The sequence below is a fragment of the Nyctibius grandis genome, chromosome 1, assembly GCF_013368605.1.
Source record: "Nyctibius grandis isolate bNycGra1 chromosome 1, bNycGra1.pri, whole genome shotgun sequence".
NCBI lineage: Eukaryota > Metazoa > Chordata > Aves > Nyctibiiformes > Nyctibiidae > Nyctibius > Nyctibius grandis.
In genome coordinates, this window is record NC_090658.1 from 116,055,304 (window position 1) to 116,125,396 (window position 70,093).

Here is a 70,093-nt window from a genome sequence, read left to right on the forward strand (position 1 = left end):
ATCAGCTTCGGGCTTACTTTTCTGGCTCTGTCGTCAGTGTCCACAGCCTTGTTGCAGAGAAGAAAAGCTTGCCTGGTGTGCTGTGTAATGGAAAGAAGTGTAGGAGATGCATTGCTGTCTGCGGCCTGGCCTTCGCGTCTTAGGGGTACAGATTAAGTAGAAAGTGTCTTGTTTTGACTCCCTGACGTGTTTTGTGAAATCAAAAGTACTGTTACAAACTTGATGCAACTTGTTTGTTTATTACACAGGTGTGAATGGCTAGTGCATGTAGATGATAATTATCGGGTATGAGATTTTAAAACCTTATTTGTTAGGTAAGTCATAACAGTAGCTAATCCTTGTTGAGAATAATTCCCAGTTTCTCTAGAGAGCCATGTCAAAAGAGAGTCTAGGAAGAGGTGCCAAGCACATTGAGACGGTGCTTGGCCAGGTGGTTGCAAATGGTGTCTGAGTTCGGTGGGGTTCATTTAAAAGGAAACGAGTATGTGAAGAAGGGAAGGAGAAGGCTGAAGGCAGGAGCGAGGCAGAGGGAAAGGTAAAGGCAAGGGCATGAGAGGTGGAGGAGAGCAGTGAGATCAAGGTGAAAGGGCTGAGCAAGGGAAGAAGTTGGAGCGAACGCCAGTCAGCGCAGGGCAAGGGAAGTCCTGCCAGAGCACTGCCACATCAGGCTGACATGGCTTTATGCCCGAGCCAAAGCTCTGCTAAATCCCTTTGTGCTTCTTGCTTGATTTTATTCAGTGATGATGAAACCCGGTTAGTGACATCACAAAAATACACCTACAAGTGGTGTTACAGAGTCTAGATTGTGACTGGCAGATTGGTCAGTGGTGTCACAATCCGGTGTTTATATCATTGTCTCCTGAATGTGGAAGTGATTGCTATGTTGATAACTTAAGTTTTCATTGGCACATCAGTCTGTTAAGAAAAGCTATCCCTTTTGCAGAGGGAACAGCTTTGCTTTGTTTGGAATAAAGTCATGGTAAATTCCAGTTAAGTAGAGGTACCAACTGTGGGACATTACTAAGATTTTAGCAATTCAGGTACAATGTAAACACGCAGCTGAACTTCAGCACGTACTGCATCTGGGTCACTTACAGCTACAGGGGAGTATTATGTGTTATTGTTAATGAAAAGTATGCATGTGTGCCAAAAAGCAGTGATTGTGTCTGCACATCCCAGAATTCTACGAACAGAAGCGGGGAGTGTGAGGAGCGAACAACACCTGAGAAAGTTAGCTGTCCTTTCCAATATTTGCAATTTTGAGCTGGTTTTGTAATTGGTATCAGAAACAAAACAAGTTATACTCATTTGGAAAAGTGTAACTTTTTGACATCTTAATGGGATGACAGTATTTTTTCATATGTGAGAGCAGATAGATTTTTTTCTACGTAATCTCAAATTAGATTTTTAAAATGGGTTAAAAATATAGAATACCTTTTATTGCACGTCATAAAGAACAATTTACATCAGTTCATTTCACTTTGTAGAGCAAGATCCTACTTCAGTGATGATAGTTATCTTTTGCCATCCTAATGGCAATGTTTGCAGATCCAAACAAAGCATTTTGTTTCTAGAATGCTAGTTGTAATCCAGTCAGAGGATATTAAGCAACTTCCAGGATTAGACCCTTAGTGAAAGTTTGTTCGCTTTAGTTTCATATTTCCTTCCATTGGCTGCTTGAATTGTCCTTCTATAATTTTGCATTGGAGTATATCCTGTACAAATAGGGAAGCGATTTTGACCTAGAAGGAGAGACCTCTTATTAGGGTGCATACTTTTAAATTACAGTACCTATCTGAAGCATCTTGACACATGATAGATAGCATTGTTGCTGTATGTGTTCGATTCAACTTGTTACTTAAACAAGCAACCTCCCATCCTTATTTCTCAAGGAGAAACTTAAGATCTTTCTGATTTAAGTTCATGCACGCCACTTTGGATATATCCAATGTATTTGTAACGTAGCTGCTGCTGTTAAACCAGGGGATTTAGATGCATTTCCAGCAGTAACTCCATGGTAAACCCCCCTTTCTCTCCAAACCCGGGTTCATCAGTGAGGCACGTGACGACGCTAAGATTCACTGTACTTTGGCAGCTGGCGCAGTGCTTGTGCAAATTAACGCGCCTTCTGTCGGTTTTAGACTTCCCTAAAAATGGCTTTAGTACGGGAAAAAGAAGTAAGGTTATAGGGGCTGGGAGAGGGAAAAGGGAAACCCATTTTTATTGCGAAATATATCCCGGGGTGCCTCCCGCGTACCCTTCCGTGAGTCCTAGCCCAGGGCCGGGGTCCCGTGAGGTGACACCGCGCTAAAGCGGCCCCGGGCCTTATGGGGAGCGGGACGGGCCGCTCGGGCAGCCCTCGCGTACCGCGGCCGGGAGAAGATGCGCTGGGGACTCCGGTGCAGACGCGGTGCCAGCGCCTTGGCCCCCGTGAACGCCGTACGTGCAGGGGGACAGGGAAAACCGGGGAAAAAAGGTTTTTTTTTTCCCCTCGGGAAAGCGGCCTTTGACAGCGAGGCGCGCTGCTGGGCGGGCTGGGGCGGGCGCCGGGCCACGGGGAGGCCCCCAGCCGCGGGAGAGCACCTTCCCCGCGAAGGTTTACTCGTCCCTTACTTGCCCCGTCCTCCGCGTTGTTACGAAGCGGCTGCGGCTCGTATCACCCGCTGCCCGGCCCGGCTGGGCTCAGCTCGGCCCTGCCCGACCCGGGCCCCGCGGGGCGCCCCAGCGCTGCCTCAGCCGCGGAGCCCCCCGTCCCCCGCGGAGCTCTGCACGGGGGTTGGCACCGCCCCCCCCGCGCCCGACCGCCCAATGGAGGCGCGGCGGCTCCGCCCCGCGGTCCGCGGCAGCCAATGGGAAGCGTCGCGCGGCGCCCGTCCACCTGCGGCAGCGGCAGCCACCTGAGCGGGCGAGAAAAGCCGACAAAACCCGTCGGTGCGGCGGGCTGCGCGCTCCTCTCTCCGCTCGCCCCCGCCTCGCCCTCCCGACCAGCCGGGCCAGTTCTGCCGCCCGCTGCCTCCGCCAGACATGACACAAGACTACGACAAGTGAGTGAGGCGGGGGGGTGAGAAGAACCGGGTCCGGTCCGACCGGTGCTGCCGCCCCTCCGGGGGGGGCTGCGGCGAGAGGGGCTCGCTGCCCGGGGCCCGCTCCCCTGTGGGGCCGGGCCGGGGGGAGCCGCTCTCGCAGAGGGCCCGCCCCCCTCCATCTTTTCGGAGGAGTATCCGGAGGCTGGGGCGGGGCGGTGCGAAATGGGGGGGGGTGAGCGAGCCCCGTGGGGGGTGAGCCCCGGGAGGGGGCCCGGCGGCGCAGCGGGGCGACCCCGGCGGCCACCCCGCCCCGGGAGGCGAGCGGCGAGGCAGGGCCGGCTTTGAAACCCGACACCCGCAGTGAGGCGTGGGTCAGCGCCGCCGCTGCCGTCCGCCCCCCGCCCCGCCGCGCCGCGCCTTAAATGCGGGCGGCGGCGGCGAGCGGGGCCGCGCTGTCGGGACGGAGCGGGCGCCGCCGCAGCGCCGGGCTGCCCCTCTGCCGGGGGCCGAGGGAGGCGGGCGGAGCCGCAGCGGCGGGCTGTCCCGGCCCCCGCCCCCGCCGGAGCCCCGCGCCGCTGCCGGGCGGCGGGAGCGGCCCCCATGGACTTCTACGAGGCGCATCCCTCCGGCAAGGTGGATTTCGGCAGGTGAGGGGGTCGGCGGGCACCCACCCGTGCCGGCAGCCGGGGGGGCTCTGGGGGAGGCTCGGCTGCAGCCACCTCGTACTGCGGAACCGGGTGTTGGAAGAGCTAAAACTGAGCTTAAGGCGTGTTTTCTGTAACTTCATCGTGTTGAATGCCGAGACTCTTCAGACGGATCCCTTGCCGTGTTCAGTGACTTGGGTTTATTTCTGCGCTTGTCACCGTGTCCGTCTGGAGACGGTGGCCGTGGACTCTGTGAGTGAGTAGAAAATGGGGTAACTCCGGGGTGATTTGAAGAACCGATTGTAAAATTCCTGTATTTTGAATGATCGGTGACTCAAATGCACTCATTTCCTAGGGAAAGCGTAGGATTTTTACCACAGGTTTTTGGTTGTTTTTTTTTTTTTAATATACTGCTTTCTAGAAAGAGGACTCTAATGCAGCAGCTCACTACCTTCACCCTGTGATTAGGATTTTTCATATTTTTTTTTACCTCTAATGACACTTAAAAGATGAGGCCATAGCAATTTAGGTACATGTGCTTCACTTTTCTGGCACGTAGAAGCTGGTGAAAGAAATCCTCTCTGCTGCCTCAGCATTAAAGGTGTGCTCGGTGCAAGCCCAGGGGTTAAGCACACTGCGGCCGAGGATTGCTTAGTGTCTCGGGTTAAATTGCACGATGAGGGAGAGAAAGGGCGAGTTTTGGATTGGTGAAATATGAAAGAATAGTTTCTGTGATCTGAACACCGAACATCGCAGGCTGCGGGATCCTCACAAGCAAAGAGAGAATCTACTTTTTGTAATACTCCTCTGCTTCCGTTTCGGTCAAGTAGAAAATAAAATTAAGAAATTATTAAAATTGCGGTAGGAAACTTACTCCCAGCCTTTACTGGACGCATCTACTACTTTGTGAGCAGATCCATGTGCCAGCAATCTTGAAACCTAAAACGCATGCAAAATAAATGTTTGCCTTCTCTTATTAATATGTTCTCATCTTCCTGAAAGAAGCTCTGGTTCTGTTAAGGGATTGAGTTACTGCCAAACCCTGTGCTTCTCTTGATAATTCTGCAGATAATTCTTTCTCCGCTGCTTTTAAGGGGGTAGGTTGCCTGTAGGGCAATGTGTGTTATATTTAGGTGTTGCAATGACAAAGAAATCACACAAAAATATGTAGTTTTTGCATTTGCTATGGTTCTGGTTAGTGGCTGATTTAGTTCTCAGTATTTTTGGTTCTCCCTTGGTTTTCTCTTTCCGTGTGAGCATTGTGTTGCTGGAAGGAATCAGCTTAGTGGTCTTGTGAGTTCCAGCAAAGCTGACTTAGCCCTTCAGCTTGGCAGGGATTGATCAAGTGAGCTGCACCCAGGCTACTTCAGTTGCCTTTTTCTTTACGAGTGACTTTAACTTGAGGACTTACCCCTTTGCTATGGATATTTGAGGTTTCTTTTATCGTATTGTATAAGACTAGGAGCTTGTACCATGTCCTTAAAGAAAATTCTGCTTTATCTTTTGTGCAATCTTTGATAGAAAGTGGATGTCCTCAATACTAAAGGTATCTGCGTTTTGGTACATTGCATTTTGGTATCTGCATCAATGTGTACACAAATATGTACACAGACCTAAAGAAAGGGCTTGGTGCAAGAGCTTGTCTTTTTTGTTGTTGTTGTTGTTGTTTGCTTTTTTCCAACTATGTAATACTGATTTATAGCCACAGAGTGCTCTTACAAATCCTGGAAACTCCCACTCGCTTTAAGCGTCTTCAGCTCGGCCAAGCTGTCCCACTGAGGCTCAGCAAGACTCCTTGTGTAACTGATAAAGGATCGAACACATAATTTGCAAAGCGCTTTGCAATCTTTTTGGTAGAAGGTGGTGATAAATGTAGGATACTGTTAAGCTGATTATAGTGATTAGAGTATTTCACAACTTTATATTTCACAACTTTCTGTATTTGTAGTATATTTCGATCTCTGAATGTGTCTGGGTACATAGATGAAAAGAATGCTTATCTACTGGGGAAGGGGTGTGATGGTGGTGGGAAGCAGCTTTTTGTGGGGTTTGGGGTTTTTTACTATTTATTTATTTTAAACTATTACCAATTCATTAAAAAAAATGCTGAATTTGGGATTATTTAAGAAAATAAAAAAGCTTCCCTTCTCTCCCTGACAATGTGCAGTAAAGTAATGTTATGCTTGTACTGGAAAGAAAACTGTTTGAACTGGTTTAAAAGTTAGATTTAAACACCATTAACTTGAACTGACTTGAAAGATGAAGCGTGTGTTTTACCAATAGAACCAAAATATATTAAGTTGTCTGAGCTGGTAGGACAGCATTTTCTACAGATGTCCCACTTTCACCTGTGGGCAGAAGGTCCAAGTTGTCTTGAGCTTTCTCCTTCCCAGCAATTACAAAATGTTCAGAGTAAATATAATTTTTCAGTATACTACAATGTCAAGGAGAAAAACCCAAGTTTTCTTCTTTTTTCCCTGTTATCTGTTGAGGGTGTTACAGGCTACTGTCATGGATTATTTCAGTGGTAACGAGGCAGCAAGTCTTTTGGCTTGCCTTGTCAGATAAATTCACTGCCAAATTGATTTCAGGTCCCTTTGACCAGTTTCCCTGTGTAGTCTATAACTAATCGGCAGCTTCTAGGTGGTGTTTTCGGATACGCTCTGAGAGCGAAGACGCCTTCTGAAAGCTCTGGGAGAAAGAGACGTTTCGTTAATTTACAATTTCTCGTCCCACGTGGGAACTGGAGCAGGTTGCCTCTCAGTAGTATTTTGTAGGTGGTAGGCCAGTAAGAGTGTGTAACTCTGTCTGGGTTGGATTCAAAGCGTGAGCAGGTCAGTTTTGCTCTTAAACGGCTTTGCAATTTTATATGGGCTGGTGTAATCCAGTTGAGTTTGGTCAAATTAACCCTGATTTACATTGAGCGTGAGTGAGATCAGAATTAGGTTTCTGGGCTTTTTGTGTTGACTAATCCTTGCAGTGCACTGAATCAGAATATGAACCCTGTGAAACTGGGGCAGGTAATTTAGAAGAACTTCAGGAATGTTTTTCATGTGTTCTAACAGGTGGCTTTTTTCTTTCTTCTTTTCTTATGATTCAAGTAAAAGACCCGTGTTGGTTCTTCAGAATGACTCTCTCTACTCTCAGAGACGTCCTTACACCAGTGAAGATGAGGCCTGGAAAACTTTTCTTGAAAATCCCCTTACAGCAGCTACCAAAGCTATGATGAGCATCAATGGTGATGAAGACAGCGCGGCTGCCCTTGGACTGCTGTATGATTACTACAAGGTAGATTGGTGTGGGTATGCTCTGGCAGCCAGCGGAGCTCTTGTTCCACTTGTGGAAAAGGTGTCATTTGCTAGAGGATTTTACAGAAGCCATGAATAAATCATGAGGACATTAAACTATGTGGTTTTAGAATTGAAAAAATTCCATGTCCCTTTTTCTGAAAATTGATTTATTTTTAGCTCGGTAAAATAAGATCCCCTGGATCTTAATGTAATGAGTCAAAACTTGAGTAACACTTTGCCTATCGACTCAAGGTTCTGCAGGAGGCAATGTATTCCAGAAATAGTCATGAAGAACAAGAGTTTGGAGCATGTCTGTGTCTGAATGTAAATACACGTGGAGAAGGAAACTTCTCTCCTTTTGCTCATGCGATCCCTCTTGTGGTGGGGCCATTGGCTTTTGCTGAGGCTTTGATGTGCTACCTTAATATCAGCTGATACTAAGCTATAACTACAGATTTTTGGTGGTGCGTAGGGTGGAAATGTCTGCCTGAAGGAGCTGCTTTCTGCATCCCTCTAACCTTCAGTGAGCTTCAGTAGTCTGTTAATTACCTTCCCCAGCATTCATGGTCTTCTCAGAGACATGTGCCTTCCTAGGTGCTCACGGGTGAATTGAACGCAGTCAAACAGACAACCTTCTGATTTGTGTGGAATACGTTTTGCTGAGCTTTCTTTCCTAAATACCAGAAGTCTAAGCCAGGGTAGTTATCTCTGGTCCATGCCAATGGAGACCAGCAGGCATTTCCAGGCAGGGAGGCATCCTGCTTGTGTTAGACGCCTGCGTTAGTGGCCTGGCTCACCGGGTGGAGATGCTGTTTTTTCCTTGCTGAGCGTGCAGGGAAGCCGGGAGGCTGACTTGGCTCCCATGCCTGACATTTTGGCTAGTGTCTTTTAACAGCAATGAGTGCAATTGCCAGCCTCGGTATGTTCTTCAAGCTCACAGACAGGTTACCTTGTAGATGCAAAATCCTTTCCTGCCCTTTTAAGAGTTGAACGTGTCTTATGTATAAAAATATTCTTGTAATGCTTAATATGGAGATTAGCACTCCACACACACACACACACACACACCAAAATGCCACAAACTCACTGATGTGGATGTTATTCAGCTGATTTTGTGAGAAAACTGCCTTTCTGCTCTGTGCCTGTGCTTGCTATGCTTTTGTGAAAAGAAAAAAACAAACCCCAACACTTTCACCAGAACGATTTTAATCCACAAAATCGATTTTGATTTCTAAACCTGTAGATTACAAAGAGAATGTTGATGTTGATCCTTCACGCTTGGCAAAGCAGAAGGGATTTGCTGTGCATTAATGTGTAATTTGGGGTTTCCTCTTATGTTTGGGTATCCGTGGGTGTACAGAAAAATTGGTGGAAGCACAGGTATGCTGCACACTTGGGTGAAGCAAAACAGTTAGAGGTTGAAAGATTTATTGAGGGCTGTTACGAAGTAATGCTAGAGGGATGACGTCTAGGCAGTTCTAATACACCTCCTCTGTAATATTAAAGGCAGCTGATGAGATCACCTTCATATTAAAAAAACCCCAAAACAACAAAACCAAACAACTCTCAAGTTTTCTTCCATTTGGCTAATGGGCTACCCTGATAGCTCAACCGTGGTTGATAATGGAAACAAATTTTTGATTATAATCTAGAGTTTAGGAGTGTTGGACCTAAGGCCAAGCGGAGCTTGGAAGACCCATGTTTTTCAGAGACTACTTAGCATCAGCCTTCTAGCAGTCTCCAGCTAGATGTTCTTCAAATTTTGCTGATTACCATGGGAAATCCAACAATTCTGGTGTTATTGGAGGTGCCAGGTTATGTGGAAGAGCCAGGACTTAAGTTTTAGTTGGGGGTTGTTTAGAGAAGTATGCTTTTTGTGCAGGTATGCCATCAGCCTTTGAGTTAGCAGTAAAGCAGTGGTTCCCCACATTGCCCCCAGGCTGGCAAACACAGGCAGTATCTGAGCAGGCTTCAGTGAAGGAAGGTGGTGGCAGTTTAGTCCTCCTTACACTGCAAAGTGTTTGCTCATTCAGGAGGTGTGTTGAGGGTGACAGAATTCCTGGGCACCACATGTGCGTTTGCAGAGGGGCTTGTGTGGACTTGCTGCGTGGTTGAGGAGACCTGAGCACCACAGGCTTGTGTTAGTGGTGGTGAGAGCTGTTTGGGTCACTGGGGCACAGGCTGCATGCTCTGGTGACTGAGCTGCTGCAGATCAAAGAGTTCACCACCTTCTGTATGCCTTGGCCTTGCAGCACAGCCAGGAAAATGGCACGTGTCTGTCTGTGAACCAGGTGGCTTGTTGCGGTGTGTGATGTCTTCAGGGCAAATCCTATCCATGGCATAAAATACGAGGAGCAGTATTGAGCTGTCTTAAATCCAGAGCACTGGTGGTTACCTTTTGTTTATAGAAGACTTAATACGGTTTGGGCCAGTGTGTTGTATGTGGCCATGCACAAAAAGGAGCTGTAGCATCCCAGTACCCTTACTGGACCTGGTCTTCCCATATCCCCTGGTCTCTGAGGAGAAAGGAAAGCCTCGAGTGGTCTTTGAGGTAGTGGCCTAGAGAGCACATGTTCTTGGGGAAGGGGCTGTGGAGCAGTGTCCGTTCACAAGCCTTGAGCTCATCCAGCAAGCTGAACTCTGCCAGCCTTCAGAGGAGAAAACCTGCTCTGTCAGCGCAAACCCTGGGGGCTTTCCTCCTGGTCCTGTTCACCCCGCTGCTGGTGCTCCAGCCAGGGATGGCCAGTTTTCTGCACTGGTTTTCCTACCGCCTGGCGCTGGCAGGAGCCCAGGGCTGGCACAGGTGGCCAGGTTGGCTACACGGGGATCTGTGGGGCATCGCCTGGGGCAGGCCTGGCATCCCAAAGCCACGTGAACATTGGTCAAGCTGCAAAGCTAATGACTGGTATCAGAGAGCGATGCTTTCTTAATTTCACCAAATGGCTGTGGGTTGTTTTTGTTTTTTTTTTTTTTTGGTATGGGATGAAGAATGCAATTATAGTATGTCTTGTATTTCACAGGTTCCAAGGGAGAGGAGATCTTCGACAGCTAAACCAGAGGTAGAACATCCTGACCAAGACCATAGCAAAAGGTACTAGTTTTTGTTATTGCGTGTCTGCTTGTCTCCCTTCCCTCCTAGGCCACCAAACCTGCTGAAGAAGAGCAACTTGCTGCACTGCAGTTTTGTGCTGGAAGAGAGAGAAATTGTTTGCCTTTACTCTGTGCCCCAAATTCCTGTGCTGCCCCATAAACAGGATGGGGATTGGACCATGGTGTGGAGAGCCGAGTCCCAAACTGCTTCTCATCGCCATCCGTCTGCTTTCTATGTACTGGTGTCATACAGTTAGCGTAGCAAAAGCTGCTCTCTTTAACACTAGGCACAGCCTGGTAGCGCAGGCACCCCTTCCCAAGGCTGCGGAGGTGACTGGTGACTCTTTTATTTTTGCATGCGGTTGCCTCAGTTGCTCACTGCTGATTTTGTTCTCAGGCACCAGCAGCATTGCTTCTTCATGCATGGGCTGATAGGGAAGGACTTCAAAGTGCTTGTGATTTAGTTTTGGTTTTGTATTGTTTGTGGGCTTCTTTTGTATCCTCTGGAACTCCTTTCTTTCTTCCTCTTCCTGCCTTCCCTCTCTTGCGCCGCCCAAGCAGAAGATGATACTGATTAAGTAAATATTACGAATACGAGGTTCATTCAAGCCAGGCTTCCACTCCTCCTACCATCCTCTTGCTTTGGACAGACTTGAATGCTTTAAGGACTCGAGGTGAGGTTTTGTGGTCTGGCTGAGCCGGTTGAATGACTTGTTGAGAAGAGCAGTCCGTGTTCCCCCTGCTCCCCTCATACCAGCTCTGGTCTTACACTGACACATAACCTATCAGGAAAAAAAAAAGTGGCTAGTTTTCTGCCAGTGGAACAAGCCAAACTGGCCTACCAAGCAGATGGGGGAGCATCAGAATTGGTGCAAAGGAGAAGGCAGGACCATGTAGTGGGGAGGGAGAAAGGGAGGGCAGGCTGACTTAGTGGCTACTAGCTATGAGGTCAGCTCAGCCACAGATCTCTGTGTCGTCCTGGCAGAAATGAGTGTGGTGGGGTGGAGAGTGTGAAGTTATGCAAACCACTCTAGGGAGCCTCGGTGTGGATTTTCTCGGGGGTTTGTGCATGAAAGAGGGGTGTAATTTCCCTATTAGTGCTTCCTGGCTGTTGCGCAGTCTTAGGGCAGAGGAGCAGCAACCTTGCTCCCAGTCCTTCTCCATCCACCAAAGAGCAGTTTCATGGAGCCTGCATGTGCCGGATGTGTGGTGGGAAGGTCCTCAGAGCGCTTAGTTTTGGACCACTGTTTTCCAAGCAGTGAGGACCTGGGCTGTGAGCTCTCGCCCTTTGCTCCAGGGTAATTCATCTCCAAGGTGGGGTTGTTAGCAGTGGGTGAGGTTTCTTTTTGAATGAGTTTCTCAGCTTTTCAGGTTAGGATTGAGCTGTTCTGCACAAGCAGGAGAGTTGGTATCAGCTATCCTTGTCCAAAAGGCTGGGAAGTATTTCTAGCTCTTGTTTAATGAGAAAATGAGCTGTGTAATTTATGCATGATTTTTTTCTTTGTCCTTTAAAGGAACAGCATCCCAAATGTAACAGAACAGCCACTCATTTCTGCTGGAGAAAACAGAGTCCAGGTTCTGAAAAATGTGCCTTTCAATATTGTTCTTCCACACACACCCCAGATGGGCATGGACAAGAGAGGCCACCTTACAACCCCTGACACGACGGTCACTGTTTCAATTGCCACGATGCCCACCCATTCCATCAAAACGGAGACGCAGCCCCATGGCTTTGCGGTGGGCATCCCACCAAGTGTCTACCACCCTGAGCCCCCGGAGCGGGTGGTGGTCTTCGACAGGAACCTCAATCCTGACCAGTTCAGTTCCAACACCCAGCCTCAGAACTCCCAGAGGCGAACGCCGGACTCCACCTTCTCGGAGACTTTCAAGGAGGGCGTGCAAGAGGTACCAAAAGAGGCAGTCGCTGTGTGTGTGTGTCTTGATCTGGATGGAGAAATCCAGTTCCGTCTTTAATTGTTCTTGTTATGTGAGCCAGAAATCTGTCTGGTGAACTAGAAATAAAAGACTTTCTGAGAAAGATGCTTAAGTATAACTTAGTAAATAAAATCTACACAACATGAAATCATTATCAAAAGCAAATGACTAATCTTACTAGTGACAGAGCCTTTGGCTTGCGGAGTGTGGAAATAGTTATCTCGATCCACAGCACTGGGCTAGATTTTGCAAGAGTTCAGCACTCCGCGGTGCCTTTGCAGGTACTGAAGTGAAGTGACTCTGTAAGCTTCCTAACTGCCAGTTTCTAGGCGTGGTGTGTGTCAGTGGAAAACAGTCAGTTTATTTAGGGGCCTGGAGTGAGAGTTGGATGAAAATTCGTGGTTTTTGTTATGGTATCAACTGAAAAGAGAGTAGCCATGTTTTGATTTTTAAGCCAGGCCTCAAGGAACTGTGTAGCTATACCCTTTCTTTGAGATTTGGGAAAGGTTTAAAATGTTGCTCTAAGCTGACTCAGAAGTCTTGTGAGATGTTGTGCTTAGTTGACACCCAAAAGTTTTGGATTAAATCCCTGCTCAAGTGTCCTGTTTATACAGACCAAAAATCAGTTGTTATCTGATGATAAATTTGCCTGCCAGAAATTCTGTGGTAAAGAGTATCTGTTTAATCTTGACTTTTCTTGTTGCTGCTGTGTTAATTGTTATGTTGTTTTGTTTTGTGTCTACCCTAGGTTTTCTTTCCTACCGAACTGAATCTCCGGATGGCCAACATGAATTCAGAAGATTATGTTTTTGACAGCATTTCTGGGTAATGCTTTAAGGCCCCCGTTTGCCCATATGCTCCCGTTCTCTTACAGTTGTCCACGAGCAAACAGGACAGCGCGTGCCCTTCTGTGCCAAGTCTCTGTCAGGCACTGGGGGGGCCTGTGGATCTCAAAACCACAACAGTGTCTGCTCATTTGAATTTCACAGTTGAAAATCCTACCTGTACCTTTAAGGAAAACTACTTTAAGGAAAACTGCCTGCAGGTTGGAAATACCACCCACTTTCAGTCGTTGTCCTTGTGCCGACTCCCTGTCCCATGTGAAGATGCAGATGTGCAGATGTTGTCTGTCAGCTCTGCAGTGGTATCAGAGCTGGCTTGCTGCTGTGTCCCCATCCCTGGCCTGCTTGCCTTGCACTCTCCCTGTTGGAAATCTACAGCTGAAATAGGAAGCATGAAACTCATCTGAACTCCAAGGGAGGAGCATAAACTAGTTGTTTGGTTAGCTGCAGTTGACCAAGAGGGAAGAGGAGAAGACTGTGGCCACTGATTGACTTATTAGCTTGTGAATTTTAATTTAATTGCTAATAGATAACTTTTCTGTTCCATGGGAGCAGCTTGCTGCTCTCAGCCTGAATAGGGAGCTTCCAGTCTTGCCTGCTGATGCGTCTTGGGATTTAGCTTGCCAAGAACTTCTCTTAAATGTTCATTCATGAAGGAAATGGTTGAAAAAGGGGCTTATCCTGTTTTCCAACTTCCTTGCCTGTTGGTGGCTTAGTGAGTCAACTAACAACTTTGGAATTTCTCCAGATTGTGTAGAATGTTTAATCAGCTTTCCAGGAAAATGCCTTAGCAATCACTGCCCTCTTTGCTCTGTAGGAATAACTTTGAATACACTCTGGAAGCCTCCAAGTCCCTCCGACAGAAACCTGGGGACAGCACGATGACTTACCTGAATAAGGGACAATTTTACCCGATCACACTGAAAGAAGTCAGCAGCAGTGAAGGAATCCATCACCCCATCAGTAAAGTCCGAGTGAGTGGCAGCTCTTGTGGTTTCTTGGGAAAGAGGGTGTGTCCAAAGGTAAACTCTCCCAAAGTGCAGTAATCTAAACCAGAGCATCAGCACTAAGGCCAGCTTACCTGCTCTCTTACGTCAGTGTTCCTCTGCTGTCCACCTACTTCCAGACCAACCCATCCTGGCTCAGTCTGTTAAGAAGTGGTGTCAGCACTTGTGTAAAGGTGATGCAACACCTGGAATGAGATCCTTGAACTCCAGTGAGGAGAGCAGTTCTGCTCATCTCTGTTTATGACCCAGGAAGTGCTGCTGTCTGCCTTCCTGTTTGGCAGTGGTGTGCCAGGTGTACTGCAGTGCCTCAAGTTGGAAAGCCTAAAGCAGAAAACCTGATACCAGGGAGAACTTCCAAAACAAATGTACTCTGAGGCCTTTTCTCTCTCAGGTGTTTGCATTTTATTTTTTTTTTTTTTTAATCTTACCTCCTCCTCACCTTTCAGAGTGTCATCATGGTCGTGTTTGCTGAAGACAAAACAAGAGAAGATCAGCTCAGGCACTGGAAATACTGGCACTCAAGACAGCACACGGCCAAACAAAGATGCATTGACATAGGTAAGGAACACTCTCATTGCTGATGTCAAACTCCAAACCTAATTCCTTGGCAAGGTCTGGTTTTTCTGCTAAAGCTTTGTTATTTTAAGGAACCTTTGAATCACGCTCTCTGCTATCCACAGCTTTGCTGAAAGCCCAGAGAGAGCTTTTGATTGCTTAGAGCTAGTGCTGTAGTTTGTAGGGCTCATTAAAGGGGCTGATTTCTGGAGGGTTTGTTTGGTTGGTGAGCAGGCTGGGTTTGGGGTTTTGCATTGGGGGATCTAACACCCACCTTCAAACTACAGTTGCTTTGGCATATCCTGGTGCTTGTAGCTAAATCGCAGCTTTTAGGCTCTGTGGCTGTACTAAATACTGTGTTTCTCCAAAGCACAAGATCCTCGTAGAAATACCTCGACACTAGTGATCCTCCTTCCTGTAGCTTTGCTCACAACTGGTCTTTGGTACATGTAAAAAAAGAAAACACGGCGAATTTCCACTTGCCTCCAGTCAAGGCTGGGGCTGGCTGGCTTCCAGCCTTCTCTGGCTGAAGGCTGGGTTGTACTCCTAGTCCCTTCCTTCTGTGAATAAAAGCAAGGATTAATCACTTGGCACTTAAAGCAGACGCGCATGCAAATCTTTGTTTGTTATTGAAGGAGTTTTATTGAGAGCTTATGCCCTTGCCGTATGGGGTAGAGTTTCCTGCACATTGCAGGCTATGGTGCAGGACATGCGATATTTGGGATGTCTGCTTTTCTCATTGGAGTTTCTAGTTTGGAATTTCTGCTGAGTCCCTCATTTTTCTCCTTCCTCCTGTTTGTTGTTTTTCTGTTTTTGTATGAGAACCATTTCCAGCCTCCTTAACGATCTAGTCTTAAGTACGGTTCAGCTTCCTTTGCCCCCAGGGGGTTGCTGGGGAGTTGCAGTTTCTGGCTTCTTGTGTGATTAAGGACTCCAGATGGTACCCCTCTTCCTCTCTGTCATGCATCCTTCTTTCTAACAGCTGACTACAAGGAGAGCTTCAACACCATCAGTAACATTGAGGAGATCGCATATAATGCCATATCCTTCACTTGGGACATCAACGAGGAAGCAAAGGTTTGTGACCATGATTATATTTCCTGTCCTTTTAGCAGATTCGGGGGCTGGGGGAGGGGAAGGGTGTGTGGCCTACCTGGTGATTAGCGTGTAACAAGTTTGTTTACGCTCTTACATTAGGCAAAACCTTCTGGCTATTTCTTAAGAGGGTTTGCATGTGCAACCGCGGAGAGCTTTGCAGCTGCTTTAAGGTTCTTGGCAGAACTGCCTACCTGACAGACAAGTACTGACAAAAGGAAGTGCCGAGCGTTTCCAGAGCAGATGAAGTGGCGCGGGAGGTGTGATGGAGCATAGCTGGGCTTGGCAGGGAGCACAGTCTCTTGGAGGATCCTGGTGGGAGGTGGGGGCAGCTTCTGAGGGAGTTAAGGCTGTGGCAATGGGCTTGCCTTTAGCAGAAGAGAGAGTAGATGCTGCCGTTTTGCTCCCAAAACATGAATTGCTGAAACGGTGGATCCCAACAGCCAGCGACCTATTTCAAGTTAGAACAGCCTCCTGGTGAACTCTGGTTTGATCTTTTTTCAGAACTGTAGGCACCATGGTAGGCACGTAAGTATGGGCAGCTTCCCTAGCTAGTAGCTAACTGCAGCTATTTGAAGCCGCTCCAGCTTTTGAAAAAGGCCTGTGTATCTTCTCGGTGCCAGGACAGCAGGTCGGAGAGTGGAGTCTCGTCCATTCCAAAGGCATTTCCCACCAGTTTGTTGTTGGAGTCAAAGTACAGGAGTTTTCGTCGGAGAGTGTTTTTTACTGCCTGGCTTTTATTAAAAACTGGGAACGGTTTCCTTCAGTTCTTGGAGGCTGGCTGTTCCCTTGCTAGTATGTCATGTGCTAGTCACCACTGTCATGGGGAAAACCACTGGTTGCTGCAGAGTGCCATGTCTAGGGAGAGCCTAGCTTGAGGGACATAAGAGCTCTCAGCAGAGAATATAAAGGTCCTTCTCTGGAGCTGTGTGTGCCACTGTGCTCTGCAGGAGGCACAAGGGATGGTGTCACTCCACAGACCTTGCTGTCACCATGAGCTTTGCTCTGTGCTGCACAGGGGCTTCAGACAAAAGAGACAGGGAGAGGTTGTGTGGGGGCTGTGGTTGGGTTTCAGCTCTGTGGGAGGTTTGGGGCACTTGGCAGGCAGCAGTAAGGAGCTGTGTGTGCTGCTGAGGAGAGAAAGTGCTGCCTTGCAGCATGCATGACACTACTTTTGAGGCTGGTGTTGGGTGCCAGGCTTCCCTGTTCACCAGATTCGGCTGCTTGCTTTGGCTTCAGTCAGGTTGAGAGGGATGGCAGGGAGGACCTTACTTGCTGGCGGATGCTAAAAGGCTGATGTGATTTTTGAAGCATGAAGCACTTTGCTGTGTGAACAAACAGATGAAGCTTCAGAAGGGCTGTCAAAAGGAGGCAGGAAGTATTCCCAGAATGGTATCCTGCTGCCATAGCCAGTCTGACATAGTCCCATTCAAGGAACTCAGGTCATCTGTGGCTGCCCCAAGGAAAGCCATCCCTTCGCATGTGTCAATGGTTGGATTTCTCCATTTGTCAATGGTTGGATTTCTCACCAGTAGAGCTGCAGTTCTTTCTCAACTCCTGTGATCTTATCAGGAGATGTCTGAGCCAATTTCAACAATTTTTATTGCATGGTTCATTTACCTTGCATGCTCTCTCTCTCTGTCTTTTATTTTTCTTTTCTCCCCCCACTCCTACCCTCCTAATACTCTTGAGGTATATGAAGAGAGCAGGGAATAAAGAGAGATGAGTTTCTGATGCTACAGAAAGTCCTCCACAGTAATAAATACAGTGTCTTATGTTTAATAACAGCAGCAGTGTTGCATAGATGATATGTTTAACCAGCCAGCAAGCCTTGATTATTAGAAACTTGCTTCCTGAGCCCTGGAGTTACCTGGACCAGAGCCAGGTGATTCTTCTAGGGTTACTGCTTCTCCCACTTTCCCTCTTACTCTTGCTCCCAGTTTGCTGTGGGAATGATTTGGTCCCATGCAGAGGTGTCAAACAGGAGGTGATGAGGCTCTGCGTCTGGGTTTTTTGATGTGATTACTCATTTAGGCACCCAGAGCTCTGTGTGTGTGTCAGATTTAAGGGAGAAATAGTGTATTATCACAAGAAGTTGTCCCTAGCAGCTCTGGGACCAGGTACTTGCCCTTCTTGTGCTAGCCCTCGTTGGGGGGATGTACAGAAATATCAGACCTCTGCTGCTTTGTTTGTGCAGGAGGGTGTCACCTGCCTGAGAGTGCTTTGCCAGTTCCCTTGGAGCACTTTGGGATTTTGTAAAATACAGCTTTCTGGTGAAGAAACGCTGTTTTCAGGCAATGCGAGTCATGTGCTCACTCTGTAGCAAGGAAAATGTGTGTATTTTGCAGCTGCAGAGTTTGGGGGGTGGAAAGGATGTTTGAGATGCCGTCAGCAACCAGTATTTCCCAGTCATGTTGTGCTGGGAGAGCTGAGGGTAATGCCAGGGCTTTGGACGTTGGGTGCAGCAGGCAGGTCTGGCTCTGCACGGATGGAGTTGTCACACTGACTGCATGGGCGTGCTGTTTTGAGCCCGTGTGTGTAGAAACGAGGAGTATCTCATGCGTGACAGACACTTCCCACTCTGGGACCAGGCGGTGTCCATGGGTTTCGGAGCAAATGCTGCACGTTTTTTTCTGGCAGCTCCTTTCTGCCCTCTTCTGTTGCTTTGGGACATGACAGGAGCTGCTAGAAGCAAGCCACTATGGAATAGTGGTGGGTTAAGTATTCTCTGAGTGTGTTCAAGCTGGAAAAGGACCTAGGGTCCAAAGCCTCCTTGCTTTGAGACAGTGAAGGGAGCTGAGTGTGGGGAGGAAGAGACAGACTTGCCCCGAAGTGGTGCTCCTGAGGCTGAAAGGACAGGGTAGAAAGATTGACAGGAGACACTGTGGACTGGGAAAGTGTTGATTCTGATGGGCTTCCAGGCATCCGTGTTAGAGGTGAGGTCTGACTCCACCACCTGACAGATCAGGGGAGGGGAAGAATTGGATGAGGAGGCAATCATGCTTTGTGAGGAGACAGAGGGACATGGTGAGCTGGGAAATTAGTTGATAAACTGTTGAATTGGATATTTAGGAAAGCCAGCGCACCTACTCAGTCAGGAGCCCATCCTGGTTGGGTGGAAGCATGGTCTGATGAGTCTGACAAAGATGTGTAGCTGATACTCACTTGCATGCAACAGGTAATGCTGGAGTTACCCTGAGGCTTGTGGAGACTTCAAACAGTTTCCCACCCTGTCCCGGACGTCTGCTGTGTTGGGCAGACAGTCAAGGTGGGGTTCTTCTCCTGCAAACAGCTTTTAGATGTCTGAACACAAGCTCGTCATCTTTTGCTTCTATGACTTCATTAGGACAGGATGTCTAGAGCTGGGATGGAGCTTTCTCTGGAGGTGCCTGCCCCTCCTCATTGACTGAGCAGGCTTGGCTATCTTTAAAATCAGGGGATTTTAAAGGTAAATAAGAGAAATCCTGTCCTTGCTGTCCTTTTTACGTGTTTGTATGTCAATCAGAAGCAGCATTTGTAGGTTCAGGTCATGAAACTTTTTGTCATGAGTTTTTGAGGCTGGGAACTATCTCTTCCCAGGTCTGTACAGCACGCCCAGTTCTCGTTCTCTTGGTTGATACCCGTTAGAGGTTTTCTAATGAAAATTACCACCGCATGCATGGTTAAATGCACATGTCTTTCGAGTGTTTCCTGCTACTCTATTCATAATGTTGGCCATTGTCCTGTTACCTCTGTTGTGTTACCCATTAGGCTGTGAAGCAAATTCTCTGTCCCTTAACTCTGGCTTGGGGACATGGCCTGCTCTCAGGTCAGTGGCAGCTGAACAATCTGGACAGATTGTTTTCCCCAGGGATAACTGGCTTTGCTGGATCCCGCTTTGCTCAAATTCCATCTGAGCTCGTGCCTGGTGGAACAGGAAGGTTGGGGCATCATGTCTGAACAGGGCGAGTTCTCTGCACGGTGATCGCAAGAGCCCATTTGTGTAGTCCTAACAGTGCAAGGACCCTGCTGTTGCGCTGGGGCACCCCTTCTACGCTTGCCAGCGGGTCCCTTCTGAAACGTAGTGTTGCTTCCAGAAGCTCCCAGAGAAGGGCCCCCATGGAGGTCTTCTGTCTGGCTTGCTTTAGGTTAGATGGTGGGACTGTAGCCAAAAATGATGTCATGCACATTAAGGCCTCTATTGTCCTCCCACTCCTTCCCTCAAAAAAAAAAAAAAAGCTTTGTAAGCTGGATGCTCTGTGTGAAAAGACCCATTCTACTAAAGAGGGATACATGGTGAGGGTGTAACAGGCATTTTGAGCTGGGGAATATCACGGTAGGGCTTTTTGCTGTCCTTCCACCAAAGGGAAGGTGCTGTGGTATCTTAAGTGACACCCTGAATGACAGAGCAATTAAACAATGCTTTTTTTTTTTTTTTTGTCCAAGAAAGGTGTAATGGTCCTGTATTAAGGTAATTTGTGGCTAATTTGAGTTCTCCTTTTGCAATAGCAGATTGGGCAACAAGGGTGGTCTTCTGGCAGATCCTCTTGTGTGTTGACTGAAGTTCTTGGGCAGGATGTTTTGTTCAGATGAGCTCAATTTTTGGAGAGGGTGGATCTCTTGCTACAACTTGAAATAAGGCTGGGGTGTACACCACTGATTTATTTTAAGAGTTTGTTCTAGCATAATCCTCACTTGGTGTTCACTGTAGGAAGAACTTCAACTTTTTTGATTGATGAATATTACATGCATTTATATGGATGCCATTGTAATGAAACAGCAATCATATGCCTCATTAAAGAAGGTGTTGCCACCTTCAGCAGCATTGAGGAGGTACAGGTTTGGCTAGTTGGAAATGAAACTATGAAATGTGATGAGTCAAACATACTTAAAGGAAAGAGATTGGTTTCAAGCCAAGGCTGCAGTCCACAAGTACTTTGAGGCACAAGTACACACAGCCTTTGGAGCAGTGACATAGGAAAGTCATAGCAAGTACTGCTTACCTGCCTCTTAATGCAGACCTCTCCCTACTCTGTCCTGGGTTTTCTTAAAAACAAGCATGTGTTGCCCTTGATTTTAAGCGTTGCAAATTAGAAGCATGTTTTCAAATCACGGTTTTTCTTCAGAACGTGGTGTCCCAAACTCCAGCATCCATCTGGTCTTCCAACTAACTATGGTGCTCACAGTGTGTTGCCTAAAGCTGAAAAGAAAATCTTCCTGATGTTAGCTTTTCTATAGAGAAAACTGGGAGGTGGTGTTTTTTTTTTCCTTTTCTCCATTCATTTTGTACCTGATGGCAACACTTCCTTTTCAGCCATTTTTATGCCTTTGTAGACTTAATTATTTCAGTTTTGTGTTGTTTTGTTTGTTTGTATGGGGAATTTGGTTTGTTGTTCATTTTGGGGGGTGGGTTGTTTTTTTTGGGGGTGGCTTTTTGGGTTTGTGTTTTTTACATATTGCAACTTTTTTGCCAAACTGCTGTTTTTACTTTCTTTCCAACCAACCCAACAAAACCTAACACCTGGCCCCACGCCTTTTTCTTATCAGAGTGTGGGGTGGGAGGAAGCATTGGTAGGACTGGGAACTTCCATCCCTGGGTTTCCCACGTGTTGCAAGCTGACACTTTGTATTTCCTTGCCTCAGAACAGGTTGGAATAACAATCAGTGTTGCTCTTTGTGAGCAGGAATATGTATTTTCCTTTCATTACCATTAATTTTTGTTTTGTTGATGGAATGAACTTGCTAGGAGGATGTTCTCTTATCCGGGGCTGGGTCGTATTTCCCACTCTGCATTCCTTGGCGTGGTGTGGGACCCGCCATGTGTTTTGTGTCAGTCACCCAAATTGGGCTTGGTAAGTTTGAATGCAAACTAACTTCCCCAGGCTGCGAGCAGGACGGTGCTGGGTCTGGCTGAGTGGAGCTGGAACGGATGCGGCCCTATCGCACATCTGCCAGACAAGCCTTATTTGGAGCATCCGATCCCAAAGGCAGGAGGTGGCTGGGGAGCCCACAGGTGCATGAGTTGCCCAATTTTTTTTCTCTCTCTTTCCTGGCTTGCCTCCTGCTGATGCAAAACCTGTGGTGCATGTGGGAGGTGAAGAAACGAATGTGAGAGCAGTAAGATTAGCCACCTCTCAGGTGATCTGTACCAAGCTGGGTTTTTTTTTTTTTGCTTTCTTTTAAAGTCAGAGCAGTCTTTCCAGCGCTGCTTTCTTAGGACAGGCCTTCGTGGATGTGTGCAGGCAGACCTGTGCTTGCCCTGCCTGCCCGTGACCCAGTGCCGATCCTGGAAGCCACGCAGCTACGTTAGCCCAGCGCGGTGCCCAGGCTGACAGCTCTGCCTCTCAGAAGGGCTTGGAGCTGCGCTGGTCTAATTTGTAAGGCTTTTGGGCTCGAGGTGATTTGCGTCCAGCCAGCTCACAGCACAGATGAAGCACGTGAAGGCCTATCTAGTACACAACTATGTGGACAAATCTTTAGAAAAGACCCTTTGTTTTTCCCTGTTATGTGTGTATTTGTCCAAGCCTTTAGAGAAACCATGTGCTTTCAGCCACCAGCACTTAAATAACAACCTTTGAGCTTCCGGGTAATTTTTCTTTAGTGGAGGGCTGATAAATGAGTTGTTTGTGGAATTTGGGCCTAGGGCTGCTCCTTCAGCTAGCCAGCAAGGAGTGCTGTGGCCACATGGCTGCATACCCCTGAACTGCACACACATCTGTGGGAGACCAAGCAACTTGGTAGCTGCTGGGCTGTGCGTTGACATTCCCAGAATTCCTGCTGGCAGCCGGCATGGGGAGCGGCTGTGTCCTGGCGATGACGATGGCTGCATAGCTTCCTGCTGCCTGGTGTTGGATGGTGTATGTCTTGGTCTCAGAGGGAGTCGGTGCAGGTGGAGGAGGAGAGAGTTGGTTTGTGTCCTCTGGTCCATACCAAAGTCCTTTTATTTAGGTCTGATGGATCCTTTACCTTACTCGTTCCTTTAGTTTTTAATCTGCTGTTGTAGCCTCAAAGGCTTCTCTTCATGTCAGTTTGGCTGAGGATTTCTATGACCCTTTGTCCTGCAAAAATGAAAATAATACATAGATCACGTCATCTCTGCAGCGACTGCTGCCCTCCCCAGCCAGAGACCACAGGACTGGCCTTGCTGCTCTGAAGCAAAGCAAAGTGAGACGCAGTGTAGGTCCAGTGGGTCTCATTGTGCAAGGGCTGCACGTGGCCCCAGGCCTATCTGTGAGCAGGATGCGTGGTGATCGGTCCGCAGGTGAGACATTGTCTTTGTGCTGGGGAAATGGTCCCAGGACACACTGGAATCCCTTTGCCTGCTGTGTCTTGGGCAGAACATTGAAATTATTTAGCCAAGGCCAAGAAAAACAGTATCCACTGCATTCCCTGGAAAGAAAATCATTGCAGTTTAACCTGTCCCTGGTTGTAGTGTTGTAGGCTCCAAACTCTGTATTCTATACAAACGCAGTAATCCAAAATCAAAAGCATCCTGACAATTTTAAGATGATTATAACATTAAAATGAGGGGCTTTTGCCTACTAGTGCTAGAAAAGAGCTGAAGTTTTTATCTGAATTCTCAATAGAGAAAGAAGTATCCAATGGACTTGGATTACTGAGTGATGTCTTCATCCTCTGGGTACAAAAATATAATGGAGGATAAATAGGAGGAGGTGGATTCAATTTACTTGTCTTCTATTGAAATGACAGTCATGTGGAGCAAGGTGATCAGACTGGAATAGTCCCAAGTGTGTGGGGTCTTATCCAGAAGCACGTACAAGACTGCACGACAGGGAGATGGGTTACGTGGCCATTATGATGCCTGTGTTTGCTGGGGACTGGCCAGAGCTTACGGTGTGCTAATACCCATCCGAGTTGCTTGCCATTACCTATAGCAACCCCAGACGTTGTTGATGTGTACCTACATACCGCTCCTTTTCAACTTTGCTTTGCAGTGAGTCAGAAGAGGCTACACAAGGTGACATTTCATCTAGAGCTGCTGCATATGTAGCCTTTGGACTAATCAAAATTGCTGGTGCTTTTTGTGTGACAAAAGAGCACGGCGTCCAAGATAAACTGAGCAGAAGAGATCTGGGTATGCAAGCCTTCATTTAAAAAAGGCATCTTTCATCTCGCTGACAGCGAGGTTCCTGCAGCGCTTTGATTGCCCTTTAATTATGCCTGTTTTTCCTGGTTTGTTTGAAAGGCAGATCTTGTTAGAAAAAGGTGCTGTGTGGAAAGAACTTGGCTGTCTCTGCTGCCCTTCCTTGAGGGCACACAGCAGAGCTGCCGGATTAATTTTTTTTTCTGCATTATTAAAATGGAGGATTGTTTCTTGTAGATTTGGACGCAGGCATGGTGTGTTTCTCCTGAGTTAGGTGAGGAGGGGCACGAGTGGTCAGGTGGCTAAAGCAGACCAGGGAGTCATGAGGTCTGGCTTCTTCCCACGCTGACTTCCAGTGTGGTCCTGGAGGAGGTTCTTCAGTCCTTCTGCCTTTGGTCTTTCATTCTGTGCGTCTGGGCTGCTGCTCGTCTGCCCCAAAGGCTGCAGGAAACCCAGCCTGGTGCTGGATGGAGGAGGGTCTGTAGCATGTTGGGGTGAATGTCAGATGAGGGGGGTTAACAGTTCATACCACCTCACGGTTTCATACTGTTTGGTGTTTTATCTGAAACCCTGCCATTGTGGAGCCATTTTGTCTTGATGCGAATCTCAGCTTCCATTAACAATAATAAAAAAAGCATGGAAAGATCAACAAAAAAGAAAAGGAAAATAAAGCTTGGCTTTGGTTAGAGAGAAAAGCCTGGAAATATGATTCAAATATAGACTAAAGGCTTAACTGCCAAGCAAGCAAAATAACTCATGAACAGGTTTCTAATCCTTTTAGAAATCTAAGTTTTAAAGAAAACCTGTGTAACTTTTGAGGGCTTGACTCATGTTTGTAAGTGCTTGGGCTTGACAATGCTCTATTTTTAAGTGCTGTCTGTGTTGAATCTTGGGAGGTGAGATGAAAATGTTTTTTTTAAAAGTAACAGCAAATCTTAATATAGCCGAGAATGCGGAACTGCCCTTAGAAAAATAGGTTGGACACATGAAAAGGAATCTTGCTCAGCAGGCTGAAGACGCAGAGCAACTTCTGCGGTTACGTTTTTCTTTCTTCTGGCAATTTTGGGGTGGGGATGTAGCTGGCGCAGTCACTTGGCCTTACGTTTCTTTTCGAACATGAGTCAAATCTTCCTGAACAAAAAGCGCCTGGTTGAAACTCTTTTGGCCCAAACTGGAAAAGCTGTTCACTAAAACTGTTTTTGTAGAACTCGAGGCAACCTGAAGTTGCTCATAAATAGGAGTTACAGGGTGGGTAGGGAGAAGTAGGTGATCCTTTTGAACTGAAATGGCTTTGTACGAACAGGAGGAGATGGGCTGGCGCTCTGTAGCTTCAGAGGGGTGATTAGGTTTTAGTTGTCATCTCCTGCCCCGAGTCCTGAAGACTTAAATGGCATGAAAATGAAGTCAGTTGCTTAAAGACAGAGCTAATCAAATGAGGAGACTCTAAAGTAGGAGGATAATCTTTGTCATCTAGCAGGCAGTCCCAAATTCCCATGGGATACCTGTGCAGCTCCGCTGTAGTAGCGTGTGTCTGTCACGCTGAGGCCAACCCTTCTGCCTTCAGCCCAGCGTGCTGTGTGGGCTTTGCGTGGATGGTGAGCCATGAAAACTGAAAGCGTAGACATGAATTCTCAGAAGAGAATTGACACCATTTGCTAGGGAACTGGTAGCAGATGCTGCATGTTCACACCGCTGGACACCAGCGGACTCAAACTCAAGCAAGGGATTTCACAGGAATTTTGAGGCTGTGGTGGACCTGCTGGCATGGCTGCTCGGGCGTGTTTTCTTCAAGAATGCGGTCATTTCTTCATACAGAAATGAGAACCGTGTGTGAATATTCAGTATGGGTAAATAAATTTAAAATTTAAATTTAAAATGTAGAAATATGCAAACACCAGAGTTGAGGCTCTTTTAAAAAAACAAAATCCCTGCTCAGGGACCGCAGTTATTCAGGCTGTGCATGCATCTGATTACCTAGCTCCAAAGTGGATGAAAGCAACACTTCAAACTCCTTGAAGCTTTCCCCTGGGGTGTGCCAGCACTGCAAGCAAAATGCCCTTGTAAAGTCAAAGGTAGCAAAAAAGGAAGGGGGGGGGGGGGGGGGAGGTGGATAAAAGCTAGCAAAACCATCACTTGGGTTACTCTGGGGAAGACTGAGAAGAGCTTATTTTAAAATAATTTTCCTGACTGCGATTTGGGATGTATTTAATGCTTTCAAAAAAAGTCGTCTTGGAACAACACAGGTTTGGGATGCTGAGACAAAGGCTGGAGGGCGAGCAGGCGTTAAGCGCTGGCTCAGCTTTGCTGCTGTCCCTGCATGTCCTCCTGGCTTGGACCACCGCAGGACGAGCAGCGGGGTGGCTGGGGATGGGGCTTTGCCAGCATGCCACGCTGGCCTGAGGTAGGTGTTGTTTCACACGTCTCAGCGTCCCTTTGCACAAGGAGGACTCGGCGGGAGCGTTGCCAGCTCTGTGGGACAGTGTGTGTGCACAAGGGAAGGGGTTGTTCGAGCTGGTGTTTGTCGAGCTGGTGTGCCAGCAGCTGGTACTCACGGGGGCTGCAAGAAATTGCATGTGAATCTTGAACATCCAGACGAGTTATTGCGAGCAGAGACACTTGTCTATACTATTCTTCACCACCACCCCCAGGCTTTTTATACTGGTGTTACATATGGGGGAAAAAAAAGAGCTTATATCGCTAATGTGGTGATAGTTGTTACATTTCCATTTCTCCTCTTTTGTTAAAACTAGTAAACTAGTTGCAGGACCTGTGCGAAGAACCCTGTGATAAGCACTTTGCAAAATCACAAATCCAACCCAAACCCCTAAGCTTTGCAAAACCTACACTGAGACTTTGCAACACCGGGACGGCTCCGGGAGGTGGCACTAACTCCCTGCAGAGGCTGTCAAACGGTGCTTCGTGGCTGCAGCACGATGAGTGAGCGATAGGGTGGGACGGTATTCCTGCAAAATCTCTGGCAAGGTGCTTCTGGCTCCCAAGGCTTTGATTTATTTTATTTATTGGGGTTTTTTAGCAGTGGGTTCCCAGATTTGTTCTTGGGGCAGAGAGGAGAATAGCCACTGCAGGTCTTGGTAGCTCATAATTAATCATTGCAGCTGCTTCTGAGACATGCTAATAATGAGCATTGTGTCTGGAGAAAAGCCTGGCACACAGCAAGCCCACGTTCTGGATACAAAGTACTCTGGTCTATCTGTTCATATCTGCACAAGGACATTTATTCCTTCTGTTAAGCAGCATTGGACTTGTTCTCTGGTTGTGGGTTTGTGTGTGTGGTTTTTTAAGGCAATTATGAAAATGAAATTAGATATGTTGAAAATCACTCTTAATTCATTTTTTCCATAATTCAATTTTTTTATTAGAATAGTGAAAATATTACTCTTTCCCTTTTGATCTGAACATTAACAGGGTATTGTAGGTCTTCCTGGGGAATATTCAACATAGTGTTCATCTTTTTAAGCGTGAAGCCCAGAAACTCTTTCACTGAAATGATGGCGTTATTCGTGTGTTTAAAGATAACATGTTGCCTAATATTTTTAAAAGCTTTTAATATAATTTACAAAAAAACTACAACAAGAAATCGCAAGTAGTTTCAAGCATAAGCTGTGCTCACAGCAGCTTACGTAAAACTGATGGAAAGCTTTGTTTTAACTTGCCCAAAGTAACGTAAATTTTTCGAAGTGTGGTTGTGCTCTTACCAAGATGGTAAAGCATTGGCCAGTGAAGGTTGGGTGTAGGAGGATTCCTGTTGCTAAACATTTGATAACGATGTTTGAGATCTCTTGGGCAGAAATATCTGGGAAAGATGGGTGGAGTCTTCATGAAGTTTGGAGAGTTTGTTGAAATTCATTCTGGACGAAGTGGCTTTGTCCCCTGTAATGGCTTATATAAAGAATTAAGAATGTCATACTGCTGCTTGAGGATTTTGCCTGATCTCTCAGAAGAAAGAAGGTCCTGCTTGTAGTGGCAGGGACCAGCATTTAGATCTCAGCACTCCCCGAGTAGTCCCTTGCTCAGCGGCCAGCCAGGAGTCTGTGTGTCACTACTGACAGGTGCTGCTTTCCTCTTCTGCAGGTTTTCATTTCTGTCAACTGCCTCAGCACAGATTTCTCCTCTCAGAAGGGAGTTAAAGGCCTGCCCCTGAATCTTCAGATCGACACCTACAGCTACAATAACAGGAGTAACAAACCTGTCCACAGAGCCTACTGCCAGATTAAAGTCTTTTGTGACAAGGTAAGGTTGGGTCAACGTGCCCTTTGGGAAAGGCTGTTCCACAGCTTAGCAGTTTTATTTCTCTTTTTTTTTTTTTTTTTTTTCCTTCCTAATTCTGCCACTTGCTATTTTGGCTCACTGAAAACTCCCATCTATGTTCAACCTTTGCAAGGAAAAAATTTCAACCCCTTCTACTTGGCTCATAGATGTTATGATGCCCTCAGATAAATTTGCTGCTCTCAAAATGCTGGAGTGCTGAGAAGTGTTCCTGAGCATTGACTTTGGAGAAAGGTCAGTCAGTGGCAGAAGACTCCAGACACTGGAAAGTCCTGCAGGGTGCCTTCAGTAGGAGAAATCATTGCAATTGATTGGAGCAAGTGCAGGCTTGTCTTTTTGCCCAAGCTATGTTGTGTTGGTCTTTTTAAATTTCTTCATGCGTTCTTACTGCATTTGTTATTAAAAAAAAAAACCCAACAACTTGCATATCTTGTGAACAGAAAATGCTGTTTTCATTGTGCTGCTATGAGACACAACAGTGTAAGGAAGCCCATTTACACGCTGGATGGGTGCTGTAATTTGACTGCTCTGCCTAATGCATTTAGCACACAGAGAATTAACACCTTTCCCAAAGCCACTGTTCACCAGAAGCTGTGAAAGAAACACAGCAGGAACTGAGCTGAGAGCAGTTGTAAAAGCTTAACTGAGTTTGCGAAGAAAGGACATTTCCCAATCTTTGTAACCTGTTCATGCCTGAATAGTCTTTTGAAGGACCAGAGCAAGTAATGTGCAATGTTGCTATTTCCAGAGTGATCAAGATCTTTCTAGGCTGCGATGTATGCTGCCTGGACTTCCCCAGTCCTTCTTTTGATTGCCGTGAACCACACCGACTTCCTATTTTGCTGGCATCCGACTTGATTAGGGCCTCTCGTTCTTTGCATCCGGGCTCTGTCTTCATAGCATGGACTCTTTGTGAGTGACGTGTGAAATACCTCTCTGTGCAGCTGCAGGTCTGAGATGGGCTCGTGACCCCCACTCTTGAGTCCTGTGCTAGCTTTGCACCGGTCACATGCTGTGTGGTCTTACCTTGTCATCCATCAGGACGCTGTCGCAAAGATGAATCTCCTGTGCCATTGCTCTGCCTCCATTTACCCCCCAAAATATATGGAGCCCTCTACAGTCAGCGTCTGCTGTAGCATCCCACTGACCCATCCTGCCACGTTTTATTGTCCATCTATATGCTTCTAAATAGACCCCTGTGCTTTCCTGCATGGTTGGGAGAAGCTGCCTACCAGTGTAAAGCTACCTAGTCATCGTCCTTCAAGCGCATCCTGAGATGGCTCCTGTTGTGATGATTTCTGCAAAGGATTTACCAGGGAGTTAACGAATGCTCTCCAGAGCTATCTTAAAGACTTGCCAGTAAGCTGAAGAGGCTTGGGTCTCATGGGCTTTATTCAGGTCCCTTTTTTTTTCCTTTTTTTCTTTTCCTTCTCTAAAATGAGTCTGAGGCAAGTGTGTCATCTAAAGTTCTTTTGTTATCTGGGAGCCTTGTGTGTTATCAGCCTGGATTCTCTACAATACCAGTGAGTACAGACTTGCTGCAGGGAAGGGCGGGATCTTTTACTCATAAGTTGTCCAGTTGATTACTGACACTGTCCTAAAATTACTGACAAGCTTGTGCCACTGCTAATAAGACAAATCGATTAATAAAAGGGCAGGTGTGTAGTCAGTACATGGCTTAAAGGAAACCATTTGAGTCTATACCATAAATGTCAGCAAATCTAGTAGCATGGTAATGCCAGTTTATCTTTTTTTTTTCCTTTGGGATTTTGATGTTTTCTCCTGCTTTGTTCCTCCAGATACTTTGCAAATTGTACCTTAATTAAAAGGGGAGGGCGGGAAGGAGAAAAGATTACTTTTCTGTATTTAATCTGACTGTTGTTCGTTCTATGAACATGCAGCTAATGTGAGGTTGGTGCCTGAAGATGCTGCAGTTTGCGTTTATAGAAATGGCGTTGAAGTTTGCTGCCTTTCAGACCTGGTCTGGGTAAGGCAATGAGAGCTGTGGACAGAGGCCAGCAAGCTGAATAGTTTGTCACTGCATTGAATCAAACTCTGGGCTCAAATGCTTGTTTGAGGTGCTAGGCAAGTGCTCCTGTGAGCAGACCTGTGTTCTTACAGCTGCAGGTACTGACTCATTGCGGTGGGTTGAACTTGGCTGGACGCCAGGTGCCCACCAAAGCTGCTCTATCACTCCCCCCCTCAGCTGGACAGGGGAGAGAAAATACAATGAAAGTCTCGAGGGTTGAAATAAGGGCAGGGAGAGATCACTCACCAATGACTGTCACGGGCAAAACAGACTCAACTTGGGGAAATTAATTTAGTTTATTGCAAATCAAAATCGGAGTAGGATAATGAGAAATAAAACTAGATTTTAAAACACTTTCCCCCCACCCCTCCCTTCTTCCTGGGCTCAACTTGACTCCCGATTTCTCTGCCTCCTTCCCCCCAGCAGCGCAGGGAGATGGGGAATGGGGGTTGTGGTCAGTTCATCACACGTTGTCTCTGCCACTCCTTCCTTCTCAGCGGGAGGACTCCTCACACTCTTCCCCTGCTCCAGTGTGGGGTCCCTCCCACAGGAGACAGTCCTCCATGAACTTCTCCAACATGAGTCCTTCCCACAGGCTGCAGTTCTTCAGAAAGTGCTCCAGTGTGGGTCCCTTCCATGGGGTGCAGTCCTTCAGGAACAGACTGCTCCAGCGTGTGTCCCCCATGAGGTCACAAGTCCTGCCAGCAAACCTGCTCCAGCATGGGTTCCTCTTTCCATGGGTCCACAGGTCCTGCCAGGAGCCTACTCCATCGTGGGCTTCCCATGGGTTTCACAGCCTCTTTTGGGCATCCACCTGCTCCGGCATGGGGTCCTCCATGGGCTGCAGGTGGATATCTGCTCACCATTACCCTCCATGGGCTGCAGGGGCACAGCCTGCCTCACCATGGTCTTCACCACCTGGGGAATCTCTGCTCCGGCGCCTGGAGCACCTCCTCCCCCTCCTTCACTGACCTTGGTGTCTGCAGGGTTGTTTCTTTCACATTCTCACTCCTCTCTCCCAGTTGCTCTTGCACAGTGATTTTTTTCCCCTTCTTAACAACTATGTTATCACAGAGGCGCTATGACCATTGCTGATGGGCTTGACCTTGGCCAGCGGTGGGTCTGTCTTGGAGCTGGCTGGCATTGGCTCTGTCAGACACAAGGGAAGCTTCTGGCGTCTTCTTGTGGAAGCCACCCCTGTAGCCCAACTGCTACCAAAACCTTGCCAGGCAAACCCAATACACTCATAGACCCCAAGGCTGGCCACCTTCCACAGGCTTCTGTAAGAGCATTGGCATTTCAGAAAGAGCACCTGTTTTCTGCCATGCTTTGAATCTTAGGTAGTCAGTCAGCTGGTCTTGAATGTTTACAGGACCATCGTTACTATAGAATCCACATGTATTGCAGTCCTTCATGTGTTGGTCCTCGTGTGGCCGCTCTTACCTCTAGAAGTGCTATTATCCGTGTTTTCTTTGTGGAGAGCCAAGTCTATATTGTGGAGGTCTGTTGGAAAAAAACTAGCACAAAATCATGATGCTGTGGCCACCTAACAGGGACAGCTCTGTGTAGGTCCCTTCTATTCCTTTGTCTGTTAAGGCTGAGCTTGCATTGCATGCCTGAACTGACTTTGAACTCAGACACTGGCATGGCAGTCCTCTGCTGTCTCTTTTTTTTTCTGTGTACAAAGTGATAGATATCCTGTGAAAGGTCAAACAGCTTAGTTAGTGTTGTGTGGTGGCCTTTGCACGGGAAAGGAGTGACGGAGGAGGGTTACAATGCTTGGGGTGGAAGGGAAAGCTGCTGATGCTTATTTCTAGCTTTTGGCTGCTGCCTCTCAAGACCAAGTTTCTTCATGTGTTTCTGTCTTCCCCTTCACATGCCCTCTGTGGAGAGGGAGTCCACACGTGCCCAGGACACTTGGTTTTCATCTAATTCTATGTGGATTCAAGACCTGAGTAAAGCATTATGGGCATAACAGTGTCATCCCATAGCATGTTACAGCACAAGCTTCATTCAGGCTTGGCCCAGCAATTTTTGGGCTGTGCATGGATTGGGGTGACCTGTCCCAGAGGAAGACCACCTTCTCTGCTGTAAATAGTGCCTCAGCTAAGCACCCACATGGGAAGATTAAATACAGGATTTCACAGGCAATAGCTAGTGTTGTCCTCTGGGACCTGCTGTTACTCTTGTAGTGGTGGGCAGTACTGTGGGCAGGTTTTTATGGGATGGTAAGAACAAGCGAGTGAGATGCTGTTGGAAGGAGAGAGATGATGCGAGGCAGGTGGAGGCATCGCTGATGTGGATGGGCAGCAACACAGAGACTGTTCCTTCTGTTGCATAATCACAGAATCATAAAATGGTTTGGGCTGGAAAGGACCTTTTAAAGGTCATCTAGTTCAATCCCCCTGCAATGAGCAGGGACATCTTCAACTAGATGAGGTTGCTCAGAGCCCCATCCAACCTGGCCTTGAACGTTTCCAGAGACGGAGCATCTACCAGCTCTCTGGGTAACTTGTTCCAGTGTCTCACCACCCTCATCATAAAAAAAAAAACCAAAAACCTTCTTCCTTATGTCTAATTTAAACCTACCCTCTTTCAGTTTAAAACTGTTACCCCTTGTCCTGTTACTACAGGAGCTGGTAAAAAGTCTGTCCCCATCTTTTTTACAGGCCCCCTTTAAGTACTGAAAGGCTGCGATAAGGTCTTCCTGGAGCCTTCTCTTCTCCAGGCTGAACAACCCCAACTCAGCCTGTCTTCACAGGAGAGGTGCTCCAGCCCTCTGATCATCTTTGTGGCCCTCCTCTGGACTTACTTCAACAGCTCCATGTCTTTCTTGTGCTGGGGATCCCAGAGCTGGATGCAGTACTGCAGGTGGAGCCTCACAAGAGTGGAGTAGAGGGGAAGAATCACCTCCCTCGACCTGCTGGCCACGCTTCTTTTGATGCAACCCAGGACACAGTTGGCTTTCTGGGCTGCAAGCGCACACTGCTTTCTTGTGTCCAATTTTTTGTCCATCAGTATCCCCTGGCAGCTCAGCCGCTGGGGCCACAGGGCAGAGGAAAAGCTTGAACAGCTCATGGGCTGTGCACCAGAGCTGCACCCAGCACGAGAGGGCGTGCAGAGAAGGGGCAGGGAGCAGCCCTTTGTCTTCAGAGCACACCTGACTGGCGCAGCCCGTGCGTGGACATGGGGAGTCCTGTGGTGTCATGAAGAGGCCCAATCCCAGGGTGTCGTGACTCAGCATCACATCCTCTCCCTGCATCTCTGTTGCTTGTCAAATACATCACATTTCTCTGTGGTGAGGGATGGCAGCTCTCCCCAAAATGCCGCTTCCCTTTCTCAGCCCAAGAGTCCATTACTGAAGACTTTGAGGGAAAGAACAACAATAAAATAAAATGCTGCAGCCTTTAACACATAGCCAAGAGTGTGAAATCTTGCTTTTCAGACTGGAGGCTCTTCTCTAGGTGATGAAGTTGGGAAAACCTCTTTCTTACAAAATTATTTGTTCCATAATTGTGCAATACAGGATTGCCAGCATCTTTTCTTCAAAAGCATCTGATCCTGGCTGTCACTGAGCTCTGCTGGCAAGGCAGAAAAGCCTCTTATCAAGACACAACTTTATTTCTTTTTATGTGGGATTTGAAATGTGTTTACCTGGGCCCTTGTCGCCTGGAACAAGTTGACTTTCAAGCAGGACTCTGGCTGTAGGTATGGGAGAGCAGAGGTTTTCTCAAAATATGTGCTCTTGATGGATTAGCACGTTCTCCACGAGGAAGCAGTTGCTGTTCTGTAGCACAGTGTTTGAGTAGCAGAACTTTTACTATTTCCATGTGAAAGGTAAAAAACGGGGCTGGAGCCAAATCTGATCTTTCTGCTGTCAAGCTGAGATGTTGTGACTGTTCTGGTAAGGGAAATCGCAGAGGGGTGTGGGTCCAGCTGTGCTGAGGTTTAGGTGGGATGTCTTTGCTGTAGTGGGCTGTATCAGCTTTATGGAGTCAAGCAAAGCTGGCAACGCCTGTGTCTTCATTAGTAAATTTTTCTCCTTTTCACAGCAGCTGCCTGAAGCTGCTTGTGCCCCTGCTGGTAGGTGGGAGAAAAAGTGATATACGTTAGTGCACATCTACATTATTTTTCCTTTTTATTACTAGTGCAGATGTGCCCACTGCTAGCTAGCAGGCATAGGCATCCTGTCACCTATAGCATATTGATTTACTGGGAGGTTAGGAGGGCTGTTGCCCTTCTCCCTTGCTGTGCACCATTAGACACTGTTTCCTACCCCATTCCCATGTGCCTTTTGACATCTCCTTTGCCATAGCTAATCTACTCTTCCCCCAGCACCGTGCAAGGATGCTGGTGTGTTTTGGCAGCTTTGCAGGGGTGTGAATGAGAAATAATGGCTTCCTGTGGTCAGATAGCTGGTACCTTTTACCCTTCTTTGGAGGAGGGTGTTGGGAGACAGAGCTTGTGTATACCAGTTTGGGCAGTGATCTGGTGGTAGCACCAGGATTGAGTGTTGAGGATCTACTGTGGGCTTACCGCCTCATGCAACCAGCAACGTGACATCCCTGCCTTAACCCACAGCCATGTGGGAGGTCTGGGTAGAGCTGGAGAATGAACACAACTCCAATACAAACCCTCTTCCTTCCTTCTCTCTCTCCATCACAGCTGCCTGCACCTTGCAGAAAATATAGCTCTATCCCCACTGCTCCTTGGTTTGGAGGGCCAGGAACTGTGTAGGTGTGAACCCAGTTAGGTATCTGTGGATTTCACCACAGCCTGGCCCTGATGAAAAGAGAAGTAGTAATGCCTGCCTTAAAATGATGCATGTCTTCAGCTTGAGATCGGCAGTGGCTGGTATAACTGCTGCTGGCTATGCGCAACGTGGGGGCAAGTGTCTTGCGCTTGGTGATCCAAGTGTGGCGTGACTTTTATAGATCAGGATTTAATGATGAATTAGTGAACTCTTAAATGGAGAGAACTTGCAAGTTTTTGTTTTAAGCACTTCACATATATTTTATCTCACTTTATACAGTCGTTATAGCTATGGGTATCTTTTGTCATCGTATCCCTGTCTGACTTGAAAGAAAAGCAAGTGGTTGCATCTTGGTTGTGATTGTTGGATTTCATTAGGTGACAGGACTCAAAAGTAAACAGATCTCAAAGTTGGCACACTGTGGCGAGCCTGCAGCTTGGGTACCGTGGAGCTGACCTCCACAAACACAGCTCTAGAAGAATCTGGTGTTCCTGCCTCTGCAACTGAAAAAACCCAAAAAACTAAAAAGACCTTTTCTCTCTCCCCCTTCCCTTAATCTCTTGTCTGGCAGGGAGCAGAGAGGAAGATCAGGGATGAAGAGCGAAAGCAAAGCAAAAGAAAAGGCAAGTGCACTGACCCCAGCTCTCAGTTGAATGCCTGTAAGTAGAAATTATTCCATCAGTGTTTTAAATATTAGATCTTATTTGGGTTACAAATAACTTGTGTAGTAGAACTCTCCTAAGTCAATTTTTAATCCTCTATGGAATAGTGTTTATTTTACGCAGTTGCTTATGGAGTCATTAATTGTGTTTTGCAACACGCTGAGTCACTTAGGACTTTACTTCTACATAGTTCTTCCTGTCTGAGACAGGCTCCTGCTGTGCATTCAGCGAGGTGTGGTTTTTAGGGACTGAAATGGTAGGGTGAGGGTGTGATTTCTGGGCACTGCTGGAGCCCCCGCTCTACAGGTGGCAGCGAGAACTGGAGCTGTTCCAAATATTTCCAGCTTGATCCTAAACTTAATCTCTAACTTATGTTAAAAATGTGTTTACAACTGTGCAGCAAGGTGGTGGCAGCCTTGGGACTGAGCCTCCAGCCTCCCAGCCCTACGCTCACTCTTCTGGAGCAAAGTGATCCTTACTAAGTAATTTCAATAGAAGTTGTTTCTGTGCATGTGAAGGCCTCAGTGCTTGTAGTATATAAGGGCTGTGGAGCTTCTTCCTGCTGTGCATATTTCCTTTGACTGCTGCAGATGACTGCAACAGATCCTGTGTTTGGATGACTATTCACCAGCAGAGCTGCTTAGAGGAAAATGTGTCTCCCTGTTCTTCCTGTGCACGGGGCAGAAGCATGCTCTCCCTTGCTCTGCTCGGTGTGCTTGTCAGAGCCGTGCTATTAACAGTCCAACTGGTTCAACAAGCATGTACCTCACGGCTTGCTGGGCAGGATTTTCCTGACGCAGCAGGTACAGGCTGCTGGAGCAGCTTCAGAAGAAGATAATGTCATGAGGGAACCCGTTTGCTCAAGGGCAGTTGCAGAAAGGGCTGGGTTTTTGGGTTTTTCCCAAAGCACATCATGAAAGGTAGGTTTATCACACTGTTAGCGTTTCATAAACGTAGCAGCCCCAGCGGCTCCCCAAAGATTACTGCATGCAGCACGTTGTATAATGGCTGGAAAGCGCAAACAGTTTCAATACTGATTTCCAGGATCTTACAAATTTACAAAAGCTGCTTTCCAGGGTGAATTTCCTAGGCTTGGGATTAGCCTGATGTGACCTTTATTTTCCTGGAAAGTACAATCCGTTGCTGTTTAGTTCTTGTGTGGGAAGTTTTTGATTGCTTTAAGCCATAAGCTGTAACACCCACCTCCAGGATCACAAATGCCACGTGCGCATGGACTCATCAACAGCAGAAATAGTTTGTGACTTCTGGACAAAGTTATTTTTACAGGCATTAAGCAATCTTTAGGAAAAAAAAAAGTTTTCCAAGCAAAAAATAAAGTAGTATACTTTGCACTGGGGATGTGAGAAGTGAAGTGTTTTGCTTGCAGTTGGTTTGACCCAAAATCAAAATGTTTCCACTTGGTAAAATGAGTGGAAGACTTCAGGTGGGGTCAGTTTGATATGAATGTGCCTGAAGTGCAGTTTGAGGCACCTCCTGCCTCTCGCTCCCAAATGGGTCTTTGTGGGTGAAATCTGTCCACTTGGTGCCTTGTGTAACGTCAACTGGTGCGTCATAAGAGCTGAAGTGCTCTGTGGGAGACAGTGCTGGTCCTGATGGGGAATGAACTGGGGTCTGGCAGCTTGGGGTGACCAGGATGAACAATGAGATGAAAAAAAAAAAGTAAAACTTTAAAGTGTGGAGTCAAAATGTAACTCTAAATGTCACATCTTGCAAGAAACGGTATTTGTATCACCTCTACAGTGTGATAGTGCTTCTGTGGTGCTGTCTCTTTGAGGGGCTCCCAACTGGAACCACGTGGGTTGTAGGTTGTGTCTTTGTCTTCTTTCTGCCTTCCTGGTATGGGAAATCCAGCAACCTTTTGAGGGAACAGGTAGAGAGAATGGGGGACTTGGACTAGCTTTTGCCCTCTGTTTGGATGGTTTGCTTGGTACATGGAAGACCTAGGTTCCTCTGTTGGGGTGAGTGGCCAGACCATTCTCCAGCCCAGTTTAGTATCTGAACAAAGTCAAGCAGCAAACTTGGAGAAATAGAGCAAACTTCTACTCCTCTGTGAAACAAGCTGTCTTTTCAGGTCTAGGCCCTCATCTGACAGCCCAGGTTCACACTCTTCTACCACAGGAGCTTCTCCCTTTGACCCTGACTTCAGATTACCCTTGTTCAACAGCATATGTGCCCCTTAAATGATGTAGGAAAGCTACAGCCCCATCAGCGTCTTCTCTATCTTGTATTCCAACCTTTGGTCTCTCTGCAGTTTCTGATGTCAAAGTGCCAATGCTTCCCTCACACAAACGTACAGACATCACCATCTTCAAGCCCTTCATGGATCTAGACACTCAGCCGGTCCTTTTCATCCCTGATGTCCACTTTGCAAATCTTCAGCGTGGTGCTCATGTAAGTAAAGCTCGTGGATGGGGGGATGAGAAGGGTATGGGATGTATTTGTAAAAAGCCTGGGATGCTGCGTGTGTATATACGTATGAAATGCCAGACTTACCTGCACTGATGCTGTGAACAAATACAGGCTGAGTCTCATGTGAGCAAGAGATGTTGCTCTTAGATGCATTGGCTGGAGTTAACTGGGGATGTTTTCTGATTAAACTATTTTCCTATGAACTCCTGTTTTCATGAACCTGAAAGTATGTTTTCCACAGCACCTCCAGCCGAGAGTTCATCGAATGAACTGCAGACTGGTTTTCTGTTGTAAAGTCCGTTGGGTTCCTGGTGCGCTGCCGTAGACCTTAGGCTCCTCCAGCCTGCTGCTGCAGGGTGAAAAGCCGTTCTGTGGAACTGGCAAGCGTGCCAGCTCTGTGGTCCGCTGCCAGAGCACCCTGCCTCAGCATTCCTGGAAAGTCCCAGCTGACAGGAAACTGGAAGGGAGAAAATTAGAGTGCAACCAAGTTTCAAAATCTTCAGCTTGCCTGTGCCGGGAGTTCTGGCGTGCTCTAAGAGAACCAAAACCTTACTTTTTAAGAGTGTTGCCTAAACTACTCCTAGCAGGGGTGGAGAATAAACTTATATCTGTAAGGCTGACTTTTCCACGTTTTCCTGTGAAGGCTCTAGTGCTGAGCTCTCTCAGAAGACACTGTGCCAGTCCAGATAAGCTGATTAGCTCTTGTATATTCCTGTCTCTTCTCATTTGAGATCCTTTAATTTCTCTTTATGAAAAGAGGTAAAGATGATGCTTACTGGCGTTTGGCAGATTGAGCCAAAGTGTTGTTTGTTACAAGGTTGAAAGATAATAAGAGAAAATGAATTCTAGTTCTGGATAAAATTTTCACAACCCCAAGCACAAGTATTAGTTGTGTATTGAAATGACGGACAAAGTTTATTGCTTGGACCAAAGCATCTTACTTCTAGTAGTGTAGTCGTGACTGGCTCCCTACTTGACAGCCTTGGTTTCCCCTATGTCCTGTACTGGTGCGCTCACGAGCGAGTTGGGTGGGTGAGCCATCTGCCTGTCCCTTGCAGCTCCTGCTGTGGGCTCAGGGTTCCCACTCCTTCAGCTTGCTGCTGTGGGACCTCTGCTCATGCCGCATACAGCAGGATTGTTGTTCCGTGCCAGTGACTCTTTAACGCAAACAAAGCTATTGCTAAGTCACTGTTAACAGATAGCACTGAGAGGGGTGGGGAGAGCATTGCTGACAAGACTGTGTCACACCAGCTAATGGGTCTGTCCTTGTGCAACTTTGTTTTGTGGTGTTCAGAGCCCTTTGTAGCATTTTCAGAGGACTGAGTACCGCATAAGGTTCTCACTAGCTAGCTAATTCAGCATGTGTTTTTCTGTGTATGCCAAGAAAATCTCCCCTTTGTTTTAAAAGGTCCTTCCCGTTGCTTCAGAAGAACTGGAGGGTGAAAGGTAAGAGCTGTGCTACTTCAGCATACTGAAGTCTTGCCCTCAGACAGAGGGGTAAGTCCCTGTGATTGTGCCACTGCTAACTTTTTGCCCTGTCAATGACAGCTCCAACCTGAAGAGAGGAGCCTATATAGGTGAAGAGGACTTTATTGCTACTCCGAATAAGATGGCCAGAATAGAAGAACCAAAAAGAGGTATTATTTTCTTCTTTCAGAGACTGAATTATTGGAGTATTTGTCCATCATGACAGCAAGATGCATGTGAGGTTAAAGAGGTGTTTTAATTTATTCTGGAGTATACTTTAGCCTGATTTTTCTGGCTTTGAGTAGTAATAGAAAGAGTTTGTGTATCAGAATGTAGTTCAGCTCCGCAAGTCTTTTACAGTGTCAGAATTTCTGTGGTTTTCTGCCAACTCAGACACTAATTTGCTCTGAACTTGTAAGGAAAGAGGCTCAGAGGTGAGCATTTTACCAATCTCCTTGGTGGATTAGGGGAGAGAATTCATCATGTAATCCACTACAAAATACTTGGGAAGTCTTCTCTAGGACTTTAAGCAATGAATGCCAAGAACTCGTTCTGGGTATAAAATTGTTGCATCTTTCATGGTGCTGTTGTGAACCTTTCCAATTTGATGTGGGGATTGGCTGCTGCTGTGATGTTCTGGGAGGAGATAAGAAGTCCCTTTGGAGATGGTGTAAGGGATTACCTGCCTGATGATAGTTGTGTGTTGAAGGACCATGACAAAGCTTAAAGGATTAAAAGAGTAAGATTAAACTTGTGATGCAGCAAAGGTTAAGTCTGGCAAGTCTGACCTGAGTGGGGCTGCACTTCTGTAGTCTGGATAAAATAGTAAGGAGGGATGGATTTTATAAAAGCAAATTAGACTTCTTGGTTTTTCTTGTTGCTGTATGCCATGAAATGAGACCCATGGGATTCTCTCTCCTTTGGCTGGTGTATCATCCGCCCTGTGCTGTAACTGAGAGTGTGTGTGCTGCCTTTGTTTTTTAAATCTACAGTCCTGCCCTTAGCAGAGGAAATCCATCAAGGTGCTGTGCTGTCCTGAGTTCATCTCATTCAATTTAGATATGCCAGTAATTGTTCCATGTTGCAGGTGTGTCAAAGCTGTGGCTGATGAACCCTTGTAAACAATTCAGGCTGCAATACCTAGTCATTAGAAGATGGATTAAAGACAGCAAAGCTGTTCAAGTCCCAGCTTTCTGGCTTATTCCTCAGCCTTACTGCAGTTTTTAATGAGGCTGATGTTACATACAGTGACTCTCTGCTAGCTTGAGAATGCTAGGGGTGCTTACCTAAATGGGTTTCTTATTCTTTCTTTCCCCTCCTATCAGGAGACGAAGTCTGCATTTTGTGTCAGCTGGGGTGGTATGAGTATTACTGAAATGTGGCAAGGGATAGGAAGAAAGATGAGACAGCGTAGGAGGAGCAGATGACTGTATAAATAAATTATTTAAAAATGAGGAGGTGGCCAGGATGGCTTCACCTGCTGTGGTAGCATCTGTCAAATCATCTTATTGTGCAAACTCTTATGGTAGATGACTTATGAGATATGGATACCCAAGAGTCTCAAAGCTGTGTGTTTTGTGTTCCACCTTTCTGTGTTTCAAATGTAACCTTTTTGTTTTCCAAATAATAGAGAAAATAGCAAATAGAGAAAAAATTAAAAGTATTTTGACAATAAAGATGTTTGAGCATGCTGTATTTCTGCATCCAAAAAGTATGTCTTGAGCTAACCCAGCTATGCATGTTTTTGATGCAGTCTTCAATGTATATTGAATGTACATATGTGTATCTCTTCACGAGACCCTCAACGTATATTACTTCGTATTTAGCCACTATCATATACAGATCGTTTTTGAGGAGCAATTATGCAATAAATTCTTCTCTCCCGATCTGCTTTTCAGTGTTGCTGTATGTCCGAAAAGAGTCAGAGGAAGTCTTTGATGCACTAATGTTAAAGACACCGTCTCTGAAAGGTCTAATGGAAGCGGTAAGTAATAAGGCTGTTTTATAGTCCTTGCCTCCAGTTTGAGAAAAAGCAAGTGTCGTCCCTTGTTATCTAGTCCTTATGCACTGGACAATCACAGGAGCCAAGACTCTCTGTCACAGCTTGTGTCCACATATTCCTGCTCTTCTGGATAAGAACTGTAAGGCTGATTTCCTTTCAATAACACGGCAATTAATGTAAATAATGCTTTAATTTATTATGAGGGACTTCAGGAAGCTTCCCTTTTAAGTGTCTTACCCCACACCTGTGGGGTCTGGGTGTAAGAAGGTGTTTCTCAGCCTTCCTGAAAATCCAGGTATGTCAAGTTTGATGACTGGATACCTGAGATAGTCCCAAGATGACACGCACTGCTGGAGAGAGAGCCTTCTAGCCTTGCTTCTTATGCAGGCTCTGCTTTGGCCAAGCTGCAGAAGCAGCTGTGTAGGGCTTTTCCTAGCTGCATCAAAAAATGGTCAACAGACTCCCACTGTGGATGTCCCTCACATCAGAGAGGGTATTTTAATTAGAAGATGGAGTGATTTCCAGAATGTGTTCAGTTGCTTGGGTTTATTTCAGTCTTTCAAAGCCTTGTTTCGGGGCCTCCCCTCCCCTTTCATAACCTGCTTATGAAGAGCTCCAAGTCCCAGCTTCTGAGTGTGCTTGAAGACTTTTATATATCTGTGCACACGTGCGTGAAATTGCGCTCTGGTACTTGACTTCCAAAATAGCGTTCCACTACCCCTGCTGCTGCAGTGCTGGAAAGGAAATACAGAGCTTAACTCCGAGGAATGGTGTAATGTTTGGCGCGAGCTCAAAACTGACGTTTCTGGCTGCCTCTTTCTGTGACTAATGCCTTGTCAATGCTCAGAGGATGGAGGCTTTGGGGCTGTACAGCCAGCTCTTGCCATTAGCTTTGAGACCCAGAGACGGTTCTGTAACCTGAAGCTCTCTCTTCCTGGCTGTGGATCTTTGCCAGCACAGGCAGGCTGGCAGGAGGGGGAGTGAGGGCTAGGAAGTCCTCTCTTACCCTGGGTTCCTGTAGTGAAGCTGCGCCTTTGTTTTGCTTGGAGTTCTTAAAGCAAGGAAACAACTGTAGCTTGGAGGAAACCCTCTGTGCTTTTGCATCCTGAGACGGTGTATTGGTTTGGTACTCGCTGGCGGTGTGATAGAGCAATCTGCCAAAGTTAACCAGGCTTAGGCTACTGACCTCATGACTTTCTGGAGGTTTGTACAATGAAGTGCCATGGTTAGTGGCTGTGATTTCACACTGAGGTCACCCTGCTGGGTAAGGGGGACATTTCTGATCAGCTTGTGTCCTTAGCAGCAGAGGTCTTTGCTCTGTTGTTATTTTCTTCCTGCACCAGCCGCTGTGATGACTGGTTTTCACCTGATCCCTCTGACACTGAATTTAAAAATGGTTTTTAATATGCTAAGAGAACAGAGAGCCAAGAGAGGATGAGGACCTGGGTGTGGGGTGGTTTTTTGATGCGTGGACTTTTTGGTGTGGGGGCAGGGCATTGTTGTATGAGAAGTCAGTGGCCAGGTTTAGAACACGATTACATTTTTTGCACAGAAGTTGGCAAACTGCAGAGGAGGGGTTCTCATCTTAGGCTTATGCTATAGTTCAAGATTTAGTATTGCCTTTATAGGACAGAGCAGTTGGTTTCATCTGCAGACCTTTTTTGTTGCTTTCTGTAAAAGAGTAAGCATGAGACAATGCCAGCAGTCTCCTTGCTTCACTGACACTTGCTTTCTTTTGTTCTAGATATCTGACAAGTATGATGTTCCTTTTGATAAAATAGGAAAAATCTTCAAAAAATGTAAAAAAGGGTGAGTATGTACCTGTGCAGCAACTGTCTGAGAATATGAACCCCTTTTTCCAACCCTGTAGGCAAATCTGCTTTATGATTCCCCCATGCACTGCACATATGCAAATGCCACTTGCGGATGTGTGCATGTGCACGCAATGTACTAATGCTATTCCAGTGTCATTCATAGAGGAGAAGACTGGGAGGGTCCTACAGAAATATGTAGTCTGACTTCCTGGGTGAATACAAGTCACGGGACCTCTCTGAGTTAATTGCTGTTTGAACCAGAGTTGATCATGTCAGAGGAAGAAGGGTTCAGTTTGTTTGAAGACTCCCAGTGATAAAGAACCTACTTCAACCCCTGTTAAATTGTTCCAGTGGCTGACTGTACTCCCTGTGCCTGCGATTGGCTACAGTTACTAAACCTGGTTGTCTTTTTGTGGGCTAAATTGAAGAGAACTTTACTTATGAAGTACCTGTTCCTCACAGAGGCCATGCTCCGCAGTCCTTTTATTTTGTAACATAAATAGTAGAGTTCCTGAACGTGTCCACTTTTTTTTTTCCTTTTAATCTCTCAGTAAATATCTTGTTTTTTTTCTCTAAAGTCACTTCAGTGTCTTAACTCCTCACCCAAAACCACTCTGGCCAGAAAAATATGTCCTTTAATCACCTTTGGAATGTAGTTTCAAGGGTTGTGCTTTCATGGCAGGAATTACCGCAGCAGAATAACTGCAGAAGTTTCGAATTGATGGTAGCTAAACCATCGCTAAGGACAGGTTTTTTTGTGTGTGTGTGTGTGTGCGCACATGCACACTCACATGTATGTGTGTATACACCCACAAACACACAGGCGTGGACTGAAAGCAGCCAGGCATCAGTAGTTTCTTCCCTGCAAGCTCTGTGGGGTTTTGTGCTGATTGTTTATAGCTGCCAAACAAACCAGTTCAGAGCTCCAGGGTTGCCCACTGTCTGCAGCTTTAGAAGGATTTCTGCCAGTTCCGAGATCTCCCTCGCGGGTCCAGGAGCCAGAGTTAACCCTTTTGTTCAGATCCTAGAAGTGAGGCTGCTGGCCTTGATGGCAGGTTTGGGTAAGGACAGCTAGATCTGCTATAGGAAGCCATGGGTCAGAGACAGGCGAGCAGGGATCTTGCGTTACCTCTGGACAGTCCAGGCTCTCTGAGATTTGAAGGCATTTGCAGTCTTTGGCATTTAGAACTGTAATAATTTCCCTGATTTATTTTGTTTTTTTCCAGAATTCTGGTCAACATGGACGATAATATTGTGAAACACTATTCTAACGAAGATACCTTCCAGTTGCAGATTGAAGAAATTGGAGGATCTTACAAGCTCACTCTCACTGAGATCTGAGATCATGGATCCTCTGTGGATTTTAAACAGAGGTCTCAAGTGAACATTTTCCCATAATTTAGGATGTTGGGCAAAACACTAATCGCCTTCTCCAGAAGAAAGCCAGGTGTTGACTTGTTCTGGGGAGCAGAGCAGTGTTTTAGCTTAATACATTTGTGTTTCTGTTCTTTCCAAAGAACACTGTAATGCTCATGACGTTATTTGCACTTGAAATGAGTGAGCAAAGATCGGTGATTTAATAGAGAGCATGTATAAAACACTAGTAAATACGGGAGGGGAAAACTCCTGGAAGGTGGCCTTTTAGAGTGGTGATCTCTTATTTATCTATTCAGTAACCATGTTTGAGCCCGTTATCAGCTAATACCATTTTTTTTGGACTGTTTTCTGCTATGTAGAGCTGCCAAACTACTAATGGATACTAGTAGGAATTGTGTGCAGGTTGGAGAAAGGTCTTTATAATGTTTACTCTTGAACAGGGCAGACTGTTGAAATCACTTGTGTCATTTGTGGGGGGGAATGTAAAACTGCCTTGCTTATGAAGAACTCGCCTTAGTAACTGTGTGAACTCTCATCAGATGAAGCTATATTGTATATAAGTGCAATATATTTTTGAAGGTTTGTAAATGTGTACATACAAGTGATATATAATATATATAAAATATGGTGTTCTGTATATACCATGAATATATGCAACAAAGCCCATCTAAAAGGATGCCATATACAGAGAAAACAGATATTTAACGTAGCTATTTAAAAAACGGACAAACCCTTAACATGCACCAAAGGTGAGCACACGTTTGTACGTTCATAGGAGGCATGAGAGACCTGCTTGTTCAGAATGGATCTTCCTATGTGGAAGGCAAAAGGTACCGGCTCTCTCGTAAACCCTCCTGCACAGCAAGGCGAAGGCAGTCCTGGCTTCTCTGATGAATTGCCAGTTTGAGCCCTGGAACGGCTGCGTACTGCTGCCCTGGGAGGTAATTTGGGCCAGGTCTGAGAGCTGGGCCCCAAGAGGAGCTGAGCAGATGCAGTTTCCTTGAAATCTCCCTCTGAGGGTCAGGAAGAAGGTCTCCTGGAGGGTGGATTTTTTCTGTGTAGCAGTGTACTTCAGGCTCAGCTGGATGCTGCCCGCAACAGCAGCTCAGGCTGGATGAACCCATGGGTTGCAGCCAGCTTGCAAGGTCCCAGGGTGTCGACAACTGGAAGCGCACAGGCAAGGCTTTTGAGGGAGGAAGGTGGCATCCCAGCTCAGCAGGCCAGGCGTCAGTGGGGACTAGGGGCTGCAAGCAGGTTAAGTGTTCCTGGTGTATGCACATCACATCGACCCACTGCTGAGGTGGAGAGACCAAACAGGGCAGCTGGTAGCAGGCATCCTGAGCCCAGCCCCAGCTGGGAGTCCCAAATGCCTCCAAACAATACTGCTCTGCAGTAGGTTGTACAGTATTTACTCATCGTGTGCGTGTGCTTATGAAGGAAAGGCACCCTCTTGGTTAGAAGCGAGAGAGGAACGTTTAAACAGCAACACTTGGCTCTAAGGCAAAAACCTGCATTACAGGGTGAGCAGCTGAGCGTGAGTACCAGGTCCAGCATCAGTGCTTTTGTTAGGGATCTGGATAAGGAAAGAGAGGTTTATAACGTTTTCAGACAGCACAAAGCTGCATGTGCCTCACGTAGGATGTGAAGGTCAGTCTGGATAGGCTGGAGAAATAGTCAGGAAAAATAGGATATGATTCTGCTTAATGGTTAACGATTCTATTTAAGGGTTAACGAATCGTAACCCAATGTTGTTCAGCTGTGTCATGCTGCTGTTTGGAAGAGGGAGGCAAATGCCACATTGAATGGATAAACAGGATCATGGCCTGCAGGAAATAGGAGACCTGCCTTTTGCTCTACTTGGCACCGCCGAGGTCTCTGCTGGAGCGCTGTGCCCTGTGCTGAGCCCGGCCCTTCCAGCAGAGCCTGGTCCCATCCCGTGTCCCAGAGAGGCCAGACCACCCGACCTTCCAGGCAGAGCTTACGGCTGTGAGGAGGAAGGGTTGGGTGAGTTGCCTGGTGAAGGGTCATCTTCAGAAGGGAAGGTTGAGGGGAGCAGCCTCCAGACACGTGGAGGTGTTCTCCCGGTCTGCCACAAGCGCAATTAGCAGTAGTGGGTGTAAACTGCAGAAATTCGGGTTAGGTGTCGAGGCGGTTTTCCCTCCAGAGAAGAGCAGGTTGCCCGGGGAGGCGGTGGAGTTGGCTTCGAAGGTCTTTAGAGCCGGGCTGGGTGGACATAGCTCTGGACTGTCGCAGGTATATTTGATTCTCCCTTGGTGCTGAGACTAGGTGACTACTTGAAGTCCCTCACCACCCTATTTTTGTAATGATTTACACGAAATCTAGTATTTTGGGATTTGCATTCAGACCAATCCTGAGCTTGTTCATGGACCGCTCCATTCCCCCCTTCCCTCCTTCTCCTCCTCCTCCATTGATGGGCCCCACTGAGGCTTGCCAGTGCTCTGGCACCGCCTGCTCCCCTCTTCGCTCTGCGGCTGGAGTCAAGCAAACTCCACGTGGGTGCATCTGTGACTGTGGGCACGTGGATGGAGCCCGTGGGCTGGAAGCTGAAGGAGAGGAGCCGGCCTGCAGCCCAGCACTGAGGAGACTTGGCCAACACACACCACCCGTACAGGAATCCACCGCCTGCAGAGCAGAGCAGCCACGGGACTCATGCCCAGCCGACACCAACCCGCTGCTTGGGCTTCCCTTCATTGGTCACAGGGAATCATGTTACTATGGCAAGGGAATTTTTTTTTTAAACCTGATATATAGAATACATATATATATTTACACATTTTTATTGAAAATGGAAGTTTTATTACAGAAACTGAGTCTAGGGTCAGGGAAGTAGATTTAGAGTCTCCATAGGGGTAGGATTGACATGAACGTTATCTCTTTTTACTGCTTAATGAAGTATGTGAACTAAATCTGACAATTGTTTTCCACTATAAGATACTCTGGGACACGGGTCTTATAACAGTAGCAGCAATGTCATGTATGTTTTATGGAACTGATTTTTTTTTTTGGTTTTGCCTGCTGTTTTTTAATTGAAAATGTATTTTAAACCAAGCTATTAAATTTTATATGTTCATTTCTAATGATGAGTCTTTTATCTAGAAAAGCGCATCTGCCCTCCCCCTTTATTTTTCCTTTGACAGGGGATCTATAACACAAAAGCTCTGTGATCGGTTAGTAGTTCCTCCTCTTTACGGAAGAAAATAATCCCAGTGCCAGCCTGGTTGTTATTCCCACATGAGAAATGGTTAGTTCCGTTCTCATTCCCTGCTTGATTTCAGCCAACCTCTTTCATTGTTGAGCATGGAGAAGCTGGTAGTGTTGTGTTTTAGTAGGACGCCTTCCTTTGGCAGTAAAACAAAACCCAAAAGCCATTGGTAAGCTCAGACGCGTGGTGGGTCAGTGATGCCTGATGGTCTCTGCTGGAGCTTGAATGAGAGTGTTGGGGACATTGTCACCTCATGTGCACTGTGCAGTGGTAGATGGGTTCTCCTGTGGCACGGAGGGGAGCTGTGGGCTCGCAGCGGGGCCAGCAGCTGTCCCAGGTCTGAGAGGTCTTCACATAATCGCCCGCCATTGCCACAGGGAGCAGCGTGTGCCTTTCCAGGAGGAGCTGGTCATAACTGGCCCTTCGGGGGTGGCACAGGAGACCACCAGTGAAGCTGCAGATGTTGACTTTCCTGAGATGAAAACATTTCAGTTGAAGTCTGTGCTAATTCTCCAGACTAATCCTAACGTCACTGTTGCTCTGGTGCCTGGAGAGGTGCTCACCTCCTCTTCTGCACGGTTAGACAATGTCTCGACAAGCCTCTGCTTTAGCAGCTCCCCAGCCCCTGCAGCAGTTCCAGGGTGCTGCCCTGGGGCAGCTTCTGCGCTGGCACCTTCCCACTCACTGAGCTTGCATCGGCATGCCCGGGGCTCGGTGGGGAGCAGCGTGGGAGGCAGAAGATTTCTGGGCTAGTAAAAGGCAGGTAACACTATATACTTACTTATTCATTTCTAGTTCTGATGTGGGCTGTGCTCGCAAAGTTTGTGTCCCAGATGTAGGAAGATGCTGCAGGACATTGCCCAGCAAGTCCTGGGGTGCCCTGGGTGTGATGCCGAGTGTCATGTCCACCCAAGCTGGTGCCCAGGGAGAGTCTGAGCAGGGTTTACCCCCTGTGCAGTCGGTTTGTGGCGTGGCGGCCATCTCACAGTAAACCTCAGCGTGAGGAAGGACCAGCTGCAGGGCCGGCTGCGGAATGGCCGCAGCGCTGCTGCCTCTTCGGGGCTGTGATAGCTTTGTCTTCCCAAGCCTTTACGCAGTGTGTGTATGTGTGTGTGTGCACCTACGCTGTCCCTCCTTCCTCCTCCTGCCACCCCGGCAGCCCTTTTCTGTTCATCTAGTGAATTTAAAGAAAGTGTGGTTTTAAGCAGCTGTTACCTGCAGCAAGCATCAGTGGACGGAAGGTGAACTCCTAAAGGTGCAGCTTTGAACTCCCAAGCCCAGCAGCCTTACAGGGAGATCCGTGCTCCTTCCCCGGGGCGTGGCTCAGGGCTCTAATATCACAAACGTTCAGTTAAGCTTTTCAGATCTGATCTTTTTTTGTATGGGAAAGCTGAATTCTGCAGCTTCTTTAAGGATCTTTTGTCCATACAAATTAATTGCAGGAGCTTTTTCTTAAGGCTTTGCAAGGGCATGGAGCTTACATGCTCCTCTATTTGGTTTGTTATTTTAGATTATTTGATTTGTTATTATGATTAAATTAAATATTAGAGGATATTTAGCTGACCCCTCAGCTAGACGAATTGCTCTAATAAAAAAATATGAGCTCTTATAACTTGTTTTCCTGTTTGTCCTTGGAATACCCTACTACACCACCAGTGCTTTTTGTTGGGTACCTCTGCATAGTTCACAACGCTGCAGAGGGGTTATTTTGGCTTTTCTTTTCTTCTTGCCTAGTTTCAGTGGCTTGGGTGGTTGTGGGGTTTTTGGTGCATCTCGCGGTTTCTTGTTTGCACAGGGCAACGCTCCATTACCCCATCGATCTGTTTGCCTGAGCACACAGATGCTGGATGGATGGCGTGCCTGCTGCCTTAAGCGTTATTTATTTTGCCATCTCTCCAGCACAGCCATCCTGCAGGCGTGTGTGCAAATACCACCTGGTGACCAGTGTCAATGGCGTTGAACTTGCGTGCTCCACGCTGCAGGGCTGGTCATCTCAGGCAACCTCAGGCTCCTTGTCCTGTCGCTGGGCACCACAGAGAAGAGTCTGGCCCCATCCTCTTGACACCCGCCTCTAAGGTATTTGTAAGTGTTGATAAGATCCCCCCTCAGTCTTATCCAGACTAAACAGACCCAGCTCCCTCACCCTCTCCTCATAAGGCAGATGCTCCAGTCCTCTGATCATCTTTGTAGCCCGTCACTGGACTCTCTCCAGTAGTTCCTTGTCTTTCTTGAACTGAGGGGCCCAGAACTGGACACAGTACTCCAGGTGTGGCCTCACCAAGGCCATGTAGAGGGGCAGGATAACCTCCCTTGGCCTGCTGGCCACACTCTTCCTAATGCACCCCAGGATACCATTGGCCTTGGCCACAAGGGCACATTGCTGGCTCATGGGGAACTAGTTGTCCAGCAGAACTCTCAGGTCCATCTCTGCAGAGCTGCTTTCCAGCAGGTCAACCCCCAGCCTGTATTGGTGCATGGGGTTATTCCCCTCTAGGTGCAGGACCCTACACTTGCCTTTGTTGAACTTCATGAGCTTCCTCTCTGCCCAACTGGTGGAAAAGTGTTTGTACCTCTTGGTGGTTTGATGCTTGGAGGTGGGAACAGTCCTGGGCTCAGGGATCAATGGCAGCGAGGGGCAATGGAGCATGGTGTGTGGGTGGCTGCTGCCACCAGGCTGGAAAAGACGGTGTAAATTGGAGTGAAATCTGGAGCGGGGGCGAAGTGACGCGGGGAAAGGCAGGTGAACTGAGTCCTGTGGTTCCCCAACACCAGGAAAATCGAGTCCCGGGGTTCCACAGTGCCAGGGAAATCAAGGCCTGGGGTTCCCCAGTGCCCAGCGGGCGACGGGAGCTGGATGGAGCCCTGGCTGGGCGGCGCTGGCCCTGCCAACCTGCGTCTGCACCCACAGTTTCTGGGCTCGATGGCTTGGGGCGAAGAGGGCGCAGTCCTGCCCCCGCTGCCAGGCAGCCCGGCTTGAACCAACTCGCCCGCCCCAGCCGTTGGCACGTGCCTGGGCGGAGCCCGGTCCCCTGCCTGGAGCGGCTGCCGTCAGTAGGGACCGCGCTGTGGGGCGATGCTCTGGCCTGCTCGGAGGGGTGACGGGTGCATGGGGACAAGGGCGCAGGGATCGGCACCAGCTCTGCTGGGCAGCTGTGCCAGCGGCACCGGGCTTGGTGCCAGCGCTTGGTTTGATGCCTCTTTTAATTCTGTCTTTATAAGGTTTGCTTGATTTTTTTTTCATAAAGTAAATAATTACATGAGCTTTGCAAACATTAATAAGTAAATAAAGTAAAACTGATTGCTCGGTGGTCAGCTCTGCGGGTCGTGTCTCCACAGTCTCTGCTCTGGGACTCTGCTCGCTTGAAATACTTTGCTTTGAGCCTGTCAGCTGGCCAAGGGCTTTCAGGGGGTGGCAGCGCCAAGTCCCCCACCTTGTGCATGTCAGGGCCCTACACCAGCCCTCGCTCTCCCGCTGGTTCCCGCTGGCTTCTGCTCTGTGTGCTTAAAAAAGAGCCCAGGCTGCAGGGGAGAGGCCGGGCAAGACTGGCCACGTGCGAAGCCCCAGGTCAGGATAACGCGTGAGACGAACGGAGACAGTTATAAAAGCAGCGATGGCAAGCTAAAAAAGAAAAAATCTTTTGTGACTTAAATCCCCCCTTGCCGTGCCACGTGGCCATTTACAAGTGAGCTGGCACCTCGTGGCTGTCCTGTTGGAGCTTCGCCTGCGAGCAACCCCCAGCCCGGCCTCGGCAGGGGCTGAGCCGTGCCCGGCGGGATGCTGCGTGCCTGTGGGCTTCCCGGAGCTCAGCAGGGGCGATGGTGTCAGTGAGAGAGGGGCCCAAACACACGCGATGTCGATGGAGGCACAGCTTGTCCCTGCCCGTCTGGATGTGCTGCGGGGCTGGGACGGCGGCGCTGCCCCATCTGTGGCTGGCAGCTCCCTCGGGACCCCATGCTGATTCTGATGCTTTGTCAAAGGGAAACATGGAGCTCTCCTCTGGGACTGCAGAGGAAATTTTGAAGATGCCTCAAAAGGAAGATAAATAAATTTCATCACCGAAAGGGTTCATTCTTCACTGAAAGGGTTGTCAAACATTGGAACAGGCTGCCCAGGGCAGTGGTGGAGTCACCACCCCTGGAGGTATTTAAAAGACATGTAGATGTGGTGCTCAGGGACATGGTTTAGTGGTGGACTTGGCAGTGCTGGGTTAACAGTTGGACTCAATGATCTTAAAGGTCCTTTCCAACCAAAATGATTCTATGATTCTAAAGAAGATAATTATGACCCTAAATCACTCTTTTGCTTTTTTTTTTCCTTCAGGTCCACCTTCCAATTCCTAAATGCTTGGGGTTAATGATGCTGTTCAATGCCATCAAATTTATCAATATTTAATTTCTTGGCAGAATCTCCCCCCATCTCCCTGCTTTGAAAACCTTCTCTCTCTGATCCTCAAGGTTTTCTACACGCTGCATTACACACATCCATTACCCCGCTGTTATTTGCTCCAAAGGTACATCTCAAGGCTTTTACGAAGCACATTCGAGCTCCCTGACGACAGCGCTCGGGCAGATGTAATACAGCGTGACAGACCCTGTGTATGCCATAAAGTGCCGAGATAGCAGGTGAAAATCTGGCCGGCGGCGACCTGGCTGCCTGCAGCGGTGCTGGGTTTTCATACCCAGGTGAAGGGAGAAGGAGGATGTGGCCTGAGACTGGGGAAAAAATAAGCTCTGAGCCAGCTGAGTCTCTCTTTGGCTCTGAAATGGCAGCACAAACCTTCAGGTTAAGGACAGGGTATTCACAGCTCAGTTACTTCGGTCCATCACTCAGCTTGGAAGGAAAGGAAGGGTGGTGCTTGTGGAGCAGAAGGAGCTGCGAGCAAGGGCTCAGCTTGACCATGAGGTTGGGAATTGCTGGATGTGTGGGGAAAGTTTTGGGGTGAAAGCAGCATTTCTATCCAGTCCGTGGCCTTTCCCATCCAGATGAACTGTGAATGTTCATCCTCAGGCTGCTCTTCACAGAGTCACCACGTGGTTGAGGTTGGAAGGGACCTTCAGAGATCATCTGGTCCAACCCCCCTGCTCAAGCAGGGCCACCCAGAGCCAGTTGCTCAGGGCTGTGTCCAGATGGCTTCTGAGTATCTCCAAGGATGGAGACTCCACAACCATGCTGGGCCACAGCCGAGTGCCAGGCAACCCCTGGCTGACACCCTGGAGCTTGGCCATCTCCTAGTACACCCAATATTTTCCTGCTCCGGCCACTGTGGATTTTAACTAGAAATGGGATCCACGTCACAGGCATCACAGAGATCACAAGATCGAGCTCTCCTGGAGGTGAGAAAATCCTGGATCTCAGGGCTTTGCTCTGGGCAAGCCTCTTATGCTACTTTCCTCTCCCCTTTCCAGCTTTCCATTTCCTAGGCTGAAAGACTGAGTGCTGAGGAAAGAGCTTGAGCTTGCTATTGAATACGATGTAAATGGCTTTTAGTCACAAATTGAGCTAAAACCAACAAAGCTGGAAAAGGAAAAAAGCAATCCTGGAATCAAAACAGCCCAAGCAACTCTTTTGAGTGGAGTAAGCCATCAGATGTTAAATGGCTTATTTCATTACCGGGAACTCAATCAAAGCCAGCATGCTTCCTCCTGGGCAGCAGCTCAGCAGCACGGGATGCCCACTGGGCAGCGAGGAGGTCTTGCTGTGCCCGGGAGCAGTACGTTATTTCTACAGGAAAGTGAAATCAAATTTTACAGAGAAGGACAGATACTATGGGGTGGATGTCAAGAGGATGTGGCCAGACTCTTCTCTGTGGCACCCAGCAACAGGACAAGGGGCAATGGGCACAAACTGAAACACGAGAAGTTCCACCTGAATATGAGAAAAAACTTGTTTACTTTGAGGGTGACAGAGCACTGGAACAGGCTGCCCAGGGAGGTTGTGAAGTCTTCTTCTCTGGAGATGTTCAAAACCTGCCTGGATGCAACTCTGCGCAGCGTGCTCGAGGTGAACATGCTTTGGCAGGGGCTTGGACTAGATGATCTCCAGAGGTTCCTTCCAACCCCAACCATTCTGTGATTCTGTGAAAGCTGAGGCGACAGAAAATCTGTAGTGGGAAGAAGCTGGACAGAGCTCCTTCAGCTTGAAAGACCTGGGAAAACGTTAACTAGCAAAGCCCTGCAATAGTCCAGAAGGACAGGAAAGAATCAGGTATTTCACCTACTCAGCAGAGGAGGAAAGTCAGACCCTTGGGGATATTGGGGATGACAACTGGTGTATGAAATGTGGATTTTTCGCACTAGCCAGTCTCCTGCCTCTCCCCCCATCAGGTGTGTTGGAGGGACCTAAAGAGCCTGAATGATGCTCGAGGGTCAGTTGTGGATCCTGGCCGTAAGACCTGGGTGAAGTGACGCAGCCTGGAGGAGGCAGCACCTGCGCCGGCTCCGCTGGTTTGTAGCCTGGTACCCACAGCACACGCGGGGCGTGCAGATGGGGGCACCCCTGGACAACATTCATGCCCTGGAAAAGCTCTGCAATGTGTGGCACCAGCTTGTTTCTCTGCTCTGTTGGCACCATGGAAGGATGTCCAAGGGGAAAGAAATTCAATGTAAACAGTGTCGCCCATACTCGGGCAGGGGAAATAGCCCAGCTACAAACCAGAAGAGCCACGGCCCAGAATTAGAGCCTGAGTTTATTTCACGTTAGTTGTCTCGCATCTTCTTAACGTCCTGAAGCACTGCAGTAGTAGAGGAGGAGTGCACGCCCAAAGCTGACATAAGGATTACCTGTTGGAGCGAGTCCAGAGGAGGGCCACGAAGATGATCAGAGGACTGGAGCACCTCTCCTGTGAAGACAGGCTGAGACAGTTGGGGCTCTTCAGCCTGGAGCAGAGAAGGCTCCAGGGAGACCTTCTAGCAGCCTTCCAGTACCTGAAGGGGGCCTACAGGAAAGGTGGAGAGCGGCTTTTTACAAGGGCAAGTAGTGACAGGACAAGGCAGAATGGTTTTAAACTGAAAGAGGGTAGATTTAGATTAGATATCAGGAAGAAATTCTTTACAGTGAGGGTGGTGAGACACTGCAACAGGCTGCCCAGAGAAGTTGCGGATGTCATAGAATAGAATCATAGAATGGTTTGGGTTGGAAGGGACCTTAAAGATCATCTAGTTCCAACCCCCCTGCCACAGGCAGGGACACCTTTCCACTAGACCAGGTTGCTCAAAGCCTTGTCCAATCTGGCCTTAAACACTGCCAGGGAGGGGGCAGCCACAAATTCTGTCAAATGCTTTGTACAAGTCCAGGTAGATGACATCAGTTGCTCTTCCCCTATCCACCAGCACTGTAACCCATCGTAGAAGGCCACCAAATTTGTCAGGCATGATTTGTCCTTAGTGAAGCCATGTTGGCTGTCACCAATCACCTTGATTTCCGTGTGCCTCAGTATAGTTTCCAGGAGGATCTGCTCCATGATCTTGCCAGGCACAGAGGTGAGACTGACTGGCCTGTAGTTCCCCTCCCTGGCAGTGTTTAAGACCGGGTTGGATGAGGCTTTGAGCAACATGGACTAGTGGAAGGTGTCCCTGCCTGTGGCAGGGGGGTTGGAACTAGATGATCTTTAAGGCCCATTCCAACCCAAACCATTCTATGATTCTGAGATTCTATGATTTACCCATGCCATGAAAAAAATGGGGATTCCTTGTCTTTTTTATGTGAACAGTGTAAAACTAAGAGGGAAAGTGCCCTTGATGGGAGGCATTAGGATCTCCACTGTGCAATGGGAGTAACAGCAAGCACCAGTTCTGAGTCCAAGCAAGCACCAGTTCTGAGCAAAAGCAAGTCATATACAGTCACATTCAGCAGCCCAGCCTGGCAGGATACTTTATCCAAGTAGCAAGTGGGGTATGTTCTGCTTCTGAGCAAGTGGGTGGAGGAGACTGAGTCAGCTGTGACCAGCAATGCTGCTGGAGAAGTATCACATGAGCAGGAATTTTGGTTTTCCAGCTCCTTAGCTGGGGCAGGAATGGGATACAGACATCGCTGGGGTGAGACACCCCCCTTAGACACCAGGACAGGGACTTAAACTGTTAAGTGACTCAATGGCCACTGCCTTTTCCCCTAAAAACCCCAAAGGCTCAGAAGAACATAGGTGGCTTTTATTTGTTCAGCTGTTAATGGAAAATGTATTTGTCAGTAGAAAAGTCCTATACTTGATTGTGTCTGTTTAATATATACAGTTAATTGTAAAGCAGTGTTAATTCCCATTATATATACAGAGGACACCCAGGGAACGTAATTATTAGTTGTATAGTTTGAGTGTAAGCGTTAGGGGGATATTACCCTTGCAAGCTTCCCATCCCCAGCTCCTGCCTTAGGGACGTGTCCTTTTGCCTGGGTTTGCCGTCCGTCCTGCAGCGTGCAGCTCTTCTCGGCCCTCCCCAACAGGAAGGTGGCATTGGAGAGGGACACAGAAAGCCCGTCACCTGTGAGGGAGCGTGGGCTGACTCAGCTGGAGACAATGTGATTTTAAGAGCACCTTTGTTTTGCTGACCAAGCAGTGTGTGGGGAGGCCAAGGGAGGTGCGAGGTGAGCTCAGATGGAGACCTTGCGACAAGGAGCAGCGACAGGAGTGGCACAGCACAGTCCAAGGAAACTGCAAGAAGGTGATGCCGCAGCCAGAAACCACACTGGTGAGGAGTTTATTTATAAATATAATGGGTTAGCGATCGCATCTCGGTTCGGATGTCAGTGTGGTGTGACAGCTAGCTGTCATGGGGAGGATTTTATACAGTAAAATGCACGGTGGCACTCACTCAGACCTTAATTCGGGCATTTATGTTATGTCATAGGAAGCAGCAAGCGACGCTGAGTGTGCAGAGCACGGGTACATCAGCTTTTGCCTCTTGCTTGTCTGCTCCTGCAGACCCCGTGTGCCTGCGAGCAGCGAGGTGGAGAGGATCGTGCTCCTGCTGCGCTGGTGACCCCACAGCCAGGTTCTTCAGCCCTGGCTGGGAAATGTCTGGAGGCAAGCAGGGCTGAGCCTCGGTGTCTGACAGGACATCCATGTGCAGGAGGGTGGTGGCAGAGGCGTGACTTCATGTTTGGTGCCAAGGTTGGTCACTTGAAGGCAGCTGTCTCATCTGTCCCCTTCTCCTCCACACAAGCTCTTGTGCTTACTTCTGTCCAAGCATGCCCTGGCTGGTCTCCTGTCCCTCCTCAGCCCCCTCATCTGTCTTGTTTTCAGTGACGGTCATTAATTGCAACCCAAGATGGTTATTTTCTTACATGGATCTTCCTTACTCTTAACATTTTGCCAGGAGAGGGCCAAGAAGGTAGAGGGAGAGGCTCTTTCTGTGGGGCTGGGGAAGGGAAGGGTGGGAGACACAGCTCCAGGGAAGAGCAGGGGAGGTTGCAGGATGGAGGATGTGCACCAGGGATTTGTGAGTGACTAATTTTCTGGGAAGCGCAGGGTCAGGAGTCACCATGGGGTGGGAGGAGAAAAAATACAGATGAGGCACTAGCCCAGAAGCAAAATGGACAATCATTTTAAGATCTGCTTAGAGATGTGATCCAAGAGGCAGTAACTTCTCATTGGGCAAACAGATGGGGGATATCATGGCCCTTCCCAGGCATGTAAGAAGGGCCCCGTTCCCAGTAAGAGGTGTTGGGGGAAGCCTTTGAAGATGCTCAGTAGCGTTGTCTCACGTTATCAGACATGATGGGGGATCTGAGCCATGCAGAAAGCCCCTCTGATGTCAGCCTGGTAATCCAGAGGAGGTGTGAGGAATGGGAAAAAGTGCCAGGATCTTAAACAAACTCCACCTGGTGTCAAAACACCTTTGGCGAACAGGCTGCTGCAGCCGTGTGGGAAGACTGCATTGACCATCTCTTCTGACCACACACGGACCTTGGCTGAGAGTCGGCAAAAAGATAATTAAAGACATTGATGAGACAGCTGGACACCTGCGATCAGCAAATCCTGCTCCCCCAGATCTCCCCTGGGCTTGGCACCGTGCTGTGCTTGGTGCTGTACAGGTCAATGTGGACAACGTCCTAGAGGAGGTAGCAGTGTTGGTACTGGAGGACCTTCTCTCTGCCTGCGAGAACACCCTTGCAGACTCCGTGTGCGAGGCCACTCCTGCGCAGTAGAAGTCTGTGGTACCAGTCACCCCCAGCTGGGAGTGTGAACCATGTCCCATGGTCCAGAAGTCGGTCTCTGGTCACATGGGACATCTTCCCAGAAGCAAGTGCTGCATGAAAACACTTCGGAGTCCATAAAATGTTAAAGATGATTCAGGATGAAACATGTGTTGGCCCATAGGCTTGAGACCTGCCCAAGCAAGTCCAGAGATGACCAGAAGAGCGGAACATTGGTCAGCATTGCTAGTGCTTTAATATACTGTGTGTCAGAAAACACGCGTGTTGTGCCATTTGGGGTACTACTTATACAGAACTTGTTTAGCATAACCTGCTTAGCATTAGCAGCTAAATTTGCTGAAGCCTTAGGCTGCAAGCGGTGAACTTTCACCTAGATATGTTGAACTTTTACCCAGCTAAGTAAAAGAAGGCCCCAGAGCCTGTTCAGGCTGGAAGATAAGGAAGGTACACTCATTAACAGAAACTGCAACTTTAGAGATAAGAAACGGCCCACCTAGAGACAATGATGGGACCCAATGAAGAACGGGAAGACCCCAGACCCTAATATTACTATTGGTCTGAACTCTCACGTGAGGGGTGGGGAACTGAGATTGTAAGGGTATAATTGCCATGCGGTTTCTTTGCTCAGGGTCCCTCTTCGGAGGCAGCTGGCTCAAGCTGTAGCGCTACTAATAAGAAGCACTTTTATAGAGAAATCTATCATTCGGCTTATGAGTTCAGCAGAACCCTGGAGTGGAACCCTGTTACGGTGGCTGGCGTGTGTGATTTCCATAACACGCGTGGTTTTAGGTAACAGTAACACTGAGGTCAAGAGAACAGTGAAAACAATGAAGATAGCCACTTAGGCAGAACAATAAATAAACGTCATTTTTATTTTTGCTGGCATTTGAATCCTTCTCCTGGTGCCACTAAAATCAGATCAGGGCACGAAGAGCAGCAGTCGAAAAAACTGCTGGTGCACTCGAGCGAGCAGACAGTGCACGAGTGTGTCATGCTTATTGCTGTCACTTTATTATTTCTGTTACGGGGGATCTCTGGACGGTCCTCACCTGTAATCAATATTTGTGGATCAGATTTTTTTAATTTAGCAAACATTATGTTTCACATACCCAGAGAAAAATCTGGTTGAGTGGTGATTTCTCTCTGTAGCACTGCCAAGTCTCAGGAAGCGTTTGATGCGGTTGGTATTTTTTCAGGTAGAAACCTGGTTTTGGGAGTGGAGAAAAAAAAAACTGGCAGTGTGCGTTTATTCTATAAGCACCCAGGGTCCAAAATAAAATGGGAAACAGTCTGCTTGACTCTTCCCTTAAACCCCTCCCTTTTGCCGTAGCCTGGCTGTGTTTCCTTATGATGTGCTGGCTGCTTACCCGCTCCTTGGACGCTTCTCCATGTACTGAAAGCTCAATCTGTTTCTGAAAGTGAATACGAAAGATGCAGGCGAGGAAGAAGTCGACTTTCGACTCACACCAGTTGGGGATGGCACGCAAGGGCCGTGTTTTTCATCCTCCCTTTGAGCAAAGGCTGCTGTGTCACAGCCTGTCCCTGCTAGCAGACACGTACGCAGTTTGCCGGGGAGGGCTGGGGCTCCTCGCCCAGTGTCAGTGGGGGATTTGCTGTGCTATGGGGGGATTTGCTGTGCTATTCGATAGCCCGCAGCCATAAATGAGACCTCCCCTTTGGCAGCTGGCCCACACACAGCGTGACGAGGTGGAGGGGCCGCACGTTCACACTCCCCTTCCCTCCTACGCGCTGTCGAGCACTGCGCTCGCTGCTGTCGGCACGTTGGGAGCGGGTCCCTTCAGCTCCACGACACTGCCGTGCAGGGTGACAGGCATGAGAGTGGGAGCAGCGAAGGAGCAGGAGGTGACTGAGCGGTCTATACGGACACACCATAAAAGAAAGAGGCAATCCAACAAAACATCGTTCACACAGACCCTCGCTGTCAACTGGGGCCAAAGGCTGTGTAAAAGCCCCTGAATTTATCGTCGCTTTTGCATTCAGAAATTATTCTAGTGAGAAATATTCCTTGTTGGTCTGTTTGCTTTTTTTCCCCTTCTCTGTTTCTTCCTTCCCCCCTCTATTCTTCATGGATATCCCGTACATGACTCTATAAATCATCTATAAACTATAGATGACTATAAATCCCTTCTATATCTCTGCTATTCCCACTGAGGTCAGTGCATTCACCCCTGGGTGAATCCCCCCGGTCCCGCTCCTGCCCTCAGCCGGGGGCTGCTGCAGACGTTTCCATCAGCTGGTGTCAGGGACCCCCGGGCAGAGCTGCTTCATTTGCCCCGTGGTGGGGTCTTTCTCCTCTGGCTGCTGCTGTCGGCCCAGCACGTGTGTTTTGGGGCAATCCGGGGCTGCAGCAGCTCCGGCTGCTCCACCCTTCAAGCACACAACAGAGTAGGGAGAGGTGATGGAGGAATGCATCCTGGGCATGCATAGCAGTCTTTCCTTTCTTCTCACGTCTCCTGTACGATAGCTCTGACTGTAATTGTCTATATTTATTTAATCCCGCCCCATTTGCTGGGCTATCTGTGTTTGCTACAGTAGCCTGCTGCTGGATTCAGCCAGACCAGATGCCACTGCCAAATTGCACTAACTCCAAAGCTGCACCCCAGACAACTGCTTTGGTCTATTTTTAACTGCTGGTAAACATTAGGAAAACTGTCTGAGCCCAGAATATTCTTCCTCTAGTCTCTTTTGAATTGCTTACTGTATAATTATCTGCAAAAACGGAATGGGGGAGAGCTGCCTGTGTGTCCTTTTGTGGCTTTCAGTCTACAGTATTAAATATTTCCCTCCTACTCACACGCAGTGTTTGATTCTTTTCTTGTCTTCCCAGCCGAAAGGATAAGATAACCCGAGCGGAGCCCTCTCAGCCCTCCGCTGAAGCGACTTACATCTGCTCGTTCCTACATCGGAACAAAGACATTGTCTATCTTTGACAGAGAAAGCTTTTCTCTGAAGTGTTTGCCAACAGTCTGAGTTAAATATGCCTTTATAAAACCAAATGGTACTCGGAGAGCCAGATCCGGAGGACACCGGAGCAGCAGCACTGCAGGGGCAGGCTGGCCGAGGGTGGCTTTGCTGGGCCGGGGGCTGCACGGCCACTGCCATGCGGGGTGGGGGCACCGGCATCCTGCAGCCACCCCCACGGGTAGGCTCCTCCGAGCTCTTCGGAAAGGAGCGTTGGGGATATTTGGGCCCTGTTCCAGGTTACTCGCTCCAGGAGGGAAACCGCAGCCAGCGTGGATCATCCCGATGAGCGCACTGGTACATTGCCAAGGAAGCTGTGCTGCTGGTTGAAACTCACAGGGAGGGAAGTCGGTGGGTGTAGGCAGAAGTACAAAGAAGCAAAGTAATATTAATTGTATTAATATTCACCTTAGGAAACAGAAAGAGGGGAGGAGTAAGAGCGGGGAGAGGAAGAGAAGCTCTAGGCTGTTAGGGCTGGGGGCTTGGGCTCTGTGGGGTTTAGACCTGTGCTCTGCTGCTGACATCCGATGCGAGGATGAAGAAGATGCTCCTTCCTCATCTAACACTGCCTCAGCTGGCAGCGGCAGAACAAGGCAGACCTGGTGATTTTGGTAAGAGCTCTGAGGATTATATTAAAGACCTTAGTTGCCATTTTTAGCTCAGCAAAGGGAACACAATCAAACACATTTTCCCTCTGGTGCCAGTCGGAGTACAGATGTGTAACATTACTTCTTTCAACTGGTCTTGCACCCGTGCGCTGTAGCAAGGACCCCCGGTCCAGCAGTTTCCACCTGGGGACTCAGAACACGTAGGCAGAGTCTGTGGTGCGTGACATGGGAAAACATCCTGCTGGGAGCTGGGAGAAGTGATCCACTCAGCTGCCCTGCGCCTGCCTCTTCACTAGCGAGGCTGCTGTGCTGCCTTCAGATGCTATTACTCAATTAAAAATCTGTGCTGTAAATGACTAAGGCTGTGCGTGTAAGCGCTGTAAGCAGAAACTGCATGTGTTTCAACAAGCAGCGAAGACACAAATGCAATCGTTTCTCGACTACAGCAGAACTGGAGAGAACGCAAAACAAAAAGGCACAGTATTTTCCTAGTTTTACAATTCCCTAAAGGTTTCCCTCGAGATGGGACTGTGCAAGTGGCTGTGGTCTTACAAGGAACAGCTAGTGATTTATCGAACAGGCTCATACCCTGTACCCCCACTGTGCCACCCCTCATTGTGCTTTTTGTCACTGACAGCATTTTCCCCGAGTTTGTTTCATTCCCTGTCACACAACTGATTTCCCTTTGCGAACATAGCTCTTTAATGTTAGAGCTGGCTTTGCAGTTTGAATCATCAGCATTTTTCTCACTATCATAAGGCACAGGGCGCTGTCACACAGGCTATGGCTCCAGCATGGTAGGTACTACAAACAGAAAGCTGCTTGCAACCTAAGCACAGCACGAATTGCTGGGCAGAGGCACGAGCTTGTAGGTTGCAAACCGCGGGCAGGAACGATGGCATGCAGGAAACCCCGAGGGACCTTCTGGAGTGAAGGGCTTGTAGCTGCACCAGCTGCTGCAGCCCCTGTGGGATCCCCCACAGGGGAGATGGTGGCAGGAGGCCTGGCAATGGGGGAAAAAAGAGAGATCAGTATCATAGAATCATAGAACGGTTTGGGTTGCAAGGGACCTTTAAGATCATCTAGTTCCAACCCCCCTGCCACAGGCAGGGACACCTTTCCACTAGACCAGGTTGCTCAAAGCCCCATCCAACCTGGCCTTGAACACTGCCAGGGAGGGGGCATCCACAACTTCTCTGGGCAACCTGTGCCAGTGTCTCACCACACTCACAGTAAAGAATTTCCTCCTAATACCTAATCTAAATCTACCTTCTTTCAGTTTAAAACCATTCCCCCTAGTCCTATCACTACATGCCCTTGTAAAAAGTCCCTCTCCTGCTTTCCTGGAGGCCCCCTTCAGGTACTGGAAGGCTGCTATAAGGTCTCCCCAGAGCCTTCTCTTCTCCAGGCTGAAGAGCCCCAACTCTCAGCCTGTCGTCATAGGAGAGGTGCTCCAGCCCTCCGATCATCTTCGTGGCCTCCTCTGGACTCGCTCCAACAGCTCCATTAGGTTAAATACGGCAGGCACTGGGGAGAGGTGCAAAGAGGTAAGGGGAACACCCAGATGGACGGGCCAAGGAGATCATTATAATTTGGTGTCCGATGGGCTGGGCAGTGGTAGCTCTGGGGAAGCTGAAGTACGTGAAATGTGCAGTAATGGAGACCAGAGACGAGCGCAGTCCAGTGAAGCTTTAGAAGCTACGTGCACAGCAGGGAAGGACCAGGATTCAGAAGAGCTGTAATGGAAAAAATGAGCCGCAGTGGTCAAGTGAAGGTAGCAGCAAAAGGAGATGAAAGAGTCAAGATAATCCCTCCCATGTCCTCCACATTGATAAGCAGGATGTCCTGTCTTGAGAAACCGAGGAAGGAAAAAGCAGAGATAAACCAGCAGGAAAAAATGCTTGTTGCTGTCTGCATTTTGCTTCAGCCGGCGGCGAGGCATCCCACGGGCGCCGGCCGGGAGAGCGCTCGAAGGGCGAACGGCCGTGGGTGGCCCAGGGCGCCCAGGCCTGACCCTTCCCAGGCCCTGCGGGAGCCGAGCTGGCCACGGCGAGACCGCGGGCACCGGGTCGGTGCCGCCGCCATCACCACCAGCGTTCGGTGCCATCTGGTAAAACCAGAAACTGGGTTCCCACCCACTGCTGGGAACCCCATGGCCGACACGTGTCAGCTTCCATTAAAAAGAGGAAAACAAGGGGCTGGGGCCTGGAAGGTGAAGTAGCAAAGAACACGCTTTTAAAAAGAAAAAACATATGTGATGGTTTGAAGACTTCCCGAGAGCCGCCTGCCAGGCTGGCGCAGGGGAGGCCCTGCCCGGCCGCGCGCAGCCCCTGCCGGCTCACAGCTCAGCAAGGGCCGGGGCCACGGCCCCGGGGATCAAAAAAAAAACCGACTAACGAGTCTTAACACGTTTTTGGGGGTGGCCGGGTTATTTTCAGTGCCGGCTCCTCTGCCCGCCCCACCTCGCAGAGCCCTGAGGCGGCCAGGCGGGCTCCCGGGCCCCTTCCCCGCCCAACGCCGCCGGCGGGACCTCGGCGACCAGGGGGGAGCAGCTGAGAGCGCGGGGGCCCTGCGGGCCGTTACCCCACAACCCCGCCCGGTCGCGGCCGGGCCGGACCGAGAGAACGCGGGCGGGGGGGTAGGGGTGCCTGCGTGCCGTGCCGCACGCACCGCGGGGGGGGGGGGAGCCGCGCCCCTGCGCCCCGCCCCGCCACACCCCCGCGCGCACGGGCATTCCCCGCCGCCGCCGCCGCCGCCCCGCCCCCGCCCGACCTTTCCCCTAGTTTCCAGCGCGCGCTCGGCCCCGCCCCCTCCCTCCCCGCCTTCCCGCCCGCCGCCGGCTGGGCCCGTGCCCACGCGCCGCCCTTCCTGCCGGCAGCCCCGCGGCACGCCGCGATCACGCCGGCCGACCGCCGCTCATTGGCTGGGCTCTGGCCGCGGCGGGCGGTGATTGGCTAGTAGCCGGCAACCCCCCCCCCTCCCCTCCCTGCCGCTCCCCCCGCCCCGCCCGCGCTGTCTGGCGCGGGGAGCGTTCCGCGGCGCTTTCCCCGGAGCCGCGCGGCTGCCGGCGGGCGGGGGAAGGGGAGGAGGCGGGGGCGGCGCCGGCTGCCGCTGTGTGTGTGCGCGCTGCTGCTGCTCCGGCTGCTGGTGCTGCTGCTGCTCCCCGGTCACACCGCCGCCGCGCCATGCACGGCTCGCCCTGCTCGGAGATGGGAGATGCCCCCGCGGTAAGCACCGGGCAGGGGGGGGGAGGGGGGAAGGGATGGTGGTGGGTGGCAGGAGGAGGAGGCGAGCGGGCGCCCGTCCGGCGCGGGCACGTGCTCAGGGGCGCGGGGACCGTTACCGCCTCAGCGGGGGCGGCGGCCCCTGGGGACCGTTACTTACCCCGGGGAGGGGTCGTCGGTGGGACCGTTACCCGCCGCGGGGGGTGGTGGGCCGGTGCCGTTCCCTCAGGGGCGGGTGTTGCCCCGCTCACCTGCCGGGGGTCGGGCGGCGGCCGTCTGGGGGCGGCGGCAGGGCGGGAGCTGCCCTACACCCCCCCCCCTCCTCCTTCCCTTCCCGCCATCCGCCCCTCAGCGGCGCCGCCCGGCCGGGGGCACTCGCCGTGAGCGGGGGGAGCGGGCGGGCGTGGCGCGGCCCCCGCGGGCCGGGAGAGGCGCTGCCCGGCGGTGGGTGGGGGGCCCGCACCGGCCCTGCCAGCTGCCCGCGCACGTAGGGCCCGGCAGCCGGCGAGGTGATGTGAGGACAGGCGGCCAGGCGCGGTTAGCCATGCGCTGGCAGCGGGAGAGCCCGGCTGCAGCGCTCGCCTGGAAAAATGGCTTTTTTAGGTTGGGGTTTTTTTTTGAAGTGAGGATTTTTTCATGTTTCTTTAGGGAAAACTGCTCTCCTGAAACGTAGGGTTGGGAAAAATGTGTCTGCTGGCTTGGTTGCCTGCGATCACGCTTTGAGGAACACTCGCAGCTTTCGGGCTGCTCAGTGCAGAGCCCCGCCTGGTGTGGCTCCCGTTGGACAGGCGGTCCAGGTCCAGGCTTGCAGGCAACACCGTTTTTTCCCTCATTGCCGTTCGCATTGTTTTCAGTGGAAATTCTTAGAAGTCTCTCTCAGAGCAGTTAATCGCTTTAGAGTGCTTTAACCCCTTCCTGCCCCCCAGTCTTGACATCTCCATGTGTGGTACCTCTTGTTTCAAGCCAAAGTCCTATGTGAGGCAGTACTGGCATTTTGGATCCATTAAGTTTAGCATGTTTGCTATATATGTCCCTATAGTGGAGACAATGTCTCACAGCTTTGCATCTTTGTGACGCTGTTGAGCCAGGATCATTCCACCTTAGTTAACAAAACTCAGTAACAAAACTCATTGACTTCGGTGTGTGATGTCACCCGACACGTATAGTTCCCTCTAGGGCTTCAGGCCACAGTAACGGTGTGGTGGTGCTTGCTGTTGCTTTTTTAGTTAAAACCCTTTTGCTACAGTATATAAGCCCTCTATGTAACAGCATTAGGCTCAAGATTCTTGGTCCATGCTTCTTAATCCCAGCCTTAACAGTTAGTTGATGTACCTGAAGACTGGAAGAGTTTGAACGCTTGAGACTGAGCTGGCACGTGAGCAATAACCCAGCAGCGCCGTGTAGCTTTTGGAGTCACTGCCAAGCACTGCAAGAGCTTTATGAAGTTTGTCTATCCTTTCGCAGAGAAGTCAAGTGTTTTGTGTACATGTGAATGCATGCACACACACAAATTTTCTGTGATGCTTGCAGTTGGAACAAATCAGTATAATTATATTTGTCTTCACCTTACTCGTAGTGCATTTTGGGATACCTAGCACCTATGTAGTATCATGCCTTTCTAAAGTACAACACAAACAATTCCCACTGCACTTTGAAGGCTATATTCCTTCCTTCCCCCAGACCTTGGCTTCCCTATTGGTAAAAATAAGATTAAAATGCTTTTGCAAGGTGTGGCACCCTGAATCATTGATCATACCTTAAAGCATCTTACTGTCAGCTGAAATTTATCTTCTAAATGTTACCAGAATGAGATTAGTGCTGAATAGCAGTTGTCTTTTGGGTCCAGAAAACAACCGTATCTAAACAAGGTTGGAAGTCAGGATTTTTTTCCTCTTTTTGCTTGTATGCAGGCATGGGTTGTGTTTATTCAGAGCAGTGTAATCCAGGAAAGTAACTCTAGAAAGGTGAGCTACGCAAATACCCTTTTTTTTTTTTTTTTTTTTTTAAAGCGTAACAGGGGTAAGCAGATGAGCTGGTGGGGGAGGGTAAGAGTTGAGCTGGTTGATAAGTCTTGCCGCGGGCATGGGCTCTGTTTCAGATGACCTTCATCGTGAGCAGACAGTATGTGGGTGGTGTCAGCTTTGTATTCTGACTTGTTCTAATAGCCAGTAATCCGATTACATTTAGGTTGACATTGTGGACATCTATGAGTCTATCCGTGAAAGGCAGCGTCATGACAGCGAAAGGTCTACCTGCAGCACCTTGGAGCAGAACGACATCGAAGCCGTTGAAGCGCTTGTTTGTATGAGCTCCTGGGGTCAAAGATCGCAGAAAGGTGACATGTTAAAGATAAGGCCACTTACGCCCTTCTCGGATTCTGGTGATTTCACAATGCACGCTGAGGCTACGCCTGAATTACCAAAGGACTATTTATCTACTCTGGTAAGAAAAACATGAATGCAAAACAAATATGCCTGACATCTGGGAGTTATACCTCTGCAGCGTTTTAACTTGGCTGGGAAAGATACTTTGCTCATGTGTCCCTGTGTGGAACAGCTGTAGTAGAGCAAGCGCTGTGTGTATATGCATAGAATAGTGAGGTGGGCATGTTGAGTTTGGGTTTTTCTGCTGTCTCTGGAATGGCAGCTGTAGGGATTTGATCCCTTATTAAATCTGGATGTGAAAGCCCTTGCTGACAGGTTATTTAATTTGACAGGTGCGCTGAGGATGCTGTCTGGATGGTTGTTGTAGGTTTCTTGGAGCACTTTGAGTACGAATGGCAGAGTGAGCCTCGGTGATTCACACCGACTTATCTGCAAGCACTATACGAAAAAGGCTCTTGATGACATTTGGCTTCACTCTGGTCATTATAAGAGAAAGCACAGGTTACCATTATGAAATAGACAATTTAATTAGTTTTCATGCTATGTGTTTGTACGTGTATTGTGTTATTTCTCCACAGCATTGATCTACTCTGGCTGACTAATGTCAGTTGACTTACAGTTTTTTTTGTTGCATTTTATGTTGCAACAAAAGTAGGTATTAAAAAAGGGCTTGATGCCATTCAGGTTTCAGACAGTTAAGGTGCATTTCAACCAGTAGGCTTCTAGTATGCAGTAATGCCAGGAAAAAGGGGAATAATAGAAGAAAGAGGCTGAGATAGTATGGCAGCTGGTTGGAGGATTTCTCTTATACTTCTCCTGCTTGGTGTTGGCACTGTCTCTTGAGCAGTACAGGAGACAGGTATGAGATTTCAGTGGTAAAGGAGGAAGGAGAGGTGGTGGCAGCAAGAAAGCATAGAGAGAAATGGATGAATAAGAAGGGACAGAGCAGTTCCATTTGCCTGTGTCTCAGAAGTGGCCACCAGCTGGTGGGGTGATCATTGATAAAAGATCTAGGGCTTGCTGGAAGCTGGACATTGAAATGGTACAGTACTGGTATCTGTTGCTAGTCTGTTTTGTGTGAACAGCAGAGTGCCCGTAGGCTCTTACAGCTGCTGAGGAGAAAGGAATGAGAGAGTTTTTGGTAGCGCAGTGCGCAGACATGCAATGTTTCATGCAGGTTTACATCTGCCTCATTACCTTGCTTTTATTAATATGCTTTTGAGCATATTCAGAATGGCTATCAGAAGATACAATGTATATTTTAATCAGTTTGTCCCAAGAGGCAGGTTCTGAGATTCTGGGGAGGTGGTGTAATTTTATTCTTCACAGTGAAGACAGTGAAAAATTGTGCTATGAAATTACACTGCTGTATAGTGGTGTTTTCTTTTTTTTTGCAGTGCATGACCCCTCCGCACAGCCCTGACTTTGTTGAGCTATCAGCTGCTATGCTTCTCTCCTCACAAGTCACTTACTCCAAACCAAGGACTGTCATGGCAAATACAGCTGCCTGCTCAGTCACATCAGCGACCGGTGCCTCTCCCATAACCAAGCCATCTGTTATCAACCTGGAGCGACAGTGCAGCCAGAAGCCAGTGATATCTGAATCCTTTGCCCCTCAGCCTCGCAGGGCCATGGCAACAAGTGTGATACGTCACACAGGTGATAGTTCTGCTTACCATCACGTTCCTGCTGTGCAAGAGAAAACAAAAGTAACTTCAGGCTGCAGCACTTCCAGAGACTGGTGTGGAGATGACCGAAGACATTCCAGACTGCCACAGGACATGTGTGCTGCGGATGATTTAATTAACAAAACCTCTCCAGTTCATCAACCTTATGCATGTGACTCCAGTGATATTGTGACCAGTAAAGGACAACTACCAGTCCATCCTGTTTTGCCACAGACCCACTTACCAAAGAATTGTGAGAATGACTTGCAAAAAAGAGCTACCCCAGTGACACCTGCCCCTGTTTCAAGCCCCCAGGTTCTCTGTCAAATGATCCCTTTAAATGGACAAAGCAGTATGATCAATGCCTATGTCAAGCCTTCAACTCCAACAGTCTCAACTCCCATGAAACCTATTTTACCGCAGACAGCCCCGCTCTCTCAGCCTGTACTCATGGGACCTTCTGTGCCTCAGGGGACTGTCATGTTGGTTCTTCCACAGACTGCTGTCACACAGACACCGCAGTGCCCGCAAACAGTAATGACTGTTGGGAACACCAAGTTACTGCCACTCGCTCCTGCTCCCGTGTTCATTGCTTCTGGTCAAAGCTGCGCCCCCCAGATGGACTTTTCTAGACGGAGGAATTATGTTTGCAACTTCCCGGGGTGCAAGAAAACCTATTTCAAAAGTTCCCACCTCAAAGCCCACCTTCGCACCCACACTGGTGTGTATGACAGGGCGGGTCCTTTGTCGCTCCGGCATTGGCTTGCGTTGGGGTGCTGAAATGCACATTTTTTGAGGGGAGGGTGTGGGAAAGTGAAGAGGCAGGGGATCAGGAAACTTGTACTCATCTCGGAGAAGGGAGGAATGTTCATTTTCTGTGGGCAAGCAAAACAAGACAGACTTTGTTCTGAGACCTCAGCTGACCCCATAGTGTTAGTAGAATTTCACGTGCTTTAGTTGGAGCAAAGCTTTGCCGTCTGTGTGTGTGTGTTTAGATTTGAGTGGAATCCTGCCATCTGGACTAGATCGAAATGAATTGTGCAACTCCCTTTTTTTGGGGCATGGAGAGGTCTGGTGTAAGCAAACCGTAGTACGCGTAGTTGGTCTTAATTGTTATATGAATAAAAGAAAAGAGAGAAAGTCAGAATCTGCACATTTTTCCAGAGTTTTGTCTAGGCTATGTGGGAATGCATTGAGATTTTGGGCGACTGTGTTAGGAAGTAGAGCTACTGCGGGAACGTAGCAGTTTATTCAGTTACAGAAAGGGAATTTTAAAGGTAAATGAAAATTAATTGTAGTTAATATGTGCTGATTTGCTCCATAAAATCTGGTCAGTGTGGAGATAGTATGCATGTGTTTTACTTATCCTTTTTCTGGCTCCAAGATCCTGTTAAGTTAAAACTAACTTTGAGTTCTCAAGGACTATTTCTGATGTTGAGGGACAGGCATAGCAGGAGATTGGTACAGAAT

The 70,093-nt window shown here is 48.4% G+C and overlaps 2 protein-coding genes across 3 annotated transcripts in view; both read left to right on the forward strand.

Annotated features, from left to right (window-relative positions):
• Positions 1 to 3,024: 3,024 nt before the first annotated feature.
• GRHL1 (grainyhead like transcription factor 1) lies at positions 3,025 to 44,352 on the forward strand. The gene is made up of 16 exons (XM_068406982.1): positions 3,025 to 3,044; positions 6,772 to 6,958; positions 9,981 to 10,051; positions 11,565 to 11,955; positions 12,734 to 12,810; positions 13,645 to 13,801; positions 14,281 to 14,392; positions 15,372 to 15,466; positions 27,660 to 27,818; positions 35,208 to 35,259; positions 37,571 to 37,710; positions 39,137 to 39,174; positions 39,277 to 39,365; positions 41,094 to 41,179; positions 42,942 to 43,006; positions 44,238 to 44,352. Exons 1-16 carry the CDS (start codon positions 3,025 to 3,027, stop codon positions 44,350 to 44,352), a joined length of 1,854 nt encoding a protein of 617 aa, XP_068263083.1.
• A 20,144-nt stretch (positions 44,353 to 64,496) lies between these two features.
• KLF11 (KLF transcription factor 11) overlaps positions 64,497 to 70,093 on the forward strand; it is an 8,416-nt gene continuing 2,819 nt past the window's right edge. Inside the window, exons 1-3 of one of the 2 annotated variants that reach the window (XM_068405869.1) lie at positions 64,497 to 64,575; positions 66,760 to 67,014; positions 68,354 to 69,344. In XM_068405869.1, the coding sequence (XP_068261970.1) occupies positions 64,534 to 64,575; positions 66,760 to 67,014; positions 68,354 to 69,344 (1,288 nt within the window). In that variant the 5' untranslated portion in view covers positions 64,497 to 64,533. Of the gene's footprint in view, positions 64,576 to 66,759; positions 67,015 to 68,330; positions 69,345 to 70,093 lie in introns of those variants that run through there. The other variant, XM_068405879.1, reaches the window with a different exon arrangement.

Coding starts and splice junctions, on each gene's coding strand:
- GRHL1 (XM_068406982.1), top strand. CDS start 3,025: ATGACACAAGACTACGACAA. Junction 39,175..39,276: donor GAAGAACTGGAGGGTGAAAG/GTAAGAGCTGTG, acceptor TGTCAATGACAG/CTCCAACCTGAAGAGAGGAG. Junction 39,366..41,093: donor AATAGAAGAACCAAAAAGAG/GTATTATTTTCT, acceptor TCTGCTTTTCAG/TGTTGCTGTATGTCCGAAAA.